The 72,089-nt window shown below is 41.0% G+C and overlaps 1 protein-coding gene across 1 annotated transcript; it reads right to left on the bottom strand.

Annotated features, from left to right (window-relative positions):
• Positions 1 to 15,790: 15,790 nt before the first annotated feature.
• TGFBRAP1 (transforming growth factor, beta receptor associated protein 1) lies at positions 15,791 to 64,556 on the bottom strand. The gene is made up of 11 exons (XM_006883841.1): positions 63,855 to 64,556; positions 58,292 to 58,486; positions 55,890 to 56,044; positions 39,833 to 39,915; positions 34,515 to 34,856; positions 29,703 to 29,760; positions 27,459 to 27,602; positions 24,753 to 24,899; positions 24,064 to 24,226; positions 19,367 to 19,800; positions 15,791 to 15,969 (listed from the first exon to the last, which is right to left on the bottom strand). The coding sequence occupies exons 1-11, from the start codon at positions 64,540 to 64,542 to the stop codon at positions 15,793 to 15,795; spliced, it is 2,586 nt and encodes an 861-aa protein (XP_006883903.1). The 5' UTR covers positions 64,543 to 64,556; the 3' UTR covers positions 15,791 to 15,792.
• Between the last annotated feature and the right edge of the window lie 7,533 nt (positions 64,557 to 72,089).

The following is a 72,089-nucleotide window of genomic DNA, read 5'->3' as shown; positions in this document are numbered from 1 at the left end:
TCCAGATCCATCTTATTTCTAGTTTCTACCTCTTCTGATGTAACATTTGCTGCACTGCCATTGGGGCCTTCATGCCTAGTGGCATAAAGCAGGTTGATAATCCAAAGGTTGCTAGTGCAAATCCACAAGCTGCTCCTCGGTAACAAAATCGAGAAGTCTCCTCCTGGAAAGATTTGCAGGAAAACTGCCTATCCTGGAAACCTAATGCAGGGTTGTCTGTTTGGCAGAGCTGTCAGTGTTATTATTACTTTTGTTACTCTTATTCTTAGAACCAGGATAAAGACTCACACCCCAAACTCGTCTGTCACCATTATCTGGTTAGTTTTCAAATTCCAATGCCTTTCAGGTATGTACAGGACCACGATCCTGCTCACACCCAGGCCTGGCTCTGCTTCTCTTCTGCCTGGAGCACCTTCCCAGGCCCTTTGGTTGTCTAACTCCTACTCATCCACATCTTCACCTACAAGTCACTCCCGAGAGGAACTTTTCTCTTTTTTTGTTTCCTGTTATTTTAACAAGTTTACAGAAAAGTTAACTTTTCATTCATTCATTATTGTACATCTTTTTCCCTACCCCCAGTTCACTTTTTTAAAAAATAAATTCATTCATTGTTGCATAACCTCCTCCCTCCCACCTTCCCCTCCCCCAGTCCACTTTTCTACACACCTCTTTTTCTGGACTGTTGTCATACAAATAATGCCTAATCATATATTCCTTTTAAACAATTCTTTCCATCATCTCTTCCAGTTCATTATTCATCCCCTCTTTTCTTAGTGTTCCCCAACTCCCATGTCAGTCCTGTTTTAGAACAGTGGTGTTAGGCATTATTTGTCCTTTTGTGAGTGAGATACTTCACTCAGCATAATGTCCTCCAGGTCACCCATGTTTTGTAACATTTTATGAGTTTCTTGTTTTTCAGTGCTGAATAGTATTCCATTGTGTGAATATACCATAGTTTTTCTCTCCATTTTTTGGGGGGGCACTTGGGTTCCTTCCATCTCTTTGCTATTGGGAGTAATGCAGCAATAAACATGGGTGTGCATACATCTGTTTGGATGGCAGCTCTGATTTCTTTAGGTTGTATTCCTAGTAGTGGAATTGCTGGGTCAAAGGGTATTTCTATTTGCAACTTTTTGAGAAGTGTCATATCACCTTCTATCGTGATTGCACCATTTTACCCTCCCACCAGCAATGGATAAGTGTTCCAATCTCACCTCACCAGCATTTGTTGTTTGCTGCTCTGTTAAACTTTGTTACTGTTAGTGAGGTGAGACGATATCTCATAGTTGTTTTGATTTGCCTGTCTCTTAGAGCTAGGGATTTTGAATATTTCTTCATATATTTGTTTGCCATCTGAACATTACTATGAGAAACAAAGAGACCTGGAGAAATGGAAGAATATACCATGCTCATGGATAGGAAGACTCAATATTGTGAAAATGACAATGTTACCAAAGGCAATCTACAAGTTCAATGCAATCCCAACACAAATGCCAATTCTATTCTTCAATGAGATGGAAAAGGTAATTTACCATTTAATCTGGAATGGAAAGAGACACCAAATAAGCAAAGCACTCATGCAAAAGAGAAACAAGGTAGGAGGTATGGCGATGTGGTACTGGCATACTGTAACAGACTCGTAGACCAATTAAACAGAATTTAGAACCCAGAAATCAGCTCATCTACCTGTGGTCAGCTTATCTCTCTCTGACAAGGAGATTAATTAAGTGGTGAAACAAAAGCCTCTTTAACAAATGGTGGGTGTTGGCAAAACTGGAAAACTATGTGCAGAAAACTCAAGCAAGACCCACACCTCACACCATATACAAAAACCCACTCAAAGTGGGCCAAGGACCAAGGAGTAAAACCAAGGACAATAAATTTTATCAGAGAAAAGCTTGAAAGAACTCTAGAAGCCCTAATGCACAACATGAACAGTCTTCCAAGCATCATAAAAAACCTACAATCAGGAGAGAATAAAATAGATGAATGGGACCTACTAAGAATAAATCCCAATACATGTCAATAAAGTTCTTCAACAGGATTAAAAGGAAATCCATAGACTGGGGAAAAATATTTGGTAATGACATATCTGGTAAGGGACTAATATCTAAAATTTATGGAGTACTTCAACTCCTCAACAAGAGAAAGGTTATCAACCCAAACACAAAATGGGCACAAGATATGAACACTTTGATCAAGAGGAATTCTTGCCTGAAGTCGCCATGCCCCTCACCCTTTCCCTTTCTGTGTGTCTAGTTCACCTCCACTGCTCATCTTACAACTATCTCATCCTGTTGTCATTGTTTCAGTGCCAATTTCCAGAAATGCCGAGACCAGATGTGTCCGCTTCCTCATTTTATCTATAGAATGCATAATGGTCTCCCAACATATAGTTGTGGTGTGAATAAATGATTGAATTCAGATAAATAAATACGTGAACTGAAATACTACCTCCCCCTTAGAATTTACATATATAGGCATGTTTTTATTCTTGTTATGTGTTGTCAAGTTGGCCCTTATGAACAGTAGCTCTGAACCCTGACCTATCTTGAAACAATTTCACTGTTTCTGACACACTTGCTTCCATTACCACAGTCATTGTGTCAATCCATCTCATCTAGGGTCTTCCTTTCCTGCACTGACTTTCCACCTTTTCAAACTTGATGTCTTCCTACAAGATACCTCTTAGCAACAACCCCAAAGTGTGTGAGATGGAACCTCAAAATCCTTGCCTCAAAGGCATAGCTTTGTTTCACCCTCTCTGGAACATACCTGTTTGTTCTCTTAGCAGCCCATGGGATGTTCAATATTCTTCTCCAACACCACAACTCAAAGGCATTGATTCTTCTTCTGTCATCCTTAGTCATTGTTTAGCTCTCAGATGCATAGCAAGTAACTGCCAAAACCATGGCTTGGATCAAGTGCACCTTAGTCTCTAGACTTGATACCATTGCTCCTTAGGACTCTGGAGTCCCTGATAGCAGACTTTCCCAAAGCAATTAGTCTTTTGATTTTTTGACTGCTGACACAGGAGTGTTGCTTGTGGAGCTAAACAAGCTAAAATTGTTAACAACCTCAATCTCTTTTCTATTAATCATGATGTTGCCAATTGGCCCAGTGGTGATAGATAATGTTTGTTTTCTTGATGTTAAGACACAATCCATATCAAAGACTGCAGTCCTTGACCTTCTGCAGAAAACGCTTCAAATCCTCAGTTTTGGCAAGAAAGGTGGTGCCGTCTGCATAAAGCACGTTGTTAAGGGGCATACTTCAGCAAGTTACGGCTTCAGTGTCAGACTACCACAATAAAGTGACTGTTGCAATAAAACAGAGTGCATGTTTTTAGTTTATCAGTGCATATTTAAGAAATTGTTGTGGCTTAGTGGCAAGGAATTGCATTGCTTACTCAAAGGCAGGCAGTTTAAATTACCAGTCATTCTGAGGGAGAAAAATGGGCAATCTCCTCTTGTGCAATTTACAGTCTCTGAAAACCTGTTGGAGACTCAGCTATAAGTTTTCAAGCTTGATGGCACATAAAACAATAGCAACAGTGCATATATAAATTACATTGACATTATATGGTAGTCTATTAAATGTGTAACAAACAGCATCACGGAAAATTTTGAGATACTGCGCAAATTACCAAAATGTGATGCAAAGACAAAAAGTAAGCACATGCTGTTAGAAAAATGAAATTAAAAGAGCTGCTCAACACAGGATTGCCATAAATTCTAAAATAGGGTTGTTTTGCTTTGTTTTTAAAAGGTGCGGTTATCGTTGTCTGCCATCAAGTCAGAATCACACTGAAGGAGATTGCTCATCCTTCTTCCTCGGAGCAGTTGGTGGATTTGAACTATGTCCATTTGCAATTACAGCACAGTTTCTTACCACTAGGCTATTAGAGTTTCCTATTTAAGAAGGGTAGCATCTACAAGGTGAACCTCAATAAAATGGGGTCTGCCTGCAGTTCTTGCTAACATGGGCCCTTCAGTCCTTCAGCTACTTCCATCCATGGTAAGATCAGTGTTACATCTACAGTTGCATGAGATAATAGCAAATTTAAAGGAAAGTCCTGCACCGGAGGAAATTCAGAGGAATTCCTGCCCTGTTCATCACTCAGGGCCCTGTGAGAGGACTCTTTGCAAGGAGTCTCTCACACAAAACCTCCCGTCGTCCAGGCCCCCCAGAAGTGCAACCTCAGCACAGTCGTGGTGATTTGGGACATGCTTCCAGATGCTTGGGAATCAGCTCTTTCTAGTATATCTGTATTTAAAAATTATATCAGTAGGTGCAAAGCAAGCACAAATTAAAAATCGGCACTGCCCTTGTGTGTTTTCAATGTTAAGTGGTGTGCAATTAGAGTTAAGGGAGCAGAGATGATGATGGGTTTACAAGGTGCTCACATTTGATGTGTCAGAACAGCTAATCCTCCCGCCATAATTAGATCACCTTTGCTGTGGTCTCTTCCACATCAGAATACCCAAGACACGGGTCTGCAGTTCAGGTGTGAGAACACACACCAAGACTTCGCAGCAATGGAAGATGGGATCTGACAAAGAAAACTACAGGCTGGTTCTCATTTGGCAAGACATTGCTGCTATGATCCCAAATGTTTGCAATGCCACCTCTTATGCTCCCAGACCCATAGCCTACATTCTGTGTACATGGCTGCAAAGGCAAGTAACTTCCTTGCTCTCCAAAGAGGAATGTTCTCTTTCTATACTGAGTTCAGGAGCTCTGGAGGCCTCGTGGCAAGAAGCTGTGCTGCAATTCCAAAAGCATGGGATGGGAAATCTCCTCCTGTGTGATTAGCTGCCTCTGAAAACCCGCCCGAAGCTCAGCTATAGGTCGGTTCTGTCTCTACCTTACACAACAACATACTGAGTTCTGCTTCAACAGAATTTCAGCACTTCCTGGATATCCTTTAGTAAGAGACCTATCTGAAGGCAAGATGGCAGTCATAGCTGTTTATAGCAACAGATGTAAGACCAAGACCCAGCAACAAGGATTTGGTTGAAGACATAGCTCCTATTTGTACACCAACGTTCACAGGAATGTTATTCGCCATTGCAAGAACATGGATACAGACCAAATGTCCAACCATAATCAAATGGACTGAAAAATTGTGGTACATTCGCACAATGGAATACTATGAAGTACGCAGGAACAATGATTTTGTAAGTCATCACCTAACTTGGGAGGAACTGGAGAGCATGATGCTAAGTGAACTAACACAGTCCCATAGGGACAAATACTGTATAGGACCATTATGGTAGAAATAGAAAGATAGCTAGTAAAACAGGTATGAGGATCCAAGGAGGGGAGGAGCAGAGGAGTGACAATGGGAAATCATAAGGTCGCACAATTTGATGGGTAGAGGGAAAGGTGGGTAAAAGAAATAGGAAAGATCCGGCGAGAATCTGGAAAAGTGGGGCAACAGTGGGCATATTTCAGTGTTGATTAATTTTATAAAACATAATGAATGGTAGTAATTATATGAAACACAATGGGAATGAAGCTAGTGTGAAAAACAATGTATATAAACATTGTAAGCAAACAAGTATAAAATAAAAAATTATTTTAAAAAAAAACACACCACAACATAGACCCTTAATTTTCTCCAAAATGATCATGTGGAGACTATTTGTGGAAAGTGATGCTGGGAAATGTGACAAAACCTTTGTTATGAGGCCTGACATTTAAGCAAACCCACTCTCCCTAGCTGGCTCTGTCACACACAAGAGCAGGCCTCTGTCTAGGATTTCAGGGCCAAGAGAACCAAGGACGATGACTCGGTCATACTCACACTGCAGCTGCCCTGGCGCTGGTCACCTTTTCGTAGTCTGCTTCTGATTCTGAACTGACTTTACACACGCCTTTGCATACTGTGCTGTGACAAATAATGTAATATGACTCATGCAGCCATAGCCTTCCATTCTGCAATTTACTGTGAACGCACTCTCCCCTCTTTGTTTGCACCAACCTCATACTGAAGGTGTTTGTTGTGTTAATGAGGTAGGATTAGGGTGAGATGCACCTTGAATTCCCATCTTACTAAAAGATATGACCCAACTCACCGCCCTTAGTTCTTTCAGGAGTGCCTCTCAGCACTGAGATCCATGGATAGAGGAATGCTCTTGGAAGGCTTGATTTTTTTTTTCTTCTTCTTCTGTAGATACTGCATCTTACCTAATCCAACAGCTCTGAGAACCACAGCTTGCAGCTGCCTGGCTCCGTGATTCACCAACCTTTGCAAACATGAGCATCAAGCACCACCTATGCCAGCTACCATTCAAGCCTCCACCGCTTGCAGCCACCTTGCAAACAAGCATAGCCCACAGCTTTGGGACTTACCAGATTCCTCAAACACTTGAGCCACTTCTCTAATGGCTTTTGAGTTTCTGTAAGATTTTTCAGCGAATCACAGACCCCAAAGACATAGGCACGAGAGGGCTGATGGGAGGAGGAATATTTGATGGTAAAGATGATGGAGTGGTTTAGCAGCTTGGACAAGTTCACCTCCTGGGACGTTTTTTTGTTTTTTGTTTTTCTTTAAATTAAGTTTTATTAGTTTTAATGAACATTTACAGAGATTTTGGGTTTTCATTCATTCATTGTTGCACTGTTTTCTCCACCCTCCTCCCCAGTTCGTTCTTCTTCCCCCCCCATGTCTATTTTAATTGTCCAATTGCCACAGTGCTTGTCAAAGCCAGTTCTGATTAATCTCCTTTGTCAGTGTGTCCCTTGCCATTCCCTACCACTCCTCCCTGAGAGAGACTTCACCCTGATTCATAAGGAAAAGGGGATGGCATATTCTCTTAGCTACTTCCTGCTGAAAAGGGACGCTGTGGGTTTCAGGGTGAAGGTCTTCTCTCACTACTCTAAAGGGCCCCTTTGGCAGTAGGAAACACACAGACTATTATGGAGATTGATTTTGGAATTTAGATGCACTGTTATCAATTGTGCTTAGCCGTACATGTTCATATCCTTGAAGATGTATCATGGAAGTGTTGCAGCCTAGAAGATACAAATTTAACTAACAAGTTAAAAGTGCATGAGTCAAAAATTGAAAAGCAATAATATTCTAAGTAGAGGTTCTAATAGTGGCACAAATCAAGTTACAGAGGTAAGGTGGTTCCATTGCCATCTTTACTCTAACTTAATTCTTTTTTTTAATTTAAATTTGTTATTAATTTCAGTGAAAATTTAGAGGCTTTGGATTTCCATTCATTCATTGTTGTAGATTTGTCCCCTCCCAAGGCTCCCCCCCACCAGACATTACCCTCTTGGAAAAATAAAAGATTCTTTCATTATTTTACAAACCCTCCCCAGGTCCACTCCACCATGTAGCCATCGCTCTAGACTCCTGTCATGACCGAAATACCTAATCACATATCTCTTTTAAACAGTTTTCTCCCTTCTCTGTTTCAGAGCAGCATACATTATTGAACCCATCTTACTCAGTCTCTCCCCAACCCCAAGGACAGTCCCATTCTACAACAGTGGCACCATGCAATATTTGTCCCTTTGTGACTGGGACATTTCACTCAGCATAATGTTCTCTAGAGTCAACCATTTTGAGTAATATTGCATGAGTTCCTTGTTTTTCAATGCAGCATAGTATTCCATTGTGCGAATATACCACAACTTCTCTTTAGCCATTCATTTGTTGATGGGCACTTAGGTTGTTTCTAACTCCTTGCTATTGTGAACAAAGCTGCAGTAAACATGGGTGTGCATATATCTGCTTGGGTGTCAGTTATGGTCTCTTCTGGGTAGGTATATTCCCAGTAGTGGTATTGCGGGGTCAAATGGTATCTCTATTTGCAACTTTTTGAGAAACCGCCATACCGCTTTCCACAGGGGTTACACCATTTTACACTCCCACCAACAGTGAATAAGGGTTCCAGTTTCTCCACAACCTCGCCAGCATTTGTTGCTTGCTGTTCTGTTAAATTTTGCTATTTTGACTGGGGTGAGATGATATCTCATAGTTGTTTTATCCTGGGACGTTTTTAACCTCCACTTCATAGGAACCCGTTTTATATGAGCTCTTTTAAAAATAAACTACTCATACACATATGAAGAAATGTCTTATCATGACTGGAGTCTCTTCTTGTACTGATTTTTAATCCATTGGCAAGACCCTGTGCTATACCATTAATTAAATGGGATTTACTTTAACACAGTGGTGGGAATTAGGACAATATATGGAAGACTTTATGATTGGCATGCAAATGACACAACTTACTTGCTGAAAGTGAGGAGGACTTGAAGCACTTGTGCAGAAGATCAAAGAATACATTCTTCAATATGGGTTTCATCTCAACGTCAAGGAACCAAAAATTCTCACCACTGGACTGATAGGTTAACATCACAGTAGATGAAAAAGGATTGAAATTGTCTTTTACTTCATGTTACTTGAATTCATAATCAACACACCTTTTTAATCAGGAGTCAGGAGTTCAGGAGATGTATCACAATTGCAAAGTCTGAAGTCAGAAATCTCGCCAAAGTATTGAGGAGTGATGATGTCAGTTTGAGAAGTAAAGTGCACCTGATTTAAGCCATGGCCTTTTCAATTACTTGTTATTGCATGCGAGCTAGACAATAAATAATGATGACAGAAGACTTGATGCCTTTGAGCTGAGGTGTTGAAGAAGAATACTGAATATTCCATGGACTGCCAAAAGAACAAATACATCTTGGACAAAGTGTAGCTAGAGTGCTGCTTGGAGGCAAAAATGATAAAGCTTTGTTTCACTCACATACTGGGCATGCTGCTAGGAGAGGCTAATCCTTGGGGAATTCATGCTTGGATAGGTGAAGAGTCAGTAAGAGTGGAAGACCTTTAATTAGATGGATTAACACAGTGACTACAGCAATTGGCTCTAGCGTGTCAGAAACTGTGAGGATGGCACAGGAATAGGGTTCAGATCTGTTATTCACAGGTCGCTATGAGTAGTACTCAACTTGAAAGCATGTAACAACAACAACATGTAAGTAAGACTTTTATATGAGCCAAAGAAGTATTTTACATGTTGATGTGACTATTTGTCAACTATAGAGTAAGTATGTCAGTTCAAAGACTAAGGTACACCTGACCCAAGCCATGGTCTTTTCAATTATTTCCTATCCATCTGAAAGTTGGACAATGAATAAAGACGACAGAAGAAAAATTGATGCCTTTGAGTTGTGATGTTGAAGAAGAGAACTGAACATCCCATAGTGTGTCAAAAGAACAAACAAGTCTGTCTTGGAGAAAGTAGAACTAGGGCACTCCTTAGAGGCAAGGATGGTCAAACTTAGTCTCACATACTTTTGGCAAGTTGTCAAGAGGGGGCAGTTCTGGAAAAAGGACATCATACAGGGACTGGTGGAGGGTCAGAGGAAAAAGAGGAAGATAGCCCACAAGATGGATTGACATAGTGACTATAGAAATGGGCTCTCATGGCCTAGTGGCAAAGAAGCTGCACTGCAATCCCAAAGGTGCATGGTTCAAATCTCCTTCTTTGCCAGTCAGAACCAATACAGTGGTACACAAGAATAGAAAAAGAAATAATTTTTTTTAAAAAAAAATGGGCTCAAGGATAGCAAAGATTGTGATGATGGGTCAGGTTATGGCAAATTTCATGTCTTTAAGTTGTCATCAAGTCAGTGGCACCTAACATGACTACATATAATAGCAAGCATTAGTATAAAGAAAATATGTATATGCATGCAATCCATGCATGCACACATTTTTCTTTGTAACTAAATTACTCACATGGTCATCTTTTTTTTTAAAAAGCAGAAATTCCATTATTTTATGTTGACTCACATAAAGAAAGCAAATGTAAATATACTAAGACCAAATAAATGAAATTATCTTCTGAAGTGTGCATTATTTTACCTCATACCACAGAAATGTTCTCTTGTATTCTGATTCTCGAGAAAGCAAAAATCCAGCATTTGGGCGACATTCATTTGTGAACTTAAGTAAACAGCTGTAGGTCAGTCATGTACTAGAAAGCAATTTAGAAATACAATCTGGAGCAGTCACATTTTATTGTAAAGAGCTGAGTGCAGAGGTAAACGGGAGGGGCGACGGGGTAGACGGACTGCCTGAATGCTCCCGTGCTCATCAGTGGCTCTGGGTAAACGATCAGTGTGCGTGGGCAACCAGACAGAGAGGCAGAGACTGTGATGACTCAGACGGGCAGCAGGATGAACACAGCGCTGTTACCTGAGCTCACATTCCCGTTGAGATCTGACTGGGAATCTGCCTTCCAGCTTCAGTGGAATCTGGAAAGGAAAACTGACCTGGCAAGTGAGGGAAATGAGAAAACGTCCTCCAGAGAACGATGACCATTCTAGTGGAGGCCATGAGAAAAAGGTAAAGGGATTTTTAGCCAGTAGTTGAGGATTCTAGAGGAAAGCAGAGAAGAGGTGCTGAAAACCAGCAACTGAAAAAGACACCGGACTAACAGCACCAGGCGACAGAGGTAGAACCAGTGAAGTAGAGGCTACAATGGGGCTTTTTTTTAAAAAAATCATTTAAACAATGCTCCATGGAAGTGCAGTTGAGATTCTGGAATGTTCCAAAGCATCCACGGGGTTATTGAAGAGGGCCTGCACCACCTAGAGAAAGAAGCCCCTTACTCGGCAGGGCTGCTTCATGCCAACTTCCATTCCCTTTCACTTGGAGCACATTTGGTGCCTCAAATGGGACGGAGGTCCACTTCCTGATAATGGCTGAAACCTCCAAGGTTGAGGGGTGTACAGAAACCACACATTGTACATTTTTTCAAACTGCAGAACTCCTCTGCATGTTAGCTCCAAGTGCTGTGTGTTCTATGCCAAACTCCTGGCACTCGCCCAGGATCACTGTTGAGTCGGGGAAGTCTGACGAGACCCAGGTTTCCCCACATGCAGTGACATTTTGCTTCCGAGTCATAATTGGCCTTTTGAGTTGTGCTGGGCTGCTTTCTAATCCCTTCTTGCCACGTGATCTCGTTTGACTAATTTACGACTCTGTGGACTGCAGACTGAATTCTAGCTATTTGTTTCCCTTCCCTGGTTGCAAGCTAAAGAAAATCAGGCTTCATTAATTCAAGTGCTTATCTTTGAACAACATGTTAACAAGCTTTTAGATGGTGCTCCAGCCATTTAGCTTTTTTGAGAAGGTGAAAGGGCCCCTAGTCCATATGGTCTGGATTCTTACACGTTTTCATTTCAAACGCTAAGGTTGACAGATCTGTTAAGAGCAAATGGGGTGTTAGTTAATATCTAATTACTCCTAACACAAGTCACAGCCCATTTAACTGAGTCAGACGCCAGTCTTTCCTTCCACTGACAGGCACATTTAGGCCATCAATTTATAGTCCTTTTCTCTCTCTGCCACTTGGCCTTCTTTTTTGCAGCATCCTCAGCTAGTGAATCCCAAAGATCTCCCTTTGCAGGCTATCAGTGACACAGAAATGAGAAAGCAATACTGAGGTACCTGCTTTCTAAGTTTCTGAAAACAGCAACAGCAGCAGCACTACTGTTGGAGTCCAGGGGCCAGAGACTCAAGAGAGTTTGGTTTCTCTCTTCAGCTTTCAGTGGATAAAACACTGAAGCAGAAAATCTGCAAATTCACACAGACACCTTGTGCCCTCATTGGTACAATCTGAAATAAGGCTGACTTATGATACCTCTCGTTCTCAACTGTAATATTGACAAAAGTATCGCGTATCCCACGGACTGCCAAAAGAACAAAGAAATCTTCCCTCGAGGAAATACAAGCAGGGTGCTTCTTAGAGACAAGGATGGCGAGACTTTGTCTCACATACTTTGGCATGTGAAGGCAGGAAGGGACCGTCCTTGGAAAAAAGACATCAGGCTGGAAAAAGCAGAGACTTCATGGAAGAGGAAGACTTTCAGTGAGGTGGACTGACAGTGACAATGGGTTTGAGCATGAAACTGTGAGGATGGGGGCAGCACAGGGCAAAGCCTCCATGAGTTGTATACAAAGTCGCTACGAGTCACAGCACCTAACAACAATCTCTCATATCCTAGGTGTTTGCATGCAGACTGTGCAATCTGCATGGAGGACAGACTAGCCAAAGGATCTTACGTGCCAACATACCTTTATCTCAAGGCTGGCACAGCACCAAGGAGCAGGTGGCACAATGGTAAGGTGTTTAGCTTTTTTTTAGCAATTGGTGGTTCAAATCCACCCAGGCACTCCACAGGACAAAGACTTGATAAGCTACTTTCATAAATATTCACAGTCTAGAATACCCTCTGAGTCATTGTACTTCATCAGATGGGAACAGTATGAGCTAAAAAGGAATGACTTGCATATAGCACCTAGAATGAGAGGACATGGAATGTTCCTGTTGAACTCCACTCAGGGTTCTCACACAGGCCTGCTTATAAACAGCATACTAAGGAACAGACTAAAATTATAAAAGTTGGAAAATTATGATGTCACTTGAATATGCTCAGTTAGAAATTCAAGAGCCACAAGCATATTTAAGAGCATTTGGCTAAAAGGTGATGGAAGAACTAACTATAAATTTCAAGTGTTAAAAAAAAAAGTTTAACAAGAACCCTAAGAACATGCACAGATGAGTAAAGACGTGAACGTGGCAAAATTTAGGGAAGCAGTAAAAAAGTAAGGGGGGGATTTAAAGATGACAAATATGTCTTCTGTGGGTGCTGGAAGGAACTGTGAAACATAAGTGACTAAGTTATACAACTCCTTAGAGGACCTACCATGCAGGTGCTGTGTGAATGGGACACAGTACTTCACAAAGTCTTTTTATTAAAAGAGGTGGAGAAGAAACAATAACAAAGAACAAAGAATTAAAAGACTTTTAATAAAATCAACAAGTTTACATTTGTACATCTTGGGTATCTGGAAGCCAATCAAGATCAAAGAATAAAGTTGCCACGGCAAGGGATTTCCATAGGCGAGCAAGTGCAAAGCAAAGGCTACCGTAACTGTGTAACAGGCATTAAGTCACCAGTGCGCCCCGTGACCACCTGTATTCCCTGCTGTCTCGAAGGCAGTGAGCACATTTGATCAAGCTAGCAGCATGAGCTTTCCAGCAGAATTCAGATCTGCTGCTCTACTGCCTATGTGACACTTTTACATTAATACCTGACAGGCAACTGCAGATAAACAGTTCATAAAATTAAACACTATTGCCCATAGAACATTAATGTAAACTGAGTTTAGTGCATGCTGTTTTAACTAGAATGGTTACACGGAACCTAATGAGGAGAGAAGGGGCTGTGTGATGATTCTAATTGTTTTATTCAATGGCACAGTTAGTCACAAAACAGCAGGTCAGTTAGAAAGGATCACATGTTTTTTTAAAAATATTATCTGAGAAAGGGCTGTGTGGAAGTTAGAGAAAGGTTATAGAAAGAGTCAGGTTTTTACATATGAGACGATTCTGCACACAGAATCCTCCTCTTGTTAAATAATGCAGTGGAGGTGGATAACCTCGCTTTAGTTCTCATTATTCGAGAGGGTGAAAAACATTTCAAAGCAGTGATCGATGTTTAGGGATGAAGTGTCCCCCAAGTGAGGAATGAGCAGTCACAAGGCCTTTTTTCATGCTTTTACCCATTTTGTTTGTAGAAAAACAATGTTTTCAAAAGTACAATGTTGCATAAAAAGGTTCCTAGTTCTTTGTGGAAGAGAAACTCAAATTCTCAGGTTGTAATTCTAATGTATAAGATCCTATTATATGACCACTCTGTGTCACCCACAGTGTAAAACCAGGCTTTAAATTCAGACCCCCTTTACACAGCATACAGTTGAGCTACAAGGAGAATTTCATAATCATTTATTCTTTAAGTAACAGAGACAGGAAAGAATGGTGCCAATTCCTCTAAACAAGGCAATGATGCTTTGCTTCCTGGCCCACTTAAAGTCACAAAGAGAAAACAATCCAAAAATACTGACCATCATTTTGCAAAGAAGGGGAATGGATGAGCTCTCCACCCCTCCATGGGTGCAGAAGAAGAGGGAGTGATCGCTCGCATCCTCACTTGCCACACACATGCACAAGCTAACGTTTCTTTCTAAGTGATCCAGCAGGGGCAAGGGTTCTTTATTGTTAGTTCCTAATAGAATAATCACAATGAATAAACTAAAAAGAAAAGAAAAAAAGACAGTGAAGTAACAGTTTCAGCTTATCACCAACTTTACACAGAAACACGACTTCAATTCCCAATCTACCACGAATGAGAGGCATGTTTCTATTATCAGTAAACTTCAGGGCAGTCGAGCAGAGCACTGTGAGGTAAGGCAGTCCAACGGAATCTCCTCCAGCAAAGACCTCTGCTCCATCGTGAAGACACAGCTTTCACTACTGCCTGCCCTGCCAAGTGTGTGAAGTCAAGGCGAGTCTCCTATGAAGACAGTTTCATTTGTGCTCGTCAGATTTCCCTTTTCATCTCCTAAGAATTGAACTGTCGTTATGTAACGTCAGGTCGGAACAGACTCACAGCTGCCCCTCCAGCAGCTTTTCAGAGGCAGCTAATCACACAGGAGTAGACTGTCTTTCTCCTGCAAAGCAGCTGGTGGATTTGAACCACTTGCCTTCATGACTGAAGCACAGCTCCTTATCACTAGGCCACCAGAGCTCCCCTCCAAGTACTGAGTAGGAGGTACATTTTAATAAGGAAAAAAAATACATAGCTCTCATGAATAGATGACTTTATTAATAACAGAAAACATACAAATAAGACTTAAATTCAAAGGCTGTTATTACGTAAATGTGCTAATCACAGAGGAGCCCTGGTGGTGAGTCAAGACTCTGGCTGCTGACCAACAAGGGGGCAGTTCAAACCCACCAGCCACGTCTGTTTCCAGATGGATTTAAAGCCTTGTCCCTATGGGGCAAGTCTCCTGGGTCACTGTGAGTCTGAACCGACTCAAAGGCAGAAGGCCTGGTTTAGGGTGTAAGCACAGAGTTTCAAATCAGCTGCTAATATGGCATACAGATGGGCCCGTGGCCACGGCCTTGTTCCTGCCACTGCTACTGTCTCCAATATGGTGATAGCTGCTTCTCTCTGGCTTTATTCATTTCTAACAGGTCTTCACTTACTATGCAATTGGGAGCTTATAAAGTCACCTGAAAGTGAGTGCCTGGGTAGAGGGAGGAGTCTTTTCAGCCGTGAGAGAGGGATGGACGGAAAGAAAGAAAGAACATAAATACTTCCTTCAGATCAGTCATCTTGAAGGGCAAAGAAGGGCCCACTCTGTACTCCCCAAGAGCAGACAAGGATGCCCCAAATGGCTGTGCACGTGCATGGAGAATGGATGGGCACGGGAAGAACAGGTGTGCCCAGTGAAACCAGCCCACCACCAGGGCCCTGCAGCTGGCCAGGCCCCGGGGAGAGAAGTTTCTTCTCTTTGTCACATGGAAGCAAAATATCTCCAGTGCAAACAAACGCCTGTCTCAAGACACCAAGGTGCAAAGGTGGTGGCAATCCAATGCGTCTGGACAGCACAGTAAAGGCTCTTCTCTACCTCCTGAAATGAGACTTTTAAAAAAAATTACTATGTACCTGGACAATAGTCGAATGTCTCTGTGTTCAGCATTTTAAGGTATTTTCCATTTACATTCATATAAAGTGGTCAGCAGTTAAGAGTCCCTGTTTCACATTAACTGAAGTCTCCCAGCACCCAGGATAGAACCCCTTCTCTCGGTGGACACAAAGTGCAGTTGGCTCTGTGTGCTCTGCATCCAGCAGGCCTGGTGACAGGCTCAGAGGTCACCTTGAAGTCCTCGACTGGGGTTTGTTTCAAGTCCGGTTGCCAGGGTTGGGTGAGTTTGGGTTCGTGTGTCTGCTTGCAGCGCAGTGGGTGTGGACAAGACCACCGTTTGGGTATCTAACAAACACAGGCTCACAAAAGGGATTTTGGCACATCTGGCAGAGCTTTTTTTCTGAGAGCTGAATTGAGCTTCCTTTTAATTTCATCTGTAAAAGACCAAGAACTCTGTCACATATAGTATTCACATAAGTCTCTTTCTTTCCAGTAACTCAGAGGTGATACTTTCTCCCCTAGAAAGTATTGTTACTGTTGAAGATCACTTTAATGTTTAATTTTTTGAGAGATCGTAATAAACCTTTTGAGATAAAAATAAAATTACTGTTAGTAACCCATCCAAACTCATTGCTTTCTAGTTGATTCCATCTCATCGTGAACTTACAGGCTAGGTGAGAAATGCCCTGTAAGGTTCCCAAGGCTGTAAATCCTCCCAGTCACATCTCTTTCCCTCAGAGCATCTGGTAAGTTCTAACCTCCAACCTTTTGTACTAAACCAACGGAACTCTGCATTTCAGTGACCAACTGCTGTTCACTCAGTCAAGTCATATACTGCTTAACTTTCAATTCAAGCCTCTCCTGGCAATCCTTGCCTGAGTTCTGTTATTTTTAAGTGGGGTCTGTAACAAATCCATGTAATACTAGAGCTGAATAAGACCTTATAAATCATCAGATTCTCTGGTCCTCTGACTGGCAAACAAGATAGAGAGAAGAAACTCAGTCAGTCATACCATTAGTGAGGGGCTGTGGTGTTAGCACTTCAGAAAATGGCTTTACAACCATTGCTTTTACCCCATATGGAGGTATGGTCTCCAGCTGACACATGGTTCACCTGTGGATCAGTGTCTTTAACATCGACAGCTTTGAGGACAATGGAAGGGAGAGACTTGGCCACACTGGAGAGACTGTGTGAGGTATAGCCTGACAGAGACCAGGAGACAGAGTCAGACTTGTTTGCTCACTGGACAACTGCGGGAAAAGCTGACTTGCGACTGTATGACACAAAGGGTGGTGGATGATGGAGGAAACCAGAGGCGTCCTGAACCTGCATTTCACCTGCTGATTGGAATGCTGTCCGAACTAATTGAGTAATTGTGTCTTACTCTTAACTTGTGTTTAGCTTGTTTACTAAACTTGTAATTTTCACTGTATATCCTTTGCCTTCCCCAACTCACTTCAACATGTTTCTCTAATAAACCCCACAATTGTGAGTAAAGTAATGTCTATATGTCGATCTGCAACAAATATCAAATCCAGTCATTAGTAGGTATGGGACAAGGAGGGAGTTTATCTACCCTTGTAACTATCTGTTTGGTACTGTGTATGCTATTTTGATGGAGACAGTTCTTCTTTTGAGTTAACGGTGGTCAGACTTAGCCTTCCTCACATTGCACTGGCTCCTTTTCCAGGGCACATTCCTGACAGCTCCCAGAAAACATAATTTTGTTTCTTTAGAAGTAACTAACAAAAGTGAGATATAATTCCATCAGTCCCTGTCTGGAAAGTGGGACTTAAATTTTACAATTTTAAAAGTGTACAAGCTAACTTGTGGAAACCTAGAAAAATCAGGCTATTTGTAGGATAAACTAGTAATATGTATATTCATCATTCATTCCTAAGTTTCATTAGTCATTCAACAAACATTTATTAGATACCTTCCATATGCCAGGCTTGGCCCTAAGGGTACTGAGAGGAATAAACGATGCTCCCTACGCTGAAAGAATCAGTCTAGTTAGTAGCAGTAGTTGTTGCTGTTGTTGTTAGGTGGTGCTGAGTCAAGCAGGACTCATGGCAACCCCATAGACAATAGAACTGAAGTGGGTCATAAACTGTGCAGTTAGTACAGGGTGACAAGTATGAACACAAGTGACAAACGCTGGCAGGCAAAAGAAGTGATTAACTGCTTATGTAGCATGAGGAGGTTTAAAAAAGGAAAAGTATTTAGGTTGGGTTTTGAGTAGGTGTTCACCAGGCACAAGACAGAAAACGTAAGAATGTTTTAGGTGGAAGAACAGTACATATAAAGGCAAGGAGGTATGAAAGGCTGTCACATCTGGTGGTTCCATGTGCTAAGGCGAAGACATGTGAGTGAAATGGTGTGAGATGACAAGGAGACAGGTGAACTATGAATTCAGCTCAAGAGTGAGGGAGCTCTGGTGGCCTAGTGGTAAGAAGCTGTGCTGCAATCTTAAAGACACGTAGTTCGAATCCACCAGCTTCTCTGCAGAAGAAAGATAGGCAATCTCTTCCTGTGCCTCTGAAAACTCACCAGAGAGTCAGGTTTGGGTCAGTTTTGACTTGACAGTACACGACAACAACAACAACAAGTAGTTAGACTGCTCATTCCAGGCAATGAGGAGGAAATGACTTTGAAGTGAGAGAGTAACACACGATCAGGTTCCAGCTTCATCTTTGGAAATATCAGTCAGTCAGTCAGGTAGGGTGCGGATCTCACAAGAAAGATATTCCCAAAGGGAAAGTAGAGCTTAGAAACCAAGTATGTGGAGCTCTGAACTGTTTAGGAATTCACATCTCGGCTCCTCTACTTATTAACTGTGTGACTTCTCTGTGCTTCAGTCTCTTCTTCTGTGAAATGGATGTAATAATGGTAAACATTGCACAAAGTGATGATAATGAAATTATATCAGGGAAGTAAAGTACTAAAAATAACAGCTGGCACATACTACACAACCTACACAACCAGTTTGTGCTGGCTGTTTTTATGATACCATCTTTCCCTTGAGAGAACTCTGGTAGCACAGTGCTTAAGCTCTTGGCTGCTAACTGAAAGAGCAGTAGTTCCAAACTACTAGCTGAGAGTGAAAAGACCATCTGTTCCCATAAAACAACTGGCTAGAAAAGCCTGTGAGGCAGTTCTGCTGTGTCAAATAGGGGCACTAGTTGTCGAACTGAGCAGACACCACCACCCACCAAAATCCTTCCCTTAGCCTTCCCAAACCTTTCTCTTGATCATCGGTATATCAAAGGGAGGAAACAGACTTGCCAGCCCAGCTTTTGACTCTATGCACATATATCTCAGCTTCTCTATGGGCAGAATCATACATGTGAATTAATCACAGAGAAGGGGGGTAAATTCCCATAAGTAAAATCTATAATGACTAGGGATGATAGAAGAATTGATGCCTTTGAGCTGTGGTGTTGGAGAAGAGTATTGACTATACCACGGACTGCTAGGAAATCAAATAGGTTCATTCTGGAGAGGGTGAAACCAGGCTGCTCCTTGGAAGCAAGGATTCTAAAGATTCATCTGATATATTATGGACATGTTGCAAGGAGGGACCAGGCCTTGGAGAGGGTCATCACGCTTGGGAGGGTGAAGGGACAGCACAGGAGAGGAAGACCCTCAATCAGATGGATTGATTCAGTGACTGGGGTTATCAACGTAGACTATAAAGTTGGCTTAAGATACAGCAGGGTTCAGAGCTATTGTACATAGGGTCACCATGGGTTGCAAACAACTCAATGGCACATAACAAACAACAACAACAAATGTCAACTGGCCAAGAAGCTAGCTTGTCACACACTTACCTTATCGTATTTGTAGAGTAAGTTTTCCGATTTAGCCAAGCCTAGCGCCACTTGCGTCATCCTCTTGGTGTGGATGCTGTGCCTCATGGCTCCCGTAAGGAACGGGCAGAGGAGCTGGACTGACCAGGTGTCGGGGAGCAGCTGCAGAACGTGGGCTGTGTCGAACTCTGTGGCGTGGTGGTTCAGGAGGTCCACGGCGGCCACGACCAGCTCACAGTCTGAGGGGCTGGCGCCGAGGTAAATGGAGAGCAGCAGGTGGAAGAGGCGCTGCCGGCAAGAGGCGCCCTTGCCCTCGGAGCTCCACAGGCAGTAGTCCTCGGCAGCAGAGAAGTCCTTCAGCTCGTGGACCAGGATGTGCAGCGCCTTCTCGTGCTCCTCCAGCTTCCCGTGGAGGATGGCGCTCTCCATGTGCAGGCCAGTGCCCTGGATTTTATCTGTGAAACACAACTTGCTGTTTAGAGATGGGCAGGGCGAAACCACAACCGCTCAGCATGCCTGTCCAACGCAGCTTGCCTTCCCACTAACCTTATCATAAAAGAGACACACTGCCACTGAGTCACAAATGACCCATAGCTGACCCACCAGGAGTTGAAGCTGAAAATCACACGGGAGAGAATGCTCATTTTTCTCCCAAGTAGGGTTAGAAATAGCAAAGCAAAAGTCACCTACAAGTTGCTAAACACTGCCACCTAGAGGACTAATAAGGGAGCTCTGCTGGCTTCCACGGGAAGCTGAGCTGCTAAAAAGGCAGCATCCCGGGAGGTTTGAATCCACCAGCAATGCCGAGCAAGAAAGGTGGCCTTTCTCTCTCCCTCCATGCAACTTACGGTTGGTGCTCATTCGCAGGCAATGAGCTTTTGAAAGAACAACTAAGATAAGATCTTCTTGTGTTTTTATGTTTTCAATCTGCGTGTTAACAAAACAGAATGGATTCCTTTCTTTAAGCATAGGCAGCTCTCAGAATAAATATTTAACAGAATAAATAAAACAAATGTTCCATGTCTCAGAAGGCTTCAGTGAAGCCTATCAAAGAACCATGCCCCAAATAACTTATCACTGTTACTTCCCCCAAACAGTATCTTATGCCTGAGAGAAGAATGCTTATCTCCATAAACATGCAGACAAATACTCCCTCCCTTCAAAAAGGCAGGTGATCCCCTTTGCTCTTAGTCAAACTATATTTCATTGAAAACAATGAGTTGATAATTGTAAAAATTCCTATCTATATAATTTAAGGGTCTTGCTTCGCTTACAATTTAAGCTTCTAGCTTATAAGGAAAACTGGCATCCCTTCTGGCAAAGGCCCTGCCCTGACTTGGCCATGTCATGTACTTTGCTTCTCGTCCCATCTGAAAAACAGGAATATAACAGAAGTTCTTCCCTCTACAAGGGGATATGTTCCAAGGACAACTCCTACTGCAGGGGTCAAAGTTAACAATCAAATAACAGGCATGCTGCATTTGAACTTGGCCGCACCAAGGCATTCCAATCGCCGCTCAGGTCTGTGGACAATGCAGACATTACTAGTCTTATAGCAAAGGAGTTAACTATAGCACTACTCTCAGAAGCCTCAAGACACATCAAAGTCATTCTCACAGTGAAATGTCAACAAATCATTGCTAAGTGGCTGTTAGTGTATTTAAGGCACAGGAAGAAGGGAAAAGATGATTACAGAAATTATGTCATTTGCACTTTCACAGAGATTTACACTTTTCTCACATTATCACCTCACTCATATTTGATGCACTTGAATCACTCTGACAGGGTAGGCTGGACAGTAATCATTACTGTAACTTCCCTGGTCTGATCTATTCCGAGGTCATCTAACTAGCCAGGGGTGAGGAATTTCCTTTTACATCTAGCACCCTCTGCAGCACTGTGGAGGGCACCCTCCTTTCCTGTATGCTCCCAGTCTTATCTGCAAATTCAGGTTTATCATTTTTGACTGTTCAAACTGTAACTGCTCCAGGAGGCTGTCCCTGTTTCATCTACCCCAAGATGGGGTCCCCTGCTCCCTCGGCAGAGTAGAGAACCTCCTCCAGCCCTTACGCCTCATTCTCATGGATGTATGAGACGCCTGAGGACAAAACTTAAATCTCACACATCTTCACATTCACAGAGCACAATGACACACTACACACGTTCAAAAGGCTGACTTACAAAAACACTCATCAACAGATCCATGACTACTATCAGACTTAAAAATATTTAGCAACGAGAATGACTCATCAGAATGGATACTGGCTGCGAGTGACTACATGGTGTATCTAAGAGAATGTCTGCCCTGATGAAAACACTGTTCATGTGAAACATTGAAAACTCAAAGTCATGTCTTCATTCTACTGCTAGTAGTCTGGGCTGAGGTATCTGCTCTAAGCCTCAATTTACTTTCCTGTAAAAATGGACATAATAATAGGAATTATTTCATATGGTTTTTGTGGAAATCTAAGAACTGGCTGATACAAAATAATTTCATGAAACAACTTATGTTCAAAATGCAATGGTGATGAAGGAGCAAGTTCAAGCTGCTCTAAAGGAATTGGCAACAAACAAGGCCCCAGAAATTGATGGAATACCAACTGGCATATTCCAACAAATGGATACAGCCCTGGATGTGCTCACCCAGCTGTGCCAAGAAATCTGGAGGACAACCAGCTGGCCAATTGACTGGAAGGGATCCATATTTATTCACATTCAAAAAAAAGGTGATCTGATACGGAAGTTATAGAATGATATAATTAATAACACATGCAAGCAAAATCCTGAAGATTATTCAAAAGTGACTGGAATAGTACTTTACCAGAAATATAAGCTGGAAGAGGTCATGGTACTACAGACATTACTGCCATAATCTGATGGATCTAGGCTGAAAGCAAGAGTACCAGCGAAATGTCTTTGTTTCATTGACTATGCAAAGGCATTTGACTGTGTGGATTACAACAAATTGTGGCTAACTTTGAGAAGAATAAGAATCCCAGAATACCTGACTGTGCTCATGTGAAATCTATACTTGGACCAGAAGGTAGTTGTCAGAACAGAGCAAGAAAATGCTCAAATCAAAATCAGAAAAGGAGTGTGTCAGGGATGTATCCTGTCTCCATACCTTTTCAATCTGTATGCAGAACAGATCATTTGAGAGGCTGGAATTTATGAGGATGAATGTGGCATCAGATTGGAGGAAAACTCATCAACAACCTGTGTTATAATGCAAATACAACTTTGCTTGCTGAAATGAAGGAGGGTCTGAAGTGTTTGTTGTAGAGATTCAAGGACGGTAGTTTGCAATATGGATTGCATCTCAACATCAAGAAGACAAAGATTCTCACCAGTGGGCCAACTGGCAGCATCGTGATGGAGAAGAAATTGAAACTGTTAACAATTACAGCTTGCTAGGTTCCATAATCAACACTCTTGGCACCAGAGGTCAGGAAATCAAAAGAAGAACTGCATAAGGAAAATCTGCTACCAGGGACCCCTCCAGAGTGCCAGAGAGCAAGGATGTTAAGTCTAGAGACTAAGGTGTGCCTGATCTAGGCCACAGTCTTTGCAATTAGTTGGTCTGAATCAGAGAGCTGGACAATGATCAAAGATCACTGAAGAACTGCTGCCTTTGAGATGTGGTGCTGGAGATGAAAAGTAAACGTATGGACTGTCAAGAATACTTGGAGAGGGTGAAACCAAGCTGCTCCTTAGTGGCAAAAACTTTGAAGCTCATTCTCACATACTTTGGGAATGTTGTCAGGAGGGAACAGTCTTTGGAGACGGTTATCATTCTTGGAAGCGTTGAGGAACAGTGTAAGAGAGGAAGACCCTGGATGAGACAGATTGACACAATAGCAGGGGTAACGAGGGTAGGTGTGTCAGAGACAGTGATATTAGCTCAGGATAGAGCAGGATTCAGAGCTATTGTGCATAGGGTTGCTATGACTCGTAGCCAACTCAACATCATATAATAATAACAATCATACATGCTGAACTATGCTTGACATAAAATTAGAAATAAGGGTAAAAAAAAAGACACTAAAGAAAAACTTGTTACTAATTCCAGTAAGTTTAAGTCCAGAAATTCTATGTTGTCAAACATAGCAAGAGATCAGTTAACTCTATTTACTGCAAGTAAACGCTATGCTTTGTGGCACTTGGCACAACGTAGTCTCTCTGCCCCAGAAATTGAAAGCCAGAATTGCCTTGGCGCTACCTGCGCCGCCTTCCTCAGCTTAAGGCTCTACAGGCCTCCAGCTCTGAGCAGCCCAAGAGCAAGCAGCCTGGGGACACACAGAGTCTGCTGGTAAAGCTACTGGGGAAAATACTGGAGTTATCCAGTGGAGCTATCAGTCTTTCAAAAGAGAATAAAGAAGTTAATGCCATTAAACAGCAGATGTAAAGATTGTTGAAATGACAAGTGTTTTGTATTTATATATATAAAACAGAATATGTATTTTTTTAAGAATAATTAATCAAAAAACCAAAAACTGAATAAAGACATTTAAATGAGAGTATGGTTGATAAATTCTCCAAAAATTTCTAGCATCTACCAAAACAGATTTGATGTTATCAATTTAAAAAGTCCAATTCAGTGCTAGAGAAGCTTTGCCCAAGCCCACCATGCATTCATGGAATAACGACCAAGTGCTTCTCTCTACTTCCCATTCTAACAGAAATGTATAAATTGGAGAGAATATTGCAAGCATCTTCACCTATTAGAAAGTGGACTCTGTATAGGTCGGATTTCTGGAGCAGACTTTGTAGTTTCGCTCGTGCTTCGGATGTGTCTGCTGTCCCCTTGGCACCGGCGCTGGGTATCTGCTGCAACACCTCTTCCAGGTACAGGAGAGCTAGGTGGGTGTGATACTCTTCCTTCTGCAAAACACAGGGAGTGCAAGCAGACAAACAGCGTTCACAGGCGTGCAGGCCTCAGGGCCATAAAAATCAATCAGGCAGTGCTCTGAGAGGTGCGAGGGAGCCAGGTGATAAAGGACCGTTCACAGCACAAACTGGTTGCATCAACACCATCTCAGAATTCTTAACACAGAAATGAATTTAAAATTGTTGTGGAAATTGCTGTGTTTTTTAAATATACGGATTCTCATCTGGAGAAGAGTGAGTAACAGGATTTACATATTCTACAGAAAAATGCAGTCCTGCTCATTTCCTTTAAGGGTAATAGCCAGAATGAAAGAAAATGCAAGCAGAGTGGAGATGAGATGGAGAGTGAGAAGAGAGCTGCTTATTCACCTGGGATTCTTTCCACAAGACTCCAGGGCCCCGTGGAACATAAAACATTAGCCAGCCATTCACCCAAAAGGTTTAACATCTACTTCCATTTCTAAACTGTCAGCTGGGACATTACAACATACACTTTGGTCGAAGTTTCTGAAGGGCTCACCTGAAGTCTTCTGTCTATTACTAGATGTTCCATATATTTAACAAGGGCTTTTGGGTACTTTTTAAGGCAATTGATAACATCGTCTGGTTTAAAACTACTCTGCTGCTGTTCATCCAAAGGTCTCTTCGTGAAAACTTGAACGCCAACCTGAAATAAGAGTAGTAATGGCGTTACTAGGATTTCCAAAATCACGAGCTTCACTTCATTACTGCACATTCACATTTTGGGTAAGATCATCACTATAGATATAGGGTTAAGGAAAAAAGTCACTGCCAATGTACTGACAAAGGCCGTAGATAGGAGAGGCAGCCTGAATTCGGAAACCTTTGTCCTAAATTTCACTGTAATTTCTATTTAAAAGATAGGTACTAAAGAATAGAGCCCTTATTTATTAATACCAAGTTTTGAAAACCAGGAGCAACAATTTTTTAACATAAAGATCATTCAAGGTGGTCAGCTGCTAAAAAGTAAGGGAAAGAATATTTTAAAATACTGAAGATTTGGTACAGCAAGCTCCCAGTTCTTTGGACACTGTTCATCCTGTATGTGGATGTGACAGACAGATGGTTGATGCAGGATTGGTGCCTTAAGCCACTCAACAAGGTGCCAGACTGCCTTCCTATGCTTATCAGCTGAGACATATTGAAGGCATTCCAGTTTTCAACAGAATTCTAAAAAGGGGAGTAAATTCTGCTGGACCTCTCTTGAACACTTATCTGTGTACACTTTTTACTGTGTCTGTCTTCCTCTTTCACGCACAAACATGCAGAGGCTAAAACATGGGAAATACACAGTACAGCTCTTATAACTGTGATTAGGTTCTGTTAGCTTTGATTTATGTCTCAACTTTAATAACAATACAACTTTTGGAAAGGGTAACCTTTTTGGGAAGCTTAACCTTTCTGAGCTTCAGTTTTCTTATTGGTAAATAATGTCTATTTTGAGGGGTTATGTTCTTCACGGTCAAGTCAACTTTGACTCTTGGGGACAAGCACCCCATGTGTGCAGTGCAGCAAAGTGTTGACTTTTCAGAAGCAGATGAGTGCCAGGACTGTATTGGAGGAGCCTCTGAGTGGGTTCACGTAAATGTTTGCCCCACCCAAAACTCCCACCAAGTTAGTGATATTTAAAACAGATGGCATATAAAGTGCCTGGTGTAATATGTGTATTTACTATTTTATAAATCTTACCTGTTATTATATTAACACTGAGAAGAGCTAAAAAAAAATCCCTCATTGCCGTGGAGTCAGAACCAAACACTTAAGTAATTTTCCAGTGAGTTTCCAAGGCCATTATTGCATGTGAAGAAACTGTCAGTCTTTCCCCAGCTGACCTGCTTTTGGATTCAAACTGCTAGAGAGTCAAGGTTTTCAGGATAACGACGCAACTCTCTACAGATAAGGCCATGATCCATGGAGGTGTAGTGAATAACATATCGGCCATGATTCACAGAGGTGTAGTGAATAACATTATCAGGCTACTAGCCAAAAGGTCTGAGGTTTGAATTCACCAGCAGCTCAAGAAGAAAGACAGGCACTCTCCTCCTAAAAAGATACACCGTGTTGGAAACTCAATAGAGGACTGAGATATGAATCGGAATCTGTTTAACCGCCGTGGGTGAGTAGAGCCTAACAAACCTTTGGAATCTGGCAGATCCATGCTGTAAGTGTGTGTATTGTGCATGAGTGTGCTGAGGTGTATTCTGCAGGTGTGTTAATGTGAAGGGAGCCCATAAAGGTGGAGGAAAAGATACACAGAGCGCATGGACTCTGATCTTTCATCTTGTTAGAACAGCACTAAGGAGAACACTTTCCACATAGGAGAGTCTATTCCTTGGGGAGGGACATCACGCTAGGAAAGGCAGAGGGTCAGCGAAACAGAGGCAGGCCCGCATCAGAAAGCTGATTTTGCTTCACCAAAGTGAGCCTAGGAAATGTAAACCTTTTTAATGGTGGGAACTGAAATTTCATCTCCCCCACTCATATATGGAGTTTTATTAAAAACTTTGCCCTTCCAACAAGTACTTTTTGCTATGGTCATCATTTCTTTCAAGAGATGAAGAGTCCTGACCTCAGGGTCCCCAACTTCCTCAAGGACCACAATACTCAAAAAGGGGCGGAGAGTGCAGACAAGGCAGCAGCCTGCCTGTGTCCAGGCTCTCTCTCTATCCAAGGAGATTCAGTGCTAATGTCAAGCAGGAGTGACTGAAAAGCACGTCATGTTATTAGGACGTGAAGAAAGTCACCTGGCTATGCTTTTCCTGCCCAGAAAGAAGATTCTGAAAAGGATATTCTGGGCTCTGTAGCACAGAAATATACAATTTTTGTAAGAGCAGAATCATTTCAATGGTTCAAGAGACGGTTTTAGTGAGCAGGGGAAAATAAAGCTGTCTAGGGTGGAGGGAAATAGTACAAATAGTGCTATAGCTGCACAACTCTTTGAATATAATCAGTATCATCTAGCAATACACCTTAAAATTATTAAAATGACTAATTTTATGTAATATTATTTTACCACAATCTGAAAAAATGTTCAAGTACCAATTTCATGCTGTATTTTATCACAAGCTTAAAAAGAAATATAATTTTTAAGAAAATAAAGCAGAGGGAAAAGACTGAAACGTAGTTTACTTACTCCCCACTTGAAATCAAGTTATGATCAGGCAAAAAAAAAAACAACAAAAGAATGCATTTGTGAAGCACAAACCTCCTCACTTTTCTGCAACACCCAGTCGGCATACTTCCACACCAGCTCCTGGTCTAAGCAGAACGTAAGAAAATCGACGACATATTCATAGAGGTCTGAGCGAGTCGAGTCGTGAATCTCTCCATTGACAATGTTCACCCATAACTACAGAGGAAAAAAAGTAAAAAGAAATGCAAAGTTACGGACATTTTTGTTTTTGGTTAGAAGAGCTGTGAGGTTCACAGACTTAGCCTTTCATATTTAATGGCAGTAGGAAAACATTAACTACTTAAATAAATTCTCTTTCTTTTTTCCCCAACCTCCCTCCAGAGAAATGAAAAAATGTAGAATACATATTCAGGTAATTTAAAAAATCAAGTACCAAGGGGTTTTCCCCTCTTTTTATACCCAAATAGAATAGTAACTACAACTTGTGGGTTCAGGTGGGTACCCTAAAAATGCTTATCTGTGAGCTAAAAAAACAATCACTGACAATGTATTGGCACAGAGGGAAGCAATCCACCTACAACCACCAGCCATGTGCTGTTTTTATCTTCCTCATAATTTTTGAAGTTCTTTTTAGACTCTGTGATGGTGAGAAGCTGTCATGTTTTAGAAGCTTGGTCTTTTGCATGGGGGATCAGGTCAACCTTACCATCAACTCTTTAGCTGCAGAGCTTTTGTCATGCCTGGTCTATTACTATTTCAGTTCAGACCCTCGCATGTGATGACAGAAGACCTGACATACACACGAGAACTCACTCTGCAGTTCACCACCTTGGCAGCATTCCTTACTTATCTACTCGTTCACCTGTCGCACTTCAGCACCACCCCACCAGTGAGAAGCCCAAGACACTGGGCAGGCAGTTAAAATGCTGTAATTTCTATAGCAGTATGCTTTGTCGTATTAGCCGCTTAAACACTGAAAGCCCTAAGCCTCATCACTTAAGCTCACAGAGTCTAAGCTGTTTAGATTTTTTATGATAGAATTCTGCCTTACATATATAAATATACTTCACATTGAGTTTGCAAATATCTCTCTATATATAGCTCTGTCAATGTTGCTATTACACTTACATCAAGCTGTAATTCTTAGGATGCCATGTTTTAAAACATAAAATTTTATCTGGCATCTAATACATGCTCTTAGCTATTTATTATTTTAAGGAAAAAAATAACAATAAAACCAGACCAGGAGACGTATTGTATTCAGCAAGTCCTGCTGTCAGGGACCTCTTCAAAATACTTAAAAGCAATGATGTCAGTTTGAAGACCGAGGTGTGCTTGATTCAGGCCATGGTCTTTTCAATTACTTGCTAAGCATCCGAGCTGGACAATGAGTAAGGATGACAGAAAGAAACCTGATGTCTTTGAGTTGTGATGTTGGAGAAAAGTACTGAATATCCAATGGACTGCCCAAAGAACAAAGAGATATGTCTTGGAAAAAGGAAAGCTGCAGTGCTGCTTGGAGGCAAAGATAGTGAAGCTTCGTCTCTCACACTGTGGACATGTTGCTAGCAGGCTACCCCCTGAAGGGACTCTTGCTTGGAGGGTCACAAAGGAGAGGGATACTCTCCAACGAGATGGACTGACACAGTGACTGAATTAATGGGCTCAAGTGCCAGAGACGGTGAGGACGGCACAGGATAAGAAAGGATTCAGATCTGTTTTTCACAGGGTCACTAGGAATCAAACCAGTCTTGACAGCACCTAACAACAACAACTTTGTAAGTAGGCTACTATGATAGTTTCTTAACACAATCAGAGACTAAACACAGGTGTTTTTTTCCAGAGTTGACAATGCTGACAAATCTATTCCACATTCATGAATTCAGGGGCAAAATTTCTGCTAGGACCACTGGTTCAAATCCCAGCTCCATCACTGCCAGTGACGGAATCATCAAGAGACTTGCCTTGTTCAGCTTCAATTCTGTCATTAAGAAATTCTGATAGTTACTGTCATTAACAGTGGAATTTCTAAACCACAGTGTTATTCACAGCCAACACCTCATAAGCAGTGACAGATGCCATATAGCCAAGTAAGAAACTGTGTTTTTATCTTCCTAATTTTTATAAACTCAATCTTGAAAGTGTTCTTTACAGAGGTATAAAGAAAACAAAGCTCTTGACCACCATTTCTTTAGGAAGTGACTTTCAAAACCAGTATGTCTTGTGTAAAAGGATGTACATCAATTTATGAATTTTTTAAAAGAAACATTAAACGATATAAAATTTGAAATAATGCTAAAATGCTTTTAAACTGACCTGAATTGCAGCAGCGTCTTGGTTATTATAATGATAGAGCAGTCCAAGTGCAAAGTACCTGAGGGGGGAAAAATTGAAAAACTGGGTAAGTACATGCTCTCCCCACCACCCACCTAACTATGGACAGAACCTACAGTGGTATCGCTGGTTCAGGACACTGAGTGTTTCCATTCAACTGTAACGGAACAACAAAGTAGAGATGTTAGGGATGCTCACATGTTTTGTTCCAGGTTCTAACAGCTTTTTTTTTTAACTCACTCATTATTGCACATTTCCCCCCTCCTCCTTCCTCCCTGATGCTCATGTTTTGTTTATTAAGGCACAGAGGGTCCCTGGTATAAATGAGTTGCTTTCCTAAGTCTACTTTAAGTTAAATTTGTACAAAGTCAGAACAATCAAGACAGTTTATTTTTTTGGGTCTGTTAATCAGACATCTGTCTTGGTATATACACTAAACCATGTACATCTTCTTTGCATCAACAAAAACTATTAAGGAAACACCTTCAAAGACATTAAAACATCTAACATAGTCCAGTAATAATAATAATGTTTTGGTGCATGTTGCAAAGTAGTGTTCACTTGTTATCACTAACCACTGGATATATCGCAAATGTTTATTGTAGTAGGCTTTATGAAGTTGGTTCACAACTATGGGTTGTATGAGAGTCAGGTATTTATAACCCACAGATCACTTGTACTGATGATTCAATTTCTAAAAAGGATCTTACTCAAGTCTAAAATATGCAGCAAAAGAAAACTATAGTTATGCATTAGAAAATGATATATGGAATTGCTTTATCATTTATTTAAAATACTAACTTAATTTCATGACTCTTCAGTTAAAATTACTAACCTGTCAGGAGGTGTTCAAAGAACATCTGACAGGTACGCTATGTAAAAATGCACAAGAGCAAGAGCTGCCAGCACTGCCAGGTACTGCGGAGGCACAGAGCTGAGGGAGAGTTTCCAGAGTAAAAGACCTGATAGCTAACTCTGGCTTTACAATTTATGAGACCTATGACCTTGACCAAGTAGCTTAACATTCCAAACCTCCATTTCCGCATGTATAAATGGAAAAGGTTAGCACTAACACTGGCGGGGCCTGGCCAGTGAACTGTTAGCTTGCTTTCTGAGTTCCACAGGCACCACCCTCCTAGTTTTCCTCCTCCCCAGCTGGTAACTGGAGGAAGCTAACAAAACGAGATGTTAATTTTTTTTTCCTCTCAAAGAGCAAATACTATTAATTCTCAAAGTACGAGTTTGACCCCTTCTCTTTCCTTTAACATGGTAAATTACACTCGCTCCCCAGATCCTAGAAACCTGGTTAACAACCGTGAGGCATCACTGTATTTTCCGGCCCTGGTGGCACAGTAGGTTAAGCTTTAAAAAGATAACCATAAAATTAGCAGTTCTAAGCTACCAAGTGCTCCTTAAGAGAGAGATGAGGCAATTTCTTCCCATTAAGTTTTACAGTCTTGGAAGCCGGATGGAGGGTAACCATGAGTCAGAAATGACGTGATGGTAGTGGAATGGGTTGGGTTCTAAACAAAATAATGATGTCCCTGGGTGGTACAAGGGGTTAAGCACTTGACCTCCTAACCAAAAAGTTGGCAGTCAAACACACCCAGAGGAGCCTCAGCAGAACATCCTGGGGATCTGTTTCTGAATCAGTCGTGAAAACTCTATATAGATCACAATTCTACTCTGTACACGTGGGAGCGTTCTGAGTCACAACTGACACCATGGCATTTGGTCTGGGCCAATTGGCAGCATCAGGATGGATGTGAAGAGACTGAGATTGTTAACAGTTTTAGTTTGCTTGGCTCCACAGTCAACACTCTTGGTATCAGCAGCCAGGAAATCAAGAGATGAATTGCATTGGGAAAGGCAGCTGCCAGGGACCTCTCAAGGGTATTGAAGAGCAACAACATCAGGCTGGAGACTAAGGTGTGCTTGATCCGGACTATAGTCTTCACAACTACATACTAAGCATTGAAGAGTTGGACAGTGACTAGGGATGATAGAAAGAGAATTGATGCCTTTGAGCTGTGGTGCTGGAGAAGAGCGTAGAATATACCATGGACTGATAGAAGAACAAACAGGTTTGTCCAGGAGAGGGTGAAGCCGGACTGCTCCTTGGAGTCAAGGATTCTGAAGCTTCGTCTGACATACTTTGGGCATGTTGCAAGGAAGGACTGGTCCTTGGAGAGGGACATCATGTTTGGGAGAGTGGAGGGACAGTGCAGGAGAGGAAGACCTTGATGAGATGGATCGATTCTGTGATTAGGGTAGAAAGAGTGTGTTGGAGATGGTGAGGTTGGCAGAGGATAGAGCAGTGTTTAGGGCTTTTGTATATTGGGTCACTATGAGTTGCAAGCAACTTGATGGCACATAACAACAACAATATTCTGCAGTATAAACAAGTAACTGACAGGAACTGTTCAAAGAGCCAACACCACATAAAGGCCAATCACAAATCTGTGCTGTCTCAGGGCTTGTGAGCGGGATCACATGGTCTCTACAATATTCGATCTCTACTTTCCCCATTTCAAATACATAAGAAAAATCACAAACCAATACAAATCTCATTGTTTAAAAAGAATTTGAGAACTATGCAAACTCTTCATTTTTAAAGATTACAAATTACGCTGAGATAGGTTAGACTACCCATCTATTTGCCCAGAGTAAGGAACTTGGCTGGCCCTAGTCAACTCAGTCAGCATGTATTAACCACCCACCACATGCAAAACAATAGGCTTCAAAAACAAATAAATAAAAATATCTCCACTTGTGAAGTGGGTTCTAACCCAAGGCAATCCTCGGACAGAGAACTGTCCCACAGCGCTCTCGATCGAGTATGTAAATCTTTATGGGAACAGACCGTCATATCTTTCAACAAAGTCGCGTGAGGGTTCAAACCACTGACCTTTCAATTAGCAAACAAGTAATTATTATGCCATGAAGGCTCTTTAGCAATGGGTCAGGCTCCTGTTGTTGGGTTCCGTCGAGTCTGAACTGACCCATGGCGGACCCTCCAGCAGGTTTTCAGAGGCAATTAATCGCACTGGAGGAGACTGCCCATCCTTCTCCCTTTGAGCAGCTGGTGGATTCAGTGTGCCATCAGGATTGCAGTGCAACTTCTTGCCACTAAACCACTAGAACTATGACTGAGGAAACCAGAGGTTTCTTGTACTTGTGCTGCTGAACTGAACCTAGACTTTCACTGGTTGAGAAGCTGTTTTCACTAAACTGAAGAACAATGTCATACTGCTAATCTGGCTTGGGAATGCTGACTAAATCTGGACTTGCACTGTGTGACAGTCTTTGCGTCCTCAACTCTCCAACCTACTTCCCCAATAAACCTCACAATTGTGTGTAAAGTCTGAGTCTTATCATAAACATCAGACTCAGTGATTGGTAGAAAAATGTAAAAAGGTACAGGAGGGGGAAAAAAGGGAGAAGAGCATAGATGGTGGCATGTAGTTATTTTTATTCTATGGATATTATCCATAGAGAATTTTGGAGAATTGTGGCATCAGGATTGGTGGAAGATCTATTAACAATCTGCGTTATGCAGATGGCACAACCCTGCTTGCTGAAACTGAGGAGGACCTCATGCACTTGCTGAAGAGGGTCAAGGACTGCAGCCTTCAGTGTGGACTGAGGCTCAATGTCAAGAAGACAAAGATTCTCACCACTGGACCAATTGGCAGCATCAGGATGGATGACGAAGAGATTGAGATTGTTCACAGCTTCAGTTTGCTCGGCTCCACAGTCAACATTCTTGGCACCAGCAGTCAGGAAATCAAAAAGCGTATCGCGATGGGAAAGTCTGCTGTTAGGGACCTCTCTAAAGTACTCAGGAGCAACAGTGTCTCTCTGGAGACTAAGGTGCGCCTGATACAGGGCATGGTCTTTGCAATCGCTTGTTATGCATCAGAGAATTGGACAATGACTAGGGAGGACAGAAGGAGAGTGGATGCTTTTGAGCTGTGGTGCTGGAGAAGAGTACTGAATGTACCATGGACTGCCAGGAAAACAAACAGATTCATCTTGGAGAGGATTAAACCAAGCTACTCCTTGGAGGCAAGGATTCTGGGGCTTCGTCTGACATACTTTGGACATGTTGCCAGGAGGGACGGGTCCTTGGAGAGGGACATCATGCTTGGGAGGGTGGAGGGACAGCGCAGGAGGGGAAGACCCTCTATGAGATGGATTGATTCGGTGACTGGGGTAATCGGGATGGGTGTGTCAGAGGCAGTGTGGTTGGCGCAGGATAGAGCAGGGTTTAGGGCTGTTGTGCATAGGGTTGCTATGAGTCGCAAACGACTCGACGGCACATAACAACAACAACAATGGATATTATCAATGGACACAGTTTCCCTTTACGAATCAGGTAGAAATCAGACTCAGCCACCCGCCTGTTAAATCTGCTCCTTTCATAAATGTGCATTATGAATTTTACCAACACACATGGTTTCTTTCACAGACTAATCCTAGACAGAATAAGGAGGAAAACTAAGAATCATTTACTAATTTACTAATAAAGCCTATTACTTATTCCAAACTGGGCCAGACATCATTAAAGAATTGTTATTCGCCCTAATATTCTCCAAGACTCTTTCAATTAGTCTAAAGACCATTTTCTGAGAAGCTCTTTGCTCCTGTTGTCATTATGATTTCATGGCAGGCAACTGGTAAGCCTCTTTGGAACACAAACCTCACACAGCCTAAGCAAGCTGCTTCAGGTACTGTCAGTCTTCCTGGCAAAGGGCAGTGGGGAGAGAAGGCATCTGGGAAGGGAACACTCACTTTTTGTGCTTCTCCAGCCAGGCAGCGCTGTCTGTTAGAAGACAGAAGTTCTCAGTGACCAGGAGGTCCAGCAGACTGTCATGGTCAGCCTCTGCATACAGCTTGAGCAAAGCCGTGTCAATGTCTTCTTTGTAGCCATTTGCTACCTCTGTGCTGCGGACTTCGTTCAGGTAGCTCATGAGGAAGCGTTTGCACTGGGCCATCTTCTCCTGGTCCCCTTGGGTCAGCTGGTTCAGGTCTGCATACTCATGAAGAGGAGGGTGAGACCGTGTGAATGAAGAGGAGGTAGGCAACAGGAAGGGGTAGAGAGAGATCAGCTCCCGGACATCAAGCTGGCCGCCTCTGCAATTACAGTGTCAAACTAAATGAAGCAAAAAGAGAGAAAGAGTACACATAGGCACACAAAACAACACTGGAGGGCGTGCGCGTGTGCACACATCAACGGGGAGCTGGGTCTCAGGGAAAGCACGTCAGAGTGACGAGTCTAATCTGCAAGTGCAGCAAAGTACTGCTCACCATGTGCCACCACCTGATTCCAAAGCAGAGAAGGGGACACTATGAGGGAAATCCCAACGCAACAAAGCTGGTGATGGAGAGTGTCAAACAACGAATACGATCTGAACATCAAATTCAGCACCAGAATCTCAGAAAACCACAGCCAAAAAGGACCCAGAGGATATGACGTCACTGACTGATGAAAAGAGCATTATATCACCAAATGTTTTTCTCTAGTCAGTAGGCTTTCTTATTTCCTATTGGAAAACATTTCTGACACACAAAGGGACTTAATCTTTAAAAGGTCCATTCATTGATGTTGTCCTCTCTTGGTTGTGCATTTCTAGCTGCATTTGCTAGCTTATTTATATCATAGGCCAGACCTTCTAAGTTTAGTCCCATTTTGTCTCTTATAATCTTATGTTCTGGGGCTTTTTCCTCAGGTCTCTGTTCCATCTTGAGTTAATTTTTGTGTATGGCGTGAGAGGAGGATCTTGCTGCTACTTTCTACAGGGAGAAGTCCATCTCACACAATGGTCTTGTAATGAAAGTTTACAGAATACTCCTGGGCCTCCACAAGGAAAAGACAGATAATCCAATTAAAAAACAGACAAATGACATGGAAAGACTTTTCAAGGAGAAAGACATTCGATTAGTCAACAAACATATGAAAGCATGCTCAAAATCATGTGCAGTAAGACAGATGGATGCAAATCAAAGCCACAATGAGATACAATCTCACCCTAGTAGCAGTGGCAAAGTTTAACAGGGAAGCAAGCAATAAATGTTAGGATGTAGAGAGATTGAAACTCTCATACATTAGTGGTGAGATAGTAAAATGTTATGACCACTTTGGAAGGCAGTTTGGCATTTCCTCAAAAAGCTGAACAAAGAAATTCCCTATGGCCCAGCATTTCCACTGCTAGAAAAACAGAACTGAGAAACAGAGATCTGTACAGCTATAATCACAGCAGCATTATTCATAATAGCAAGAAAATGGAAAACGTCCAAATGTTCAACAATAAATTAATGAACTGAGAAACTGTAGTACATTCACATGCTGGAATACTACTGTTCAGCACTCAGGACCAATGGGGGGAAAATACAATAAAACATGGGAGAGGATAAAGAGCTTCAGGCTGAGTGAAATAACTCAGTCTCATAAGGACAAATATTACATAAGACCATTACTGTAAAAGCAGAAGGATTAACTAATCCTCCAAAGGAGGAAGGGGAGGGATCAGAGAAGCTGTTCACGGGGTTGCAAAGTTTGGTGGGTGAAGGGATGAGGAATTAGGAAACATCTAGTGGGGATCTGAAATGAGGGGGTGGTAGTGGACACAGATCAATGGTGATTAATTTTCTAAAACACAATGTGTGGGGATGGTCATACGAAACACAATGTGAATGAAGGAATGTGTGAAACACAATGTATATGAATTTTTTATGTAAATCAATAGAAAATAAACTTTTGAAAAACAAGTTTATTTTCTTTTTTTAAAAAAAGAGCATTTCAGCTTTGAAAGCAATACTTCTCCTGGACCAAATTAGACAGATTTGTTGAAATGTATATAAATAGAAGACTATTTAAAATAAACCACAAACCAAACAACCACAATTTATCATTTCCTCATCAGTGGTTTTATAATGATATGCAGAACCATTTCTGGGGCTATTTTCACAGTAACACTCAACAAAAGTCAAGAGCACACCATTAGAATTAGACTCAGATGACCAGTGTCGGTGTCCTAAGGTCACCATGGTATCATTAGGTATCTAGGGGCATTTCCACCTTTAATTCATTGCTGCTCCCTATCTTCCCTAGCCCTCAAGCCTGCTCTTCTTGTTTCCAATGATAACAGCTCATGAAATCAATTCTCACCACAAAGAACTCTTGGCCCGGAATGTCCAGTGATGCAATTCAGAAACCCTAGCCAATGACATGATTCTGTACTGGGGACACCAGTGCTTATTACAGAAGATCGAAAATGAAGTCTATTAAACAAGATTTCTTTCCTGGCAGATCTAACTCTATGCTCTACAATGATCCCACACCAGCTCATTTATACGACAGAGAAGTATTCATGCTGTACATCACAGAAGCAGGAAAACTATCTTACTCTACATCCTAGAACTTAGATACTTAGGCAAATTAATAAATGAAGGATGCACTGAACATCGTTGCATATTAGATTTAGTAGCTACAAGAAGAGACACATAGCATATATCCCTATGACATGGATGTTAAAGAGGTTTTTATCTTACTCATAGTAATGTTAAAAGTTGTGGCCTATCGAATCATGTTGAGAAGAGTTCTAAGGATTAAACCCAGCTCAAAGAAAAAAGATAGCAGGATTCTGTTTTAGGATTTTATTCTTCAAATATTAACCAACTCAGTCACATTTTGTTAAAAAAGCTGAATGATGGTTTAAGGCTGAAGAATGCCAAGTAGAGAAATCTTGTCTTAATGACTAACAGGCCCTATACTCTGTTACAGTGAACTTTTCTAAGAATGTTGTATATCCATCCATTCCCAATTACTTGTTGTTTTTAATTAACCCAAGGAAATAATGAAAATGTACTGGGATACACTTATTATCGGAGTGAGGGAGTTCTCAACATTGCCAAGAAAAAAAAAAATCAAGGTTTTACTGAAAAAGATCTTAGGTGTAAAGAGATGAAAATCTATTCAAACCAAGTTACCCATCTTTCTAAGAACATTTAATAACAGCACTTAGATTTCACACTTGCCAGAAATTAGTTTTAAAAGTTACGGCAATGAATGAACGGAAATCCAAAACCTCTGTAAAAAAAAAATAAATAAAATAAAAAATTTTAAAAAAAAGAAAAAAAAAGTTACAGAAGACATTGCCACTCAATGTCCAACTCCTTTCTTTACTCAGAAGGCTGTGCAACTTCCAAACAATTTTGTAAAAGAGTAAGGCTGCCCATCAACAAACAAATGGATAGAGAAGCTGTGGTATATTCACACAGTGGAATCCTATGTAGTACTTAAAAACAAGGAACTCATGAAACATTATACAAAATAGGTGACCCTGGAGTACATTATGCTGAGTGAAATATCTCAGTCACAAAAGGACAAATACTGTATAGTGCCACTGTTATAAAACAGGACTGACATGGAGGTTAGGGGAAAACTAACAAAAGATGGGATAAATAACGTACACTACAATGAAACAGATGAGGGATAGAATTGCTTAAAAGGAATATATGATTAGGTATTACGTACATGACAACAGTGCACAGTAAGAACTGCATAGTAAAGTGGACTGGGGGATGGGCGGGGATTGTAAAACGATGAAAGAATTTTTTTTCAAAGAGAAAAGCAAACTGGGGAGGGCAGGGAGGAAAATGTGCAACAATGAGTGAATGGAAATCCAATTCTGTATAAGAACTTTCATTAAAATCTCAATAAAAATTTTTTTATTATTAATTTTAATGAAAATTTACAGAGACTTTAGATTTCCATATTTCACTGTTGCACTTTTCTCCCTGCCCACCTCCCCCTCCCAGTTCACTCTTCCCTTTGAAAAGTAAAAGAAAAATTCTTTCATTGTTTTACAATCCCTCCCCCCAGGTTCACTCCACTATGCAGCCTTCATTCTGAACTATAAAAAAAAATTTTTTTTAAAAAAAGAGCAAGACTCACACCCTGTGGATGTAAGCACACGCCTAGAATGTAAGGCAGGCCTCCTACACTAGGGAAAGGGGGCATATGCTGCAGATAGGACTTCTGCTCATGTTTTTACTGATCTCAAAGCAATCTAGTCTGAGGCTACATCCATAGCTTGTTTTGATGATTTTAAATTGTGCAGAACCTATGCTGGTGAGACTTTATAAGGCAATGTTTTAGGATATTTAAAGACTACTCTAGCAGGTTGCACTTCATCTTCTCCAAGGACCGATGAGAAAGCAAGCATGCAGATACTGGGTACACAGGCCCAAGAAGAAAGGGCAGCAGGAAGAACACGACATGACAGCAAAGGAGAGAGAGGAAACAAGCACAGCTTCTTATTTCCAGCTTCCCTTTTCCAAGAGACAAGGAGGGTGGTGGAAAGCAAGAGGGAAGAGGATAGAAAACCCCATGGGAGGTCAACCTACAGATACAGAATTCGTTAACATGTCAGAAGGGACCTCACAAGAGAAAGCCATTTTCCTAAGAGAGCGAGCCAGAAACGCTGTTGGTGCCTGGTGCCACTGATCGAGTCAGTCTAGACTCATAGTGATCTCAGGGACGACGTGCTAGCCTCACCACCCCTGACACATTTGAGCACACTGTGTAGCTGCTGTGTCAGTGCATCTCCTTTTCTATGCCCAAGAATAGACTGTTTTCAAAATATCTTTTAAAAATACAAGCTTTCATAGGTTTCCCAGGAAGAGCTCGCTCTTCCTCCACACTCAGATCTTGTTAAATCTCTAGAGAAAAGAGTGAACAAACAGTATTTTCCTAAGAAGCCATTAAGTGTTATCAACTTCATGCTTCAGAATTCTCTTCTCCTGGCTAAACAATCTTGACGTCCTTAACCACTCTTCACAGAACTCTTGTATATAGCCTTCAATAACCTCCCATCCCCTTTAAACACTAGAATGTTAAACTAAGATTACAGGTAAGACGGGTAAGAAGAGTGGCGAGCATCAATGACATGAGTTATTTACTAATATTAACACTACTTCTATGTTCAACACAAACTTCCACAACAACATCTCATCTGACATAAGGTTCTGGCCATAGAGAGTACATCATACACATGTATAAATAGGGACAGTGTCATGAAAGTCTTGCTACCAACACCGTGAATTACCTGAAGAGCTCTTTAGCTTCCAGGAACTGGAGTTGTGCAAACTGTATAAATCCCGCCTGCTGCAGAATCCTTCTGTACATTACCTGCAAAGAAAGAAGGGCTTAATTTCATAGAGACCTCAAGATCATCACAGGAGGAGAAAAGGAAAATTTTTAATCCATACCCAAGCTAAATGTTAATAATTATATAGAAATGTAAAGCTATAAGTTAGTGGAAAACACAAGGTATACATAAAATGATTTACAGCACAACGTACAAGAGCCAGGACCCTTGGGGACAGAATGGGACTGTCCTAGAGTTCTCAAGGCCATCAATCTTTATAGAAGCAGATTGTTGTCTTCTCTTTCTCCTGCAGAGCAGCCAGCATATTCAAACCACTAGCCTCTTGGTTTGCTAAGCCAAGAGCTTTAACCATCATGCCAAGAGGACTTCATGTTTACATGTTGTTATTATGTGCCATTGAGTCACTTCCGACTCATAGTGACCCTATATGTACAACAGCCCTAAACCCTGCTCTATCCTGTGCTAACATTGTTGCCTCTGATACATCTAACCTCATTACCCTAGTCTTTGAATCAACACATCTCATCTCATCCTCTCTTGCACCGTCCCTCCAACTTTCCAAGCATGACATCCCTCTTTGAAGACTGGTCCCTCCTTGTACCATGCCCAAAGCATGTCAGACGAAGCTTCAGAATCCTTGCCCCCAAGGAGCAGCCTGGTTTCACCCTCTCTAGGATGCACCTGTTTGTTTTCCTGGTAGTCCATGGTATATTCAATCCTCTTCTCCAGCACCACAGCTCAAAGGCATAAATTCTCTATCATCCCTAGTCATTATCCAGTTTTCTGATGCACAGCAAGTAATTGAGAAGACTATGGCCTGCAACAGATGTACCTTAGTCTCCAGACTGATGTCATTACTCTTCAATACTCTGAAGAGGTCCCTGACAGCTGACTTTCCCAATGCAATTTGTCTTTTGATTTCCTGGCTGCTGGTGCCAACTGTTGACTGTGGAGCCAAGCAAACTAAAGCTGTTAACAATTTCAATCTCTTTATCTATCATGATGCTGCCAATCAGCCCAGTGGTGAGAATCTTTGTTTTCTTGATGCTGAGCTTCAATCCATATTGAAGGCTATAGTCATTGACCTTCTGCAGCAAGTGCTACAGGTCCTCCTCAGTTGCAGAAAGCAGGGTTGTATCATCTATATAACACAGGTTTGTTGATGAGTCTTCCTCCAATCCTGATGTCACACTCCTCCTCATGGAGCTCAGCCTCCCTGATTATCTGTTCTGCATATAGATTAAAAAGGTATGGAGATAGGACACATCCCTGGTGTACACCCTTCCCGGTTTTGAACCATGCAGTGTTTCCTTGCTCTGTTTTGACAACTGCCTTCCGATCCAAGTACAGGTTTAGAATAAGCACAATCAAATATTCTAGGATTCCCATTCTACTCCAGAGTTAGTCACAGTTTGCTGAGATCCACAAAGTCAATGCCTTTGCACAGGCAATGAAACACAGATAAAACATTCCTCTGGTACTCTCTGCTTTCAGCCAAGATCCATCTAACATTAGTTAAAATATCCATTTACATATAGAAACTAAAAAGTACTCTATACATACTTAATCAGCCCTTTGGTTTTGAAATAGAGCTGCTCTCTGTTGAACACTTCTTCATGAGTCTACTTTCATGAATCCTCAATTCTTCCCAAATGGACTTTTTACAATTTTTAAATTTTCTACTAGTTTACTTATAAAATTTGAATATATTGTTTCCAAGAACAAATTCTTTCAATTCCCCTCACCCTCCCACCCATCAAATTGTACAACCCCAGGATTAATCCCCCCTCCTCCTTCTCATCCTCATCCCTCTGTTTCCACCCTCTCACACCTCTCCTGGATCCTTATATTCATTCTACAATAATGGTTTTGTACAGATTTATCCTTGCAGGACTGAGTTCACTCTGCATAATGCTCTCCAGTCCCTCCCAAATTAGGTAATAATTTACAAAAGCATTGCTCCTGCATGCTGCATAGTGTTCCACTGTGTGAATGTACCATCATGTCTCAATCCATTCATTTGTTGTTGGTCATTTGGGCTATTTCCATGTTCTTATGATGGTGAATAATGCTGCTATGAACACTGGTGTACAAGTCTCCATTTGTGTCTCAGTTCTCATTTTCTAAGGGTATATTCCAAGAAGTGGAATAGCTGGGTCACAAATACACTTCTTCCTATCTTCTTGTTCATTTGCGGGGCTTTGCTGACTGTCTTAGTAGATACAACTACTCAGATATACGTTTACAATCCAATGTTACTAGCAATCTAGAAACAGCTCTTCTATCTGTACTCTTCTGTAAGTGCTACATTAAAGCAGCATATCCCGAAAGACATCAAACACTAAGTTTATCCTACCGAATGAATGAGTGAACAAATGCATGGCTTTCCTGGTCGATGATGGGAAATGCTGTATATTCTATCTCCTCCGTGACACACAACCACTCAAAGTTCCTCCAATGAAGGTGCCAACTTGTCTTGGCTAAACTCATAGCACCTATTTGTCCATTTTCATTGTTGTTCTAACGCCAGATACTTATTTTTTCTTTTAAATTGTGCTTAGAAAGCATGAAGCAGAACCTGTGGTTCAATAACATTGATATACTTTCATGTTATGCCAGCTTGCCACTCTTTTGAAAAGCAGACAATTAACACAATTATCATTAACACAAAATTTCCACTGCCTTTGAATAAATCGTGGCTCTGGTGGGTGACAGACGTTGAGTATAGGAGAAGTCTGCTCAATCTTTCTCCCTTGGAGTGGCTAGTGAATTTGAACGAATGATCTTTTGGTTAACAGCCTCACATTACTCACTAAGCTTTTAGAAGACATAAACTTAACACGCCCTTTTATCCTTTTTCTCTTTCCTTCCCTTCACAGCAACCATTAATAACCTTTGTTTTTCATGTGTCGCTTATTTCATGAAGTAAGATCACTCGGAGGTTGGTTCTGGACCAGGCAACGTTTCCTTGTATTGTGTATGGATCTACTATGCGTCAAAACTGACTTGATGGCAACTAACAACATAGTTAGGGAGCTTTGGTAGCCTAGCAGTACCTGCTGTCAACACAAAAGTATATGGTTCAAAACCACCAGCTGAGACATGGGAGAAAGATGTGCAGTCTCCTTCAGTGCAATTTACTGCCTCTGAAAACCCACTGTAGGGTCTGCTTTAGGTTGGTTTCGACTCCACTATACAACAGAACAATGTATAGAAGTGAGATCATGCAACATTTTCCTGTTAGCAGCAGACTTATTTTGCTCTGTATAAGGTTTTCAAGGTTCATCTATGTTATGGGATCTCTCAGACCGTCATTTCCCTTTACAGCTTAGTATGTCATTGTATATATAAACTAAAAAGTCTGGTGATGCAGTGGTTAAGCACTCAGCTGTAATTGAAAAGGTTGGCAGTCTGAGACCATTAGTAGTTTGAGGGAGAAAGAAGTGGCTGTCAACTGCTATAAAGGGCAGGAACCACATAGACAGTTCTCTGACTTGAGTTATAATTGACTTGACAGTAACGGTATATACAAAACCACCTGCAGAAGTCAGAACTTTGGCAAGACGAAAATCTGTTAGAAAGGAAAATGGAAATGTGGCATAGTCTGTAGGTAGGTGTGTTGCAAATCCAAGGGCCGTGCCTCTCTGGCAATTCAAATCCACTCACAGTTAGAGAGACATGGGCACTCTTCCACCATGTGATTTATAGCCTCATAAGGTGAGCCCTGAATCGGTTCCAACTCAATCGCAATGAGTGAGTGAGTGAGTGAGCAAGCGAGCGAATAAGAGAGCAATACGAAGTGGTAAACCTGCACCATGTCAAAAGTGAAAACCTGCAGGACACGGAAAATCGTGGTGCTCCTCCAGGGCTGATCTTCACAAGTTTCACTGAGCTACATTTTAGGTATCCATTCATCTGTTAACAGACATTTTAAAATGGTTGTCTGCACCTTTCGGCTAATGTAAAAAATGCTACAGTGAACATAGTATTTGCTCCTGCAACATCTAGCAATAAAAAGAGATACCAGAGCTTCCTACATTACGCACTTTATTTTTCAGCTGTTACATACTTTAGGAAGCTGTATGAGATTATCTTTAACTCCCTCCCTGTTACAGTCCAAGTGAGTCAGTTTTTGCATTTTAGTCATCTCTTCCTTAAAATACCTGTTGGACACATCGTCTTACTCCGTTCTTATTACTCCTATCTCCACAGCCCAGACCTTCATCGACTCACAATTATGTGATATATATATACATATCTATCTCTCTATCGATCTATCCTTTATCCATCTACCCATCTATCTATATCTGTTATATATACAACTTCTCCCAATCCATTTTGCTTGAAGTCAAAACAAGACTGCAATAAAAATATTATTTTCATTTTAGTATCTCTCATATCCTCAGCACTCTGTTAGAACAACTTGATCAATTTTCATAAAACTCCATTTTTTTCATCATTGTTCATTATTTTCAATTTAGACAGAATTCTGCTTAGAGAGGTTAAGTTTTTAGCACAAAGTTACTCAAGTGGTGTGTGTCATGCTTAGCCAGGATTTCAAACCAGAGCTTTCTGAATTGAGAGCCCAAGCCTTTTCCCTGACTGACTCACCCAGGTACAATGCAGGCAGTTGGCACTGTTGCCCACTGAAATAATGAGAGATGTAAAGAAAGTTGGCACCTGACGTCTATCAATCCTGCCCTCTCAAATCAGCTCTAAAGGGGAGGGTTTCCACTATATCTTCAAAGAGCTTTCTGTATATTAACTCAACCATCCTACAGAAATTTCTTTAAAGTCTGAAAAAAAACTTTTCATTTCTCAGCCTCCCACCTGCCTTTACTTTTCTTCCCCCAAAGCCACCTATTTCTGATATAAAGACCAGCCTAATTATACCCAGATGCTGTCAAGTCAGTGCTGACTCATGGGGGGACCATGTATGTCAGAGCCTAATTATAAAGCCCAAAAATAAGGAAGGGAACAGTGTGCCAAAGACCTAATGGCCAAGAACGCAGCTCCATTTCTGAAAGCACAAATAATAAAACACCATCAACTTAGCAAAAAGGTTCAAAAGAACATGCCAGCTGCAGCTGAAGAATTCTCAATCACACACAGGGTTGTTGAAGAAAAATCAACTGAATGTCAGTTTATTCCTCATGGGTACAGAATTCTAAAGTCACCTATTCAACGCCTCCTAAAAGGTAAATAAAAGTTAATTTTGCTAACACTCTACAGTTCCAGAAATGTAGCGCTATTTCCCACGTCTAGTCCAGGAATGTTATGTAGGCTCGGAAGAAGCATGCTAGTAGACTCTATGCTCCAGGATGTGAGGACCACAGATGCAGTCACCATGGGTGACAGAGAGAACCCAAGCTAAGTGATTTTCACCTGAAAATGGCCAATAAGAACTTTTACCAAGCACAGACAATCTTGACTCTCGGAAAATGGACTTTTTAGACACAGGTCTACTAGGACCTGATACCTTCTGTTCTCTGCTCAGTTTGGTCCTGAATAATAAAACCTAAGCCAGTAAATTGACAGGCAAGGGCCCAAGAAGGATGACTGAGGGGAGGACAGAGAGTAAGAAAGCCTGTTCATTTTCCTAACATCAGAACTTAACAATGGAACGGCCACCTTCCTCTTCTCAGCCTTGTTGCTCCTTCTATGTAAAGCAGCTCTCATGGTAGACCTCCGAACTGCTGCTGTTGGTAATTAGCATTACATCAGTTCTGACTAATGAAGACCCTATGTACAACATAACAAAACACAGCCTAGTCCTAACTCATATTCACAATCTTTAGTACATTGAGTTTATTGTTGCAACCACTGTGCAGTGTCTTCTAACCTAAGGGGAGCATTTTTCAGTGGCAAATTGGACAATATTCTGTAGACTTCTAAGAAGTGACACTCTAATATTTACCCTTGATGTGGTTAAACAGTAGTTTCACTGAGTGAAAAAAGAAAAAAGAAAATGAAGTTCAACTTTTTTAGAAGTCACAGAATAAAACTGAAAAGAAAATAAAAACCAAAGTGTCAAATACTTTGTATATGAACTTTCTGTACAAACCAATATAAAATACATGTTTTAAAAAAATTTGTAAAAAGAATAGCAGAGAGGCTAAATTGTTTGGTCTGTCCTGGGCCCAACATCTTAAGGCAGGCTTAAGATTTACAAGTATTTAGAAAACAAGCTGAAACTAAAATCAAAACATCTATCAATAATATTTCAGAACTGAGATTTTTATTTTCTATGACAGGGAAAATGAAAAGTTTTCTAAAACTGAAGAATCTAAAGATTTCTAAAGCTATTTTCAAAGCTACACTAAGTAAAATAGATCACACAAGAGCGTCTGGAGAGAGCAGTTCATCCTAACACTAAATCCAAAGCACATAGTTTATTTTATGGCTGCTTCTCCACATGGGCAGCCTAATGAAACAGACTTTCCTACCAGATTTTTTTCCTTGTTAAGGTTCGATAATAGCCTAAGGCTCTTTATTGCACTGTGAGCTCGGTTTGTGGAGGCTCCGGTTGCAACTCTGGAGTCAGAAAGCTTAGCTTGGTCCTGGCTTTTCCTTTCATCATCTGTGTGAGCACAGATTCTATGCTTGTATTTATCTATATGGTTTTTACTGGGATCATAACAGTGCCTACCTCACAGAGCTTTCTGAGAATTAAATCACAAATGGGCTGCAGTACCAGGCACACCTTAATCACTGGCTCACTCTTTCCTCTGAACTACAAGCTTACGTTTCTAACCAATGCCAGTATTTAACTGTGCCCACCATCCCTCAAGCCTTTTTGCTTCTCCGTAGTGGTGAGAGAGGACTACAAAATGCTTTTCTAACAAAAGAGTTAAAGCAAGTTAGTAAAGGTATTTTAAGGTGAACTTTTCAACAATAATCACCAAAAGTAGTGGTTGTTATGTTAGTCAAGTATAACTCATAACAACCCTATGAACAACAGATCTGAACCCTGTCCTATCTTGTGCTGTCCTCACCATCTGATACACTTGAGCCCACTGCTATAGTCACCATGTCAATCTGTCTTGATGGGGGTCTTCCTCTCTACTGCTGACCCTACACCTACCCAAGCATGATAACTTTTTCCAAGGAACAGCCTCTCCCCGCACCACATCCCAAGTATGAGAGAAGTTGCTTTGTCATCCTTGCCTCCAAGGAGCACTCTGGCTGCACCTTTTCCTTGACATACCTGCTCATTCTTGTGGCAGTGATGAGATATTCAGTACTCTTCTCCAACACCACAATTCAGAGGCATCAATTTTTCTTCTCTCACCCTTAGTCAATGACCAGCTCTCAGATACACAGTAATTTAAAAGACCATAGCTTGAATCAGGCGAACCTCAGTTTTCAAACTGGCATCACTGCTCTTCAGTATTTTGGAGAGTTCCCTCACAGTGGACTTGCCCAAAGCATTATTTCTCCTTATATCGTGGCTGCAGGTACCTAGTGACTCTTTAAAAGAGTCACTTCAATAACCACAAGGTGGCAGCACAGAAGACAAGCTAAGTCATGAGAACATTCCCTGTACATAGGTGTCCAGTTCCTAGAAGGCTGAATCTCAGCAGGTGAGCTTCACACAAAATGAGCCATATGTTGGGGCCAGGATAAGAAACAAAATTGGTGCTACTTACCAAAATTTTAAAAAGCACTATTTTCCTTAAAGTCTCTAAGTAGCTGGAAGGCCAAATCTGGACTCAAACGTGAATACTTTTCATAGCTGTAATGAAATGCATACCCACTCTTCACTTACCAACATGGTTAGGTTGCAAACATCTCATCATTACGTACAAATTAGTGAGGAAGGATGCAGAGTTGGCCCTGGAGCCTGAACTCTCAGAACCACTGTGTTCCCAGCACTGCTGTGCTCTGGATCCCAAGGCCTTACTATGCAGGCTGGTACCTGGCCAGTACACTTAGAGGTACACTTGACAGCTCTGTGGATCTGGTTACCAGCAGGGCTGGGGGGCAAGATGGCCACTAGGGGTTGCTCTCCATACCGATACCTCTGGCAACTACCCTCTTTCCAGCCCTAGATACCTGCTGCCACCTTGAAGCCAGAGAAGAACCTCCCAAAAGGAGAAACATGCTAGTTCATGGAGGGCTTGAAACAAAAGGTCAAGAGCTTGGAGATTTATAGCTGCTCAGAAGAGGAATTCAGCAGACCAGGTCATCGAGAAGGAGGGGGCAAGCTGTTTCTGCTGCAGATTCTACCCTGTGGTGCTAGAACTTTTTGAAATGGCTTTTCTAGCCATTGCCCTGGCCCCCTCTGGGGTATGGTCTCCAGCTGGCTTAACTGCAAACACTTGATTTATCATTGATCAGTGTCTTCTACAACATCAACAGAGTGGAACCAACATAACAGAGAGGACTGGCCAGACTACAGAGACACTACAGTGAGGCACAGCCTGATGGAGCCCTGGAGACAGAGCAGAAGAGCTGACATGGGACTGCTATGGAACAAGGCTTGCTGGACAACTAAAGAAACTAGAAGGTTTTGTGTTGATGACCTGGACATTCACTGTGTGATATTCTTTGCCTTTCCCTGCCACATGCCAACCTATTTCCTTAACAAACTTTTACAATGAGTATCAGATCCTGTGATTAGCAAAAATAGGTGCAGCAGTATAGGGGACTATGTCTTAACATGGGATCAGTTTTATATACTGGATGTTATTGATGGGGACTGTTCTCTTTTATGGAGTTAGTAGAAGACAGACTCAGTCTTCCACACATGTTCCACATATTGCTCCTTATACATCCCCAGCACCATTGTGGTAGCCCAGTGGATAAAGAGTTGCACTCCCAACCCAAAGGCAAGCAGTTTGAATCCACCAGCTTTTCCAAGGGAGAAAGACGCACCATCTCCTCCTGTGTGGTTTATAGCTTCTGAAAACCTTCTGGAGAGACAGCTATGAATCAGTGTCAACTTGATGGCAAAGAGGTTTTTGTGGGTATTTTTGAAACCTGTGTCTCTAGAAGACTTGATCTCTTCAGGGTTCTTGAGTAGAGAGGATGAACACCAAATTATCCACCTCTTACCCACTCCTGGACTCCACCAGGTGGTGAAAGGCCTTCTCAGAAGGGCTCCCTCAAAATCTTGGTCAGTCACCTTTTGCCCACCAAAAGCTGCAAAGGTGGCCTCTGGTTCAACACTGGGAATGGTGTAGGCAAGAAGCATTTTGGAGAGCTGGCTGCTCCAGAGTGCGAGCTGGACCACACTAGTGGCTGGGGATGGAAAGGGGTAGCTGCCAGGGGCATGGACATGGGCAGCATCCTCCAGGGGCATCTTGACTCCCAGCCCTGCTGGTTACCTGATCCCTGGAGCTGTTATCTGTGCTCTAGTGAACTGGTCAGGCCCCAGGTCAGCCCAAGCACCAGACCTCATAAAAGAAAAAAAAAAGTGAAGTTAATTCTTTTAATAAGCAATAGTGGTATGTCATCTGTATAAAGCAGGCTATTGACTTTTCCTCTGATCTTGACACTACATTCTTCATCATAAAGTCGAACTTCTTGAATGATTAGTTCAGCATATAGAGTGAGTAGGTATGGAGAAAGGACAGAACTCTGATGTATACTTTTCTTCATTTTAAATCAAGCAGTTTCCTTACTCTGTTCAGACAATAGCTTCTTGGTCTAGGAATGGGCTACACATAATTATAATTATAATTAAGTGTTCTATGATTTCCATTCTTCTCAATGTTAGCCATAATGTGTTATGATCCACACAGTCAAATGCCTTTACAATGTCAATAAAGCATTCTTCTTATATTCTCTGCTTTCAACCAGGATTCATTTGACATCAGTAATGACAGCCCTGGTGCAATAGCCTCTTCTACACCCAACTTGAATTTCTGATAGTTCTCTGTCAATGTTCTAATCGTTTTTGGATGATCTTCAGCAACATTTTGCTTACATGTGATTATTAAAGATGCTTGATAACTTCTACATTATATTGGGTTGTCTTTCTTGGAATGGGAATAGATATGGATCTTTTATAATCAGTCGGCCAGGCAGCTGTCCTTCAAATTTTCTGCCACAGACTGGTGAGCACTTCCAAGGCTGTATCTGTTAGTTGAAACATGTCAACTGGTAGCCCATAAATTCCTGTGGCATTATTTTTTGCCAATGCTTTCAGTGCAGTTTGAACTTCTTCTTCCATTACCACTGCCTCTTGATCATATGGCAAGTCCTGAAGTATTTCAGTGCTGACCAATTCTTTTTGACACAGGGAGAGCCCCTCTGCCACAGGCCAATCTCAGCCCTGCACCATATATATGTATGCCTGAAATGCTGTTAGAGGTACAACACTACTCTCTCAATTTCTCATAATGGAATGATTTACATGTTGCTAATTACTTTACAGCTTAAGTATATATAATATACATGCTTGTTTATAATTTGCTTTTCCTATTAGTGTAGCACTTGTCTGCCAGTTTGCTGTACTGAGGTAACTTGTGTGTTGCAGTGATACTGGAAGCTAGGTCACTGGTGTGTCAAATGCCAGAAGGGGCACCCATGATGGACAGGTTTCAGCAGAGCTCCAAGATTAAGACAGGCTAGAAAGCAGGACTGGACATACAATTTTTAAATAACAGAACTCTGAAAACTGTATGAACATCAGAAGAACATGAGTAACATTAGTAGAGTTAGAGGCCAAGATTGGAAATCAATCAAAAATGAGGAGAAGTATCTGTCAATGTCCTTTAATAACTGGGATGTACAAATAAGTGGAATGTACATAGTATGGATATAGGAAAACTAGAAGTTGTCAAAAATTAAATGGAACACATGAACATCAACATTCTAGGCATTAGGGAGGGGAGATAAGATGAGATGAGATTAGATGGGATGAGATGAGATGGACTGGCACTGGTCACTCTGAAACAGACAATCACATGATCTACTATGCTGGGAATGAATAAGAAAGAAAGATTGATGATGCAACCATAGTTAAGAAAACAACTTCAGGTTCTATTCTGATGTACAATGTTGTGAGTGACAGGATACTATCCATGTACATACAAGAAAGACCTATTAATATGACTATTATTCAAGCACAAAGATCAACAGATAAAGCGAAGGAGGAGGAAATGGAGGATTTTGGGGGTTTTTACCACATTTTACAGTCCAAAACTGACCAAATGTGTAATCAAGGTATGTTCAGGATAACTGGTTACTAGAACACAAAGGTTGTAAACTGTGAAGAAGGAATGATAGTCAGAAAGTATAGACCTGATGACAGAAACGGGGCCAGAAGTCACATTTTGTTATGCTCAATTATTTATACACTGCAAATACCTTTTCTGAAAAGCACAAAAGACAACTTTACACATGGACCTCCTCTCATGGACTGCACCGGAATCAGCCTGTCTTCATCTGTGGAAGGAACTGTTGAAGCCACCCAGTATCAGCAGTCAAAAGGTCTTTACAAAGACAAAGGAGAATTTAAAAAAAAAAAATCAAAATACACATCAATAGAGACTCTGAAAATTACACTAAATTGTCAAAAACCAAAACAAAGGAAAGAGATGCTGAAGTAAAAGAGCCGAGCAGAAGATTTCAAAGAGAAACTCTGGAAAACAAAGCAAAGAATTTTAGCAGCATGTGCACAGAGATGACCTTAGAGAATAAATATGGGGGAATTCGTCAGGCATTTCTCAAACTGAAAAGAACTGAAAAACAAATGCAAGCCTCAAGTTACAATACTAAGAGATGCTATGGGCAAAATCTTGAATGATGCAGGAAGCACAAAAAGAAGATGGAGGGAATAAGGAGAGTGCATGTATATAGACACACACAGAGGATTGAATTATCAGTTTTGCCTCGAAGAATGAAATGCTCAGGGGAAAAGACATATTTATACAAAGTACTATTTTTATCAAGCACAGAGGTACACTCTGATAACAGAAGATAAATATCACATGAAGAAAAAGAAGGGCAGAGAAATGCATGAAAACGACAGTATATTCCAGAAATCCTGGAAAATAAAAAGGCAAGGATATAGAACTACAAAGAGTACTGGTTTTAGAATGCAAAGCTTGGACTCAATGAATGCTATGTCCAAAAACAAAATTTCTCCCACAGTGACTGACAGATTCAAATAGTTGGCTTTTTTGAAGCCAGCACAAGTTATACACTCCATTACAAGAGATTCCTAATTATTGTTTACTTTTAGATTACATCTTGGAGCCTAGAACAAATGCCCATACTTCATACTGATGACAGGGAGGTGTGGTAGAAGACAAAACTAGAAAGTGAGTTGGGCCAGACTTTATCCTTAGGCAGTGAGACAGTGGGGTTTACAATTTAACTTTGGCCAAATAATCTGGGATGACTTCTAAAAATTCTCAGAAATCGAGCGTTTTAGATAAAGACTCTAGATCACATCTAATAGCAGGTCATGCCAATGAGATGATGAGATGACTCTGGTTGGGGACTAGTCATCCAGAAAGACTCACTCCAGACAGCTTGTGGTCACCCAAGCATATCGACTCCCCACAGGGGAGAGTGTTTGGGGTATGCATTAACTAACGAGACTCACAGTAAAAGTTCAGGATACAGAAGCTCAGCGGCTTCCTGGCTGGTAAAGATACCTGCTCACAGGAGTGTAACATGACCCCTTGAGATACACAGAAGCTCCTTACTGGGAACTCTCTCAAACCTCATCCTATACTTCTCTATCTGATTTTTGTTTGTATTCTTGGTAATAAAGTTGAAATCATCTGTGTAGTGCCTTCCATGGGTTCTGTGAGTCCTCTCATTGGGTTCTTGACCCTGAGAAAATAGTGCAGGTCAGCAGGCCAGAAGTAAGCAGACTAGGGATTCATGGGTACATGGGTGGCATCCTGAGGGGGGCTGGAAAACCCCAAGCTTTTAACAAGTATACCATAACAGGAGCTCCAGTAGTGGGGAGGGGGCCCCCAAACAGGCAGCTTTTGATTGCCTATTGGGTAGTCTGAAAGATGGTGTTGTCTGAACTTGTAAGACCTGACCCAGTTCTCAATGACAAAGATGAGAGAAAAAAATGTTCAAGACACAGCTAGCGTAAAGGTCAATGTTGTTTTCCTTTGTGAAGTCTGACCTAGCTCTAGGTGGCTACACTCAAAGAGGTGCCTTGTGGCTGGCTGGTGTGAGAGAAATGGGACAGTGGGGATTTTGATTTGATGCTGAATCTCACAGGTACCCACTGACCTATCTTAAGCAATAAAATAAATTTCTATTTTTTTTTTTTACAATCACTCCAATAGTGTATGGACTGCAAACATGCATGAAGGAGACTGTGTTAAAATAACTCAGGCAAAATATAAGCAGTGTCTGAACACCAGCAGTAACTATGGGAACTGAGAATGAAGGTTGAATTCAATCAATTCTAAGGCTCATTCTAAGACTAGACAGAGAAGTCTGAAGCAATAGTGAGACTGCAGGGAGTAGATCTGTGGAGAAACATTTACTAATTTAGAAATGTTACTGATTCTCACCACTGGGCCAATTGGCAGCATCAGATAGACAGTGAAAAGATTGAGATTGTTAACAGCTTCAGTTTGCTTAGCTCCACAGTCAACACTCTTGGTACCAGCAGCCAGGAAATCAAAAGATGGATTGCATTGGGAAAGTCTGCTGTTAGGGACTTCTCCAGAGTACTGAAGAGCAAAGATGTCTGTCTGAAGACTAAAGTGTGCCTGATCCAGGTCATGGTTTCGCAACTACTTGCTATGCATCAAAAAACTGCACAATGACTAGGGGTGATAGAGAATTGATACCTTTGAGTTGTGGTGCTGGAGCAGAGTACTGAATAGATCATCATCTGCTGGTAGAACAAACAGGTTCATCCTGGAGAGGGTGAAGCCAGGCTGCTCTTTGGAAGCAAGGATTCTGAAGCTTCGTCTGACATACTTTGGACATGTTGCAAGGAGAAACTTGTGCTTAGAGAGGGACATCCTGCTGGGGAAGGTGGATGGACAACATAGGAGAGGAAGACCCTCGATGAGGTGGATCGACTCTGTGACTGGGGTAATAGGAATAGGTGTGTCAGAACAATAAGAGTGCCCCAGGATAGAGCAGGGTTCAGAGCTGCTGTACATATTGTTGTCACTATGAGTCGCAAGCAACTCAAAGGCACAAACAACCACAACAAAAGATATGTTACTGAGATAATGGTTTAGCGAACAAATAACTACTAGGATCTATCTGATATCATACTCAATGTACATAACAAGAAGTACTGACTGTACATCTCTATTCTTGGCAAAAGAAATAGAAACAAAACCAAGATGGAAAACTTCTTTAAGAAAGTTTTACATATTTTAAAAGGGTCCATATTTAAAAGAATGCAAGGAGAGAGCACCCCAATGAGAGTGACTATGAAAGCCTTAGGATGACCTGTCTAAATATCCAACAATTTGTTCCTGGGGCTTCTAGAGAGAAAAGGGGCAGTAAAATACCTGTTGTTGTTGTTGTTTGTGACTTTAAGCCGCTTGCGACTCATATGAACCACAGCTCTGAACCCTGTGCCAACCTTATTGTTCTGACACACCTACTCCCGTTACCCCAGTCAAAGAGTCAAACCATCTCATTGAGGGTCTTCCTCCCTTGTGCTGTCCCTTCATATTCCCCAACATGATGTCCCTCTCCAAGGATTGGTCTCTCCTTGCAGCATCCTCATTGCCCTGGAAGAGCACAAAGTGAGTGCTCATACATGAGTGCTCGGCAGAAGTGCTCAGCACAGTAACTGGTCCTGTGCAGACAGCAGCTCTCTCTTTTTGCTTTTGCTGCCCCCTGCTGAACACAATGTATCATTCTTCCTTAAAAATGAATGGAAAAACACAAAAATCAAACCGACTGCCACTGAGGGGATTCCAACACCTTAGTGACCCTCAGACCTAGTACAACCACACTTTGGGTTTCCAAGGCTGGAAACAGTTACAGAAGTCGACTGTCTCATCATCCTCTTACGGAGTGGCTGGTGGACTCAAACTGCTGAGCTTTCCGTTAGCAGATGAGCACCTCACCACGGTGCCAACAGTTTCTTGAGAAATGAAAAGTCAGTCAATATTTCAATGTGAAAAATAGGTCCTCTTTGACATCACATAAGCATAAATTGCACTCTATTTTCTCTCACTTCCACAAGCTGCCTTTTGTTACATAAGGAAACTGAGGCCAAAAGCAATGTTTCTTAAGAGAGTGTAAATTCTCACCAAGGCCTACTAATCAAGGAAGTTATTAATTCATGAGAACCCATAATTATCAAGTTAGATATTTACATAAAGTATGCACACACCTATATTACTCCAATATGTAATCTGAACTACCTTTAGATCAGATAACACTGTTTAAGAACCTGATTTCATCAGACAAAAGAATAGTGTGTAACCATATCAATTATATTTATCATATTGATTATATAGTGTTTCTTTTTCCCTCTTTCTAATGTGTGCACTTAATGTACAGTGTTTCTTAAGTGTACTGAAATTTCTCTCCTTAGTAAATAAGTTGCATGTCTCTTTGTAACATTTGTCTGTTTATCAACGTGGTTAGCTCAATTTTTCCTGGAAATAACACAAATGTGACTTTTTAAAAATTCAATCTCAACCCAAGAAATATAAATTCTAAGCTAGGAAAAATTAATCTAGTCTCTCTCTTCTGGTTTACAAGGAGTACATCCTTGCTTTTTCTCTGAAGAAAAAAGTGAAGAAGAATGGTGATTAGAACAAGCATGGGCATTAAGCCAGAGGTCCAAGTCTAACTACTCTGTTAGCCATACAGTCTTAGTCAAGCGGCTGACTGATCTGAGACCTGCTTCCTTATCTGAAAAACAAGGATGATATCATTACCTTACAGGCATTAAGCAAATGAAACAACACATACCAAAGCAATCAAGATGACACAGCACACAGGGAGGGTCAGTATCTACTAGTGAAATCTGAATTCTTCTAGACGATGGCTAGAAAGTATGCTCACTGGCCAGTTCATCACAAACCTGAAATTTTTCCTTTGGAATGTTCCTCCGGGCTCCTTTTGCTAAAACTAATGCCTCTTCCACTCTGTGACTTGCCAGAAGATCCTGTATTTGTTTTTCCAGAGGTAATGGAACCAAAATATAGACTCCTTTACTTGTGGCAACAATCACTCTTCCTGTGAAGAAGAAATTCAGAATTGCTGGAAAGGGTAAAAAAACTCTCAAGTCACATCAAAAACACATTGCTTACAAGAAGACACATTGCTTCTCTCATACTGAAGAATCTGATTTGTTGATCAATTTCCTCATATTGTTTTCCTAACACGGAATTCCTACAGAAATCAACACTTATCATGTTATTTTCTTTCTCTTTTCACAGTCTCAACTGTCCAAAAACTATCTTGACACTACTTTTCCAAAGTACAAAACAGGCTTTCCCTCCCTTTTTTCTTTTTCAGAAAACGTAAGTACACTTAAAATCAGACACATAAAATAGATCCAATTAAGACTGAAGACACCAAATCATGGAAAATTATTAGCAAAAAACTATTATATAAATGCCATATAATAATTTTTTAAAAATTCATTTCCCTGCCTGTCAGTTTACTTGAAACTAACCTCAGCATGCAATGTTCTGAACCATTCAAAGATATTTTTATACTCACCTACCATCGAAATCTATCGAAGCGTTAGACTTAATATTTATCAATTTCTCAACATTACTTTGTTTTATGGCTAACACTTGTCCTCATTTTCCCCGTGAGATATTCCACAGAGAATCCATAGTAGAGTTGGAACAATGTCCCAAGACGAGCTCCACTGCCATGCTTGTCAAGCAAATCCTGCTCCCTCCCAAAGAAACTTTTTCAGCCAAGTATTTCTTTTCATGAAAAGCATTGGTTTGACTAAAACTCTTAAAACAGCAAATGCTACCTACAGATTAAATCTTGATCCAAAGGATAATTTCCACTGTCTATCAAGCCTTTCTTATTCTCTTTCACTCTCCTTGTGAAAGTACTATTACCACTCTAGTCCCACTGCCTGGTTTAAAAGGAAGCTCACAAGGTTTTCTCATTTACATAATCACATCTTCTTTCCTGACCTTTTGTCTAGATAATTTGTCTTTTGTATCACAAGCAAAGTAATTTTTCTAATGCTCAATTCAAGTTTGGTCCCTCCCCGGTGCTGATGTCACCTTTCCCAGGAAGCCTCCTTACTCTCACCTAAAATTGGATACCATTTTCCTCTGTGCACCCACTATAGCACCATTCACTATACGTCATTATGATAAGTATCCCAGTGTGCCCAGCTGAATATGACCCATTAAAGGTGGGGCTAAGTGTCTTAAGTTTATATTCCCAGCATCTATAAAATGCCTTATACAAGGAAAATAATGCTTGCTTAACGAAAAGCCTTTAATTGCAAACACAATACATAAATTGAGGTTACATTCTGGTTTGAAAAAAAAGTGATAAAAAAAAGGTACAAATAGTGAAATTTTAATACTGGCAGGATATTAGAGGACACTAGAGTTAATGTTGATCTTCTCAAGTGTGAAAATGGTATTGAGGTTATAGAAGAAAATGTTCTTATTATTAGCTGATGCAAACTGAAGTCTTCTATTATTATGTTATTGTGTCTTCAACAGAATGTTAATAACAATCCAATCTAGGTCAATGGTGTATGGTGAGGTTCTGTTTTTTTCCTCAACTGTGAGGTTCTGTTTTTTTCCTCAACTGTCTGTACAACTGAAAATGCCAATCATAAAACTGAAAGAGAGTGAAATGAAGTTCTCAGCTGACTTACTAAGACATGCAGGATGACAGCCTTCACATGCTCTCCAGCCTCAGCTCTCACTCCTCCACAAGTCTTATACTACAGCCACACTGTTTATATGACCTGAAGCCCAGGTTTCCTTCTTTACATGTACCTTCCCTTATGTCTGAAGACTCTTTCAAACCACACCTGCTTGGATAACTCCTAAAATCCTTAAAATGTTTGGCTTAAATGTCACCTCCTTCAGGGAGTCTTCCCGGATATCTCTAGGAAGTACTTCCCCTTGTGCACTCCTAATGGGTCTCAAGCACATCTCTACCAAGCTCCTCAACTGCTAAAGTGTTTAAATGTCTCCTCATTAACCTTACAACCACTGACTCTCAGGCACTGTATTACAGCCATCCCTGTATCTCCCATGTTTAGCCTAATGCTGCTGTTGTTCTTGCTGTTACTGTGTTCCACTCCCATGGGGTTTCCTAGACAATTCAAACCTCTGATCTTCTGATTAGCAGTTGAATGTTAATTTACTGTACCACCTTGAGGCTTCTTGTACAGTTTCTAAATGACTCTTAATAATATTATTGAAGAAGTATTGTTTTAAGAGATTTTATAATACATTTTGTTAACAGATCTTTATAAACTAGTACCTTCAAAATCCTGTAGAATGTGGCCCTCCTTAAAAGGTAGGGTCTGCTTTTGCTGCTGATCCAACATGCTGTGAACTGTGATGAATTCATCATCGAGAGCTAAGACATATGGAAAACAAATGGCTGCTCCAATCACGTTCTCTGACCAATGCACAGGGGCACGCTGGGATATCCCAGCTACCGTTGCAAACATGCCTGCAGAAACAAGAAATTTAGTTAGGACTTCAAATAACTACAGTGATCTTTTTTCTGTATATGTGTCTGGATATATAATACTCACCTCCTTAATTTTCCTGCATAGGTTTTTAAAAATAGCATAGTAATTACAATTTCATTCAATCATTCATTACATTTTTATAACATTAATTATAATGTGGTGGTGATGTGTACCGTCGAGTCAGAATCAAGCCACAGCTGGCCCTCTAGCAGGGTTAATTACAACAGAGCAATATAATTCATTCCATTGTCTGATCAGTATATAATACATTACCTTTCCTTTCACCTATTAAATCTATTTACTATGTTTTTACTCCCCTCTTCCTCCCTTTTCATCCCTGGTAAACCCTTCTTTAGATTTTTATAACAGTGGTTATCTACCATAATGGTCTTTCTGTGACTGACTTATTTTGCTTAGCATAATGCCTTGTAGATGCATCAAGATATGCACTATTTCATAAATTTCTTTATTAGTTTTCAGTTGTTGCATGGTACTCCACTGTGTGAATGGGCCAGTGTGTTTATTTATTTGTTCACTGATTCCCTGTAGCTTTAAGTAAGGAAGGGTAATAAAGTATGTTGCATATGTTTTTACTTTTGTGAAGAGAATTAACATACCTAGAATTTACATAATATATTTACTTCCACTTAAAACTTGGGTTAAAATAGTTAATGTACACATACATGAAGGTCTATGAAGTGCAGACACTGTATTACTTTTATCTGTATCTTCTCTGGTTAGTATAATGCCTAATTCCTGTTTCTATTTTGTGATGTCCTCACATATGAAGAAATGTTAAACAATTTGAGACATTTCATTTGTTTTCTTGAATTTCCAGTCTTCCAACTGGTTTACAGCTCTAAATGACAGCTCTTCTTTATACATGCACTCAACAGATGTTTTCTGAGTACTGCTCTGTGTCTACTAGGTACTTTGTAAGAAATTTTCAATGCTCACCAGAGTTGGAGTCCAATTTTTAATACACATGCTCTATAAAATATGAAATCATTTTGCAATTCCAGATAGTTTATCTATCAAGTGCATGAAACATTAAATTAGTCATTTCCTAAGGAACTGCACACAGTCCACTAAAGATACTACCAATAGGAAAGTGGGAGAGGAACTTAACAAAATTAACATGTTCACCAAGTCAATCCATTTTAACTTCATTTTCAAACTACTTGACACAAAACACCTCAAAAGCACTATTCTGTTGCCTCCAAATGATTAAAAGTTATTGCCAAAGACAAATGGCTTTACCTATACACAACACAGAAGGGGAAGACAAGAGGTTTAAGAATCTGTAATATCATTCCAGAGGTGAATTAAAGAGACTTGGCAGCTGACATACTGGAAAGCAAGATAAAGAGGGAGTCAAAGGCCACCATGGAGCTTTTAACTTTGAGGTTTAAGGAGGATTTGGCTGGCTCCAATACAAAATATAATAAAAACAGAATTAGGATGAAGACTTGGTGAGGAAGCAAAATCTGAGATTTACAGGACTGGAGGCCATAGATTTCTAAATAAAGGACAGAGTCCATGCGCTTTCTCAAAGAATAACCAAAATCTTTCAGAAAGAAGGATGAATTAATCAATAACAGTTGTTAGGCACTGAGCTGCTAAGTGAAAGGCTGGTGGTTCATTCATCATTCCATAAGAGAATGAAGCAGCAGTCCACTTCTATTAGGATTACAGCCTTGGGTAGCGCAGCTGGGATCTGAACCACCGATCTGTCAGTTAGCAGCCTGACACATTATACGCTAAGCCACAACTGATCATAGTGGAAAGGGGATGTTGTCCCATCGAGGGAGGAAAGGAGAAAAATACAAACAGTACTTTTGTGAGGAAATATCTAACATCTTCAATCAACTTTATCAATCAGTCTTGTACTTTAAAAAGAAATGTTTTAAAGCTTATTTTGTACCTGAACAGCTATTCTATGTACCCTAATGCTAATTAAGAACCCACTATCTTCTCTTCTGTAATTAAAGCTGGGAGCCATGCACTTGATTCTGCCCACAGGGTCTGAGCCAAGGCATGCAGATCTTTATAGAAGTACTATTTTCTGGGTTTTCTTTTTCTTTTCAGCCTTTCTTGACTTTTTTAAATGTCATGGATGAATGCCATCTCTCAGCCAGTGCCAACTTAGCTTGTCCACACGTATCTCCACGCCAACTCCCATTCTTCCTTTGCAGATATTTTTGGAAGTAAAATATCTTCTTGTCCTACTTGGCCCACCTAGATTTCTCATGATGAATTAATGCTTGTATGGAAGCAGAGTGGCATCCTCTTCCTAAACAACTTGCCTCTGGAAACTCTATGAACTTTAATAAATGTCGATAGTGGTAGAGAGGCTTCAGGCCTTTTGTTCACAGGGTTGCTATGAGTCGTGCTCAACTCGAAGGCAATCAACAACAACTACAATGTAGTTCTGTGCATCTGTAGTTCTGTTTACTGGTCAACAGAAATGATAAAAACATTTTCATTCACTGACGTTCCAGTTTCTCTTCCATTCCGGGACACAGACACCAACACTTTCTCTGCTACACTTTCACACTGATTGAAAGTAACAAAATGTACTTCCCCAAACCACCCACTGCCTCCACTGTTCCAGTGGTAGTGATCATAGTAACCCGCCACCGGATTCCTGAGGCTGTGAATCTATATAAGAGACTGTCCATCTTGGTCCTGAAGAGCAGCTAGGATTTGAACTGGTGATCTTTCAGTTAGTAGCCTGACACATTACACACTATGCCACTGGAAAAAGTGGGGGGAGAGAGACACCCAGTTCTGGAAAATTTTCTAATACCAAAGGCAAGGAAGTTGTCTAAGTACTAAAGCTACATCAAAGGGACTTGGAAATAAATCTGAATAAACTATCTGGCAAAGAAGGATCAAAGTAGATAAAATGTTTAAAATGATGAGTTTTCATTTTGTTACACACACACAGACACACACACACACAAACACAGGGAGCTCTGGGGGCCTAGCAGTAAGAAGCTACACTGCAATCCCAAAGGCACATGATTCAAACTCATCAGCTGCTCTGCGGGAGAAGGATGGACAACCTCCTCCCGTGTGATTAACTGCCTCTGAAAACTCACCGAAGGGCCAGCTATGGGTTTGTTGCAGTTTGAAGGCACACAACAACTTACACAGATATATACACACAATATCTGCAGCCTAGAAGGGACCACCTTATTGAAAACTATTTCTTTTACAGGGTTTGTGACAGTAAGCAAATGGCTACTGCAAAGTTTCTCTTTACAGAAGTATTCCTATACGAAGGAGGAATGGACAGAAAGAGAGCTTTGTCATCTGGCAACTCTTCACAACTTCAGGGTTCAAGACAACAATCTGATGGTCTGTAAGAAGTTGAGCTGCCAAGTCAGAGGTTGAGCATCTCTGAGGGTTCAAATTTACCCGCTGTTCCACAGATGGCAATCTTCTTCTGTGTGAATGACAAGTCAGTCAACTACGAGTCAGTTCCAACTCAACAGCAATGGGTCTGAGTTTTGAATCTGAGGCAACATTGCTATTGTGTGCTGTCAAGTCAGTTCTGATTCATGAGAAATCCCAGGTGACAGAGGAGAACTTCCTCACGTAATTTTTTACACTACAATCTTTGTGGAAGCAGATAAACAGCAATGAGTGGGTCTGAGCCACTGCTCTTTTGGTCATCAGCACAGCACTTACTTAACTGCTGGGCCACCAAAGTCAAGAGGCCCTGGTGGCCCAGTAATTAAGGGCTCTCCTGCTAACTAAAAGATAGATGGTTCAAATCTACCAGATGTTCTGCAGAACGCAAGCCCTGGTGATCTGCTCCCATAAAGCCTTGGGAACCCTCCCGGGTAATGGGCTCTTTCCTACAGGGTCATATTAAGTTGGAACAGATTAGAGGGCACAAAACAACACATAGAAAGCCAAAATCCTGTCCTGGTAACTAACTAGCCACCACAACCTTTCTGGTAAGATTAAGTTGCTGAAAACAAAATAGAAAATTATTAATATAGACATCTCCAGATTATGAAAATTCCTACAAAAGTGGGACCTCGTGCAACAATGCATGAATGGAAATTAAAAATCTCTGTAAATTTTCATTAAAATTAATAAAAAAAAACCCTTTAAAAAAGTGGGACCTCAAATACTCTTTAGAGTGAAGAATAAAAACAACCAACTGCCAAGTTTACCCCTCCGGGAAAATCCTGTTGTTATATGCCATCGAGTTGCTTGCGACTATAGCAACCCTATGTAAAAGAGCCCTTGTGCTCGCTTCGGCAGCACATATACTAAAATTGGAACGATACAGAGAAGATCAGCAAGTAGCGTTCCAATTAAAAAAAAAAAAAAAAGAGCCCTAAACGCCATTCTATCCTGTGCCAACCTCGCTGTCTCAAACACACTCATTCCTACCACTCCACTCACAGAATCAATCCATCTCATCGAGGGTCTTCCTTTCCTGCGCCATCCCTCCACTCTCCCAAACATGATGTTCCTCTCCAAGTCCCTCCTTGCAACATGCCCAAAGTATGTCAGACGAAGCTTCAGAATCCTTGACTCTAAGGAGCATTCCGGCTTCACCCTCTCCAGGCCAAACCTGTTTGTTCTCCTGGCAGTCCATGGCATATTCAACAATCTTCTCCAGCACCACAGCTCAAAGGCATCAATTCTCTTTCTATCATCCCTAGTCACTGTCCAACTCTCCAACGCATAGCACGCAATTGCGAAGACTACAGCCTGAATCAGGCACACCTTATTCTCCAGCCTGACGTCATTGCTCGTCAGTACTCTTGAGAGGTCCCTCACAGCTGAGATACCACAGATTTTTACTCTTAAAATCATTAACTAGGGAATTCTGGTGACTTAGTAGTAAGGAACTGTGCTGCTGATGCAAAGGTACACTATCTGAATCCACCAGATGCTCCGCAGGAGATGGGCCATCTCCTCCCATGCAATTTACTGCCTGGGACAACCTGTCAAAGGGTCAGCTATGGGTCAGTTCTGACTCAGTGGTACTCAACAACAATCATTAACTGAAAGGAATAAGCCCCACAACATCCCACCCCCTCAGAGAGCCATCTTCAAAGCTCACTTTAGCACAAAACTTAACTGGTTTTACGACCGGTCTCTCTATCCCTCTAATGACACAACAGACAAAACTGCACACACTGCTGCTCTGTTTTCATCTTGCCATTCAGCCTCATTTTTGGCAAATGCATTTCACAAGTATTTGTCTTTCACACTAAGCGCTTTTTCATTTCAGCAATAATTAATGGCAATAATCCAAAAGAAAAGAGATTGGAAAGAGGTAGATGTGAATATCAAGAACCAAGGGGCCCTCCTCACCCAGTCCTCCGGGGCCCGCCAGCAGGAACTCCTGTCTGCCTATCCGCTTCACGATTGGCCGCTTCTCCTCACTGCAGTAAGGAAACAGGTCCTGGGACGCCCCCGTGTTATAGTTCAGGATGATGTACTGAGTGGTAAGAGCCAGGCATAAGAAGTGACCGTCCACAGCCACGGCAAAGGGCTGCTCTGGGGTCGACACTTCCTTGACTATCTGAACTCGATCTTCGTAGACCATAAACATCTGGATTGTTCTGCGTTTGACAGAAATGATACAGACTTCCACACAAAACGGGTCTCCGCTCACAGGGTTCTCATTGAGCGCAAAGGTCACTGCCCCTTTGATTCGGGCCCCTGTGGGAATGGGCTCCAGGTTCATCATGTTGACCAGGGTTATGGAGTTGTCACAGAGCACCAGCAGCCTGTTGAGGGCAGAGGCTGCTCTCAGCTCGTTCACAGGCTTCTTCAAACCCAGGTGTCTGTGTAGCTGTTTGGTGGCAGTGAAAGTGGCTGTCTCAGAGGGCAAAGTCTTCTCCTCCAACAGGAAGTGGTAAACAAAGCAGTCATTAGTGCCAACATAGAGGTTCTTCCCACAGCACTCAACACATTCTATATTGATGCGATCTTTGTCACCCATCAGCAGCTCCCGCTCCACAGCAGAGACCAACTTAAAGGCCTTGATGTTCATCATGTCTACTGGTTGATCTGTGGGAAGAGAAAGAGAAATAGTTAAACAAAAAAACCCTTTAGAATAATGAGGAACATGGGGCAACATTTAGGTCATAATTAATATTCATTGATCCCTCAGGTATCATTTCAATTAAAGACAATAAATTGAATGCTGTGTAAAAAATGTTCTCAGGTGCTGTCAAGTCAGCTCTGACCCATCATGAATGACTCTACGTATAATGGAATGACACCCTGCTCGGTCCTATACCATCCTCACAATCTCTGCTGTTACTCATTTCATTAAGGGTCACCCTCTTTTTCAATGACCCTCTACTTTTCAAAGCATGAGGTCCTTCTTGAAAGATGGGTCCCTCCTTATAAAATGCCCAAAGTATGTGAGATAAAGTCTCATCATCCAAGCTTCTAAGGAGTACTGTAGCTTCATTTTTCCCCAAGACAAACTTGTTTGTTCTTCTTCACCCTATCATATAAATGAGAGATCCCAGAAGAAAAGCACACACACTCACTTCCAGTTCAAATGTCATCTGTCTGCTCACTCTCAATAAAGCTGAGATTCACATGGAACTTTATGTTCCTGAGACACATATTTATTTATATGTAGTAGAAAAGCTTGTTGATTCATTTTTGGACAACATAAGAAAAATATTTTTTTAAAACAGTAAAAACTATGTTCATAGATCTTTTGCCTGAGCTTCTATGGCCATTTGATTTTGCATACAAATGACTTGTGGGACCCAATTACAGTGTGCTGTTAAATCTACATGTTCTAACCCTGTTAGAAACATGAAAGGGCAGGAACTACATAATAAATTCCTTTTAATTCTTCCAAATGAGGCATGTACATTGGCTATGGCACCATATTTATCTCCCAGAGTTAATGGAGAGTGAAAAGATGTATCTTAACTCTCCAGAGTTCTTCAGGTGTTAAGTTTAGATACTTAATAGATTTCATGACAACAAAATAAAGGTAAGCAACCTAAATGCAATATGGGCACCGGACAAATGCCTTCACCAAAGAAGACATTCAGATGGCAAACAAACACATGAAGAAATATTCAAAATCCCTAGCTCTAAGAGAGATGCTAATCAAAAGAACTGTGAGATATCATTCCAGTAAGAATAGCAAAATTCAACAGAGCAGCAAACAACAAATGCTGGCAAGGTTGTGGAGAAACTGGAACCCTTATTCACTGTTGGTGGGAGTGTAAAATGGTGCAACCACTATGAAAGTAGTATGGTGCTTTCTCAAAAAGTTACAAAAAAAAAAAAAAAGAAAGAAATTACAAAAAGAAATACTATTTGACCCAGTAATTCTACTACTACAAATATATCCTAAAGAAATCAGAACTGCTACCCAAACAGATATATGCACACCCATATTTATTGCTGCATTGTTCACAATAGCAAAGAGATGAAAACAACCCAAGTGCCCATCAATAAAAAAATAGAAAAGTTGTGGTATATTCAAACAACAGAATATTATGCAGCTCTGAAAAATAAGAAACTCATGAAATATTATACAAAATGGGTGACCCTGGAGAACATTATGCTGAGTGATATATCTCAGTCACAAAAGGGTAAATACTGCATAATGTCACTGTTATAAAGTGGACTGGGGGGAGGGGACTAGGCAACAATTAAAAGACTTTTATTTGAAAGTGAAAAGCAAACAGGGGTGGGGAGAGAGGGAGGGAGCAGGGAGGAAAATGTGTAACAATGAATGAATGGAAATTCAAGTTCTCTATAAACTTTCATTAAAATCTCAATTAAACAAAGATATTTAATAGATTTCACATGTTAATGAAAAATTATTCCTTCTGGGGGAGAGACTGCCTCTAACTTCCTACTACTTCTAAAAATGACTGGCTTCGCATTTCACAAAGTCAGGCACAACCAAAACCATCACAATGTTCTCTCCCTGATTTCTTCGCCAGCTAGAATGCAGAGACACAGCTGTGGTACAGGTAGAGAACTCCAAGACACTGGAGGAAAACAGAGGAGAACTGACTGGGTCCAATGGCTGCTACCCAAAGGATCAGTGATTTGGACTCACCAGCTGTTGTGCAGAACACAGACGTGAAGATCTGCTTCTTTAAAGATCTGAAGCCATGGAGACCCTGTGGGGCAGGTCTACTTTGTCCTATGGGGTTACTGAGTTAAAATAACCTTGATGACAATGGGTTTGATAACTGAGTTTGTATTAGAAAGACTTTTCCATTCTTTAAGACTGGGACTGCCTGCTAGAAAGAGATTAAATTCCTTAATCCTAATTTAAGGCATTTGAGCAAAGCCTGTAAGGACTCCTGGAAATATTCCAGCAAAGAGTTATGCATCAACAACAGGGAGGGATTAGATCATTTATCTGGTGTCTTCCAACTAAAAAATTTCACAACACTACAATCTGTTGTACTCTCCTGTCCACTGGGGCAGCGAAAGTTACAGGAAAGATTCCAGTCTTCCTTCCCTTCCAAAGCTCCTTTCTTTTCCTTTCACTTATTAGCCATGTGCATCACTTTTCTATGCCTCAATTTCCTCATCTTTCAAAGATTAGCTAAAGAGGGGAAGGCCATCAACCAGATGGAATGACAAAGCGACTGCAGCAATGGGCTCCAGTGTGTCAGAGATGATGAGGGTAGCAAAGGACAGAAAAGGGTTCAGATCTGTTGGCTCTGAGTCATACTTGACTCGATGGCACTGAACAACAACAAATGAGCAGAAGAATGGAACCTACTTCATACAACTGTCTGGGGAATAAGTAAATAAAATTTAAAATGAGTAATATAAAATTTATGTATCTGGCACATGAAAAGTACTCAATAAAATTTAGGTGTTTATATTAACATTATAATTCTACACGATCAATTCCCACTCCTCTTAACAATCATCTCTTATGTTAAGTTTTATTCCTCAAGTTTAGGATAAAGGGCTGTCTCTGCCCTTCTAATGGAAACCATTGCACTGGAATCAAGGACAACTCATATTGACTACACAGGACAGTGAAGCACTGCCCCATCGGGCTTCCAAGGTTGAAAACCTTCACAGAAGCAGACCGCCACATCTTTCTCTCATGAATCAATTGGTGGAGTCAGACCACTAATAGCTCAAATCCTAATCTACTGTATGCCGCATGTTCTTCTGCCTGGATCCAAAACCAAACTAAATCAAACCTAATGTCACTGAGTTGATTCTAGCTGTAATCTGGGTCCACCTCCTCTAAAAAATAGTATTAGCTAGAACAGACACAAAAAGACACATACACAAAAAACAAACAAACACAAAAGAGCTACAACTCCAACAAAACCCTTTTGAATTCACTTGAGTTCACAGTCACAGCAATTAGGGAAAAGATGTGGTAACACCAAGGACTGAGGTTTAAAAGGCATCACAAGGAAGGAACTGTGATCATGTATTGTGAAACTCAAATTTCTCAGGAACCCAGGGAAAGAGTAGGTAAGAGAGAACAAAGGGAAGCATTTCTACAGGACTTGTGCCTAGTCTCTGACACACACAATTTTAAGTACCACCACCTATTTGTCACAACCAATTAAGGGGTAAAGTCCCAATTTAGACTTCTATATTTTGTTTCCATTTATATGCTTCATAATATAAAATAAACCCCAAAATAATAATAAACCCAAATATTGAACTACAGGCTTTAAAACATTAAAGGCAGTAAAAACAACAGATGTAAGTCAAAGAAGAAATCTTTTCTATTTATTTCTGCTGCCTTTAATGTTCCTTCTGTTGTGACTTTGCTTACAAGGCCTAGCCTTGCTAGACACAGAAAAAATTAACAGGGGAACAAGATCATTAGTAAACCCAGTGTGGAGCTAATTTTTAAAAAATTAGTTGAAGGGAGCTCTGGTGGCCTAGTGGCAAAAAGCTGCACTGCAATCCCAGAAATATGCAGTTCGAATCCACCAGGTACTCTGTTGAAGAAAGAGGGGCAATCTCCTCCTGAACCAGTCAGACCCGATCTGAGAGTACACACACACAAAATAATGAAATAAAAAAAATAGTTGAGAAGAGTAGAGGTGTCAGGAGGTAAGACTGGCCTCTTGGAAGCTGTGACTGCCACCCCAATCTCCATCCCAGAAGGTACAGATGTCAACCTACACGGGGCATTTGTCCCCCTAGAAAAAAACAGCCTATTTTAGTCTTTCTCTTCATCATCTACTCATCTAAGGCATTTTATGGGGAAAAATTTATATTGATCAACCCAATACCAATTCTGAGTTGTCACCAAATATTTATAGTTATGTAATTTCATAAAGTACCATATGAACAGGAGCTAATGGTAATAAAGGAGGAAGTGGAAGCTGCACTGAAGGCATTGGCTAAAAATAAGGCCCCAGGAATCATTGGGACTGACTTGTTTAAATTAACTGATACAGTCCTGAATGCACTCACCAGTCTATGCCAGGAAATTTGGGAGACAGCTATCTGGCTAACAGATTGGAAGAGGTCCATATTTGTTCCCATTCCCAAGAAAGATGATCCAATAGAATGCAGAAACATGTTACATGCAAGCAAAATACTGCTAAAGATCACTCAAAAACTACTGGAACAGTACATAGATAGGGAACTGCCAGAAGTTCAAATAGGATTTAGAAGAGACTGTGGCACCAGGGATATCATTGCTGATGTCAGATGGATCCTGGATGAAAGTACAGAATATCAGAAGAATATTTACACTTTATTGACTATGCAAAGGCATTTGACTGTGTGGAACATAACAAGTTATGGCTACGTTGAATGGGAATCCCAGAGCACTTAATTGTGCTCATGCAAAACCTATTACCTAGAGCAGGGGGCTGTTATGCGAACACAGCAAGGGAACACTACATGGTTTAAAATTAAGAAGGGAGTGTGTCAGGTTCTATTCTCTCTCCACGCCTATATAATCTGTATGCTGAGCAAATGATTTGAGGAGTTGGACTCTATGAAGAAGAGTGTGGCATCAGGATTGAAGGGAGACTCATCAATAAGAGAGACTTATCAAAGATGACACCATTTTTCTTGCTGAAAGTGAGGAGGACTTGAAGTACTTGTTGCAGAAGATCAAATAATACAGCCTCCAATATAGATTGCATCTAAATGTCAAGAAAATGAAGATCTTACCACTAAACCTATAGGCAACTTCGTGATGGATGAAGAAGAGATTGACACTATCAACAACTTCATCTTACTTGGATCCACAATTAACACCCTTGGTACCAGCAGTCAGGAAAGAAGGAGACACACTGCACTGGGAAAGTCTGAAGTTAGGGACTTCTCGAAATTATTGAGTAATAATGATGTCAGTTTGAGGACTAAGGTACATCTGATTTAGGCCATGGTCTCTCTGATCACTTACTATGCATCCAAGAGCTGGACAATAAGAATGACAGAATAAGATGCCTCTGAGCTGTGATGTTGGAGAAGAGTACTGAACATCCTATAGACAGCCAAGTGAACAAACAGATACGTCTTGAAAAGGGTTTTGCCAGAGTGCTCTTTGGAGGCAAAAATTATAAAGCTTCACTTCACATATTTTGGGCATGTTGCTAGGAAGTGTTATTCCTTGGAGAGGGACACGGTGCTAGGAAAGGTAGAGGGTTGGCAAAGGAGAAGAAGACCCTTATCCAAATAGACGGACACAGTGACTGCTGCAATGGACTCCAGTATGTCAGGAAGTGTGGAGATGGTCCAGGATAGGACAGGATTCAGATTTGTTGTTCATAGGGTTGCTCTGGGTCACACCTGATTTGATGGCACCTCACAACAAGTTAAATTTTAATTAATATTCTGTAAACAAAATTACACTTATAATATGCACAAGACATAATAATAGCAAATGTCACGCTTTGCTTAACAGAATATTATCAACATCTTTTAAATCTGGTGTATGTTCTGTCCTTAACCCAAATACTCAGAATTTGTGCTTTTAATACCTTTGCTTTTCTCTAAGGTTTTGCTCTGCAGAACAAAAAAACCCTAAGCATGGTGAGCTCTGGTGGCCTAGTGGCAGGAAGCTGCACTGCAGTCCCAGAGGCGCATGGTTCGAATCCACCAGATGCTCTGTTGGAGAAGGAGAGACAATCTCCTCCTGTTACCAGTCAGGTCTGATTTGACGGTTCCCACAAAAACAAAAAAAAAAAAAAGAAAGAAAAACCACCACCCTAAACATATTACATGGATTTCCATACTTTTGAATCTTTTAAAACCTTTTATTTCATCAGTATATACTCTTCTGTTACACATCCCCTTAACATTATGCTTAAAATTTGCTTCCATCGGCAGCTGTAGTTCTCTTTTGCTGCTATATTAATTTTTAAAATCATGCTTCAGTGTGTTAGGACTTTTGAAAATAGCTTCTCCAGCTGTTGTCGTAGCCCCCTCTGGGCTATGGACACATAGTTCACTGCTGATTAGTGTCTTTTAATAATCAGCAGCTACAGGGCCTATATAAGTGGGAGATGCTGTCAGACTGTGGAGAAGCCATGGTGAGGCATAGCCTGAAAGGAACCTGGGGACAGAGCCAGAGTTAAAAGGTTTTGCTTGCTAGACAGCTGAAGAACAAGCTGACTTGTGATTGCAATGGGACAACACTTGCTGGATGACTAAAAACATCAGAGAATGTGTGATATTCTTTGCCTCATTCATATCCAAAACTATTTCCTTAATAAACCCCACAACCGTGAGTAACTTCAAGTCTGTCACCGGCAATGAATTTTCGACCCAGTGATTAGCCGAAGTAGGTGCAGGAGGTGGGACGGGGTCATGTCTAACCTTACAGGGATCAGTTTTACACTGTGGTTGCTGTTGATGGGGACAGTTCCCCTTTGTAGAGTTACTAGAGGTGAAACTCACCTCCCTCACATTGTCCACATTGTCTATGCTTCTTCTGCAGATGCTATTGATGGAAACTTAACTTGTCTGCAGGTTGCAGTTATCCCCTTTCTCTAACAAGATTTCTGTGAACTTTCTCATTTTTGCCCTGGGCACCTGAAAGAAATCTGTAAGTCATATGTTTAATAGTAAGTATTAGCCTACTAAAGAATGTCAAGGGCTTACAGCAAGATGCTGAAATGGTTTTCCCATTTTAGAAATGTCCACCAGTAGTGTGGAGAGTTTTCACTACTCTACAATCTTACAGACATCTGATGCCATCAGACAAAAAATAGAAAAATTATTTTATCAATTAATGAGTACAGATTAATCTCATAATTTACAATTCTAGAAAATTATGCTAAGCATGTTCATTGACCATTCATTTTTCCTTTTCTATGTGAAGTCTATTTGTAAGTTTTCCCTATTTTCCTGTTAGAGTATTTGTTATTTTCTTACAAGAGTGCTTTATATTTTGCAGCTCTCATTCATCAGGTATGTAACATGTGTTCTCTCCTGCCCCCTCCCTTTTTTCTCAGCTTGTTCTTTCACTTTCTTTATGATGTCTTGAAAAACAGAAGATTAAATTTTTTTCTCTAGAATTTGTACTTTTTAAAATATTTAGAAATTTATCTATTGTGATGTTGTTAAGTGCCATCTAGTCAAGGAGGACTCACA

This window comes from Elephantulus edwardii, unplaced genomic scaffold (genome assembly GCF_000299155.1).
Source record: "Elephantulus edwardii isolate Elephantulus edwardi_28Jun2011 unplaced genomic scaffold, EleEdw1.0 scaffold00030, whole genome shotgun sequence".
NCBI lineage: Eukaryota > Metazoa > Chordata > Mammalia > Macroscelidea > Macroscelididae > Elephantulus > Elephantulus edwardii.
This window is presented reverse-complemented; position numbering and strand designations above follow the sequence as displayed.

Excerpts from the sequence above, each read along its gene's own strand:
- TGFBRAP1 (XM_006883841.1), bottom strand. The coding sequence starts at position 64,542 with ATGATGAACATCAAGGCCTTTAAGTTGGTCTCTGCTGTGGAGCGGGAG. Across the intron at positions 39,916-55,889 it reads TTCCAAAGGAAAAATTTCAG|GTAATGTACAGAAGGATTCT; the intron begins GTTTGTGATGAA and ends CTTTCTTTGCAG. Across the intron at positions 19,801-24,063 it reads CAGAGTCCACTTTCTAATAG|ATAAAATCCAGGGCACTGGC; the intron begins GTGAAGATGCTT and ends TGTGTTTCACAG.